This window comes from Lethenteron reissneri, chromosome 45 (genome assembly GCF_015708825.2).
Source record: "Lethenteron reissneri isolate LAM-NWPU_2019-01 chromosome 45, ASM1570882v1, whole genome shotgun sequence".
NCBI classification, from domain to species: Eukaryota; Metazoa; Chordata; class Hyperoartia; order Petromyzontiformes; family Petromyzontidae; genus Lethenteron; species Lethenteron reissneri.
In genome coordinates, this window is record NC_083823.1 from 9,635,210 (window position 1) to 9,707,298 (window position 72,089).

General features: G+C 49.8%; 1 protein-coding gene across 5 annotated transcripts; it reads left to right on the forward strand.

The window, feature by feature from the left end:
* Window positions 1–18,687: 18,687 nt before the first annotated feature.
* LOC133353786 (patatin-like phospholipase domain-containing protein 4) lies at window positions 18,688–43,082 on the forward strand. Of its 5 annotated transcripts, XM_061570189.1 has the most exons (10): window positions 18,728–18,748; window positions 20,339–20,429; window positions 21,430–21,532; window positions 24,019–24,215; window positions 24,314–24,408; window positions 25,748–25,810; window positions 28,444–28,579; window positions 36,272–36,337; window positions 39,684–39,836; window positions 40,119–43,082. In XM_061570189.1, exons 4-10 carry the CDS (start codon window positions 24,033–24,035, stop codon window positions 40,311–40,313), a joined length of 891 nt encoding a protein of 296 aa, XP_061426173.1. In that variant the 5' UTR covers window positions 18,728–18,748; window positions 20,339–20,429; window positions 21,430–21,532; window positions 24,019–24,032; the 3' UTR covers window positions 40,314–43,082. The 5 variants fall into 5 exon arrangements, with proteins under 5 accessions (XP_061426172.1, XP_061426170.1, XP_061426175.1 ...); XM_061570188.1 differs by lacking the exon at window positions 20,339–20,429 and having other exon boundaries at window positions 18,688–18,748; XM_061570190.1 differs by lacking the exon at window positions 20,339–20,429 and having other exon boundaries at window positions 18,704–18,872.
* Window positions 43,083–72,089: the final 29,007 nt, after the last annotated feature.

The window sequence follows — 72,089 nt, forward strand, 5'->3', positions numbered from 1 at the left end:
CGTTTTCCCCATTTAATCTGGATACACTGGGGTCGCGCAATACGCACGATTTCCACAGGTCCCCTCCATAGTCTCAACAACTTAGAGGACGTGGCCAACGGTGCATGTGGACAATGCAGCCAGGCCTTATCGCCTGTTTTCCAATCGTGCGTATACACTTTCCGTTCATGCAACCTTTCGTTAGCGACCTGGCGCGACCTCGAATTCAACCTTGCAGCCTCTCGCGCTTCAGCCAGCTTGGCGATATTAAATTTGATGTGGTCGGCCAATTTGGATTTCGCACGTTGCTGGGAAATCCCCAGTTGGACATCCATAGGCGGATCAGCCTCCCGCCCATACATGAGAAAAAATGGGGAAAACCCTGTTGCCGCATGGGGGGCCATTTGATAGGCCGCGAGTACCCCGGGTACCTGCAAGTCCCAATCAACCTGATCGTTGCAGACCTGTTGGCACAGCATAGAAGTAATCGTTCTGTTTAGACGTTCAACCATTCCATCAGTCTGCGGGTGGTACGGGGAGGTACGCACTTTTTTCGTACCCAACAGGTCGCACACCTCGCGCAACAAAACGCTCGAAAAATTCTTTCCTTGGTCCGTCAGCAAGCGTTCTGGGGCGCCTTTGTCCAAAACATAGCCCTGGACAAAGGCGTCCGCCACCGCCGCAGCCGACTGGTTGGCGAGTGGCCACGCCATAGGCCATCGGGTGAAGTATTCTACGCCGACCAGCAGGTATTTGTTACCCCTAGGTGTAGCGGGAAAGGGCCCCAAAATGTCGAGCGCAACAAATTCGTTCGTGCGCGAAACCTGAATGGATTGTAGCGGTGGATTAGCCGCTATCTGTGGCGGTTTCCTTCGAGCGCACCCCACACATCTCTTGAGGATGTTCTCCACGTCGCTCCCCATACCCGGCCAATAATAGTCCCGTTGGAGTAGGGCAAGCGTTTTGTGAAATCCCAAATGCATGAGGCGTTCGTGAGCAGCCAGAACGACCCTACCCCGTAAAGCAGATGGCACAACGAGCGTATGGCGCCGGGACATATTGTCCCACTTCATCAGGAGGCCCTGTCTGACCACCCATGAACTGACCCGCGTCTCCCCCCCCTCGGGAGCCTCCGCCTTCCGCCGCAGCGTGAGTAGGGAGCTGTCGGCCATTTGGAGACGGCCCCACTCGATAAGAGGTAACGCGAGTAACGAGTCCCCGCCCGTAGGAGCGGCGGGCAAAACGACCTCTGGAGCGTCAGTGGCGGCGAGCAAAACTTCCGCGCGAGCGGCGACAGGGGGTTTACACCGCGCCGATCCCAGAAGACACGCGCATTCCGAGCGAGGCGGCAACCGCGACAAGGCATCCGCATTCGAGTGCCGCAATCCCTTTCGGTAAATCGTCGTGAACTGGTAGTCTTGGAGGACCTCCAGCCATCGGGACAATTGGCCGGAGGGTTGCGCCACCCGCATTGCGTATTGGAGAGCCGCGTGGTCCGTACGAACAGTAAAATGACGTCCGTAGAGATACGGTCTGAATTGCTGTATAAAAAAAACGATCGCTAGCAATTCACGACGAGTCACACAGTAGCGTTGTTCCGCAGGTGACAGAACTCTACTACCGTAGGCGACCACCCGTTCGACCCCCCCGACCACCTGTGAGAGCACTCCCCCGATACCCGTGTTACTGGCATCCGTGTCAAGCAGAAACGGTTGCGTGAAATCGGGGTAACACAAGGGGGGAGCTCGCACCAAGGCATCCCGAAGGGAGCAGAACGCAGCCTCCTCATCTGAGCCCCAGTGAAACCTTACCCCTTTAGCCGTCAAAGCGTGTAGGGGCCTGCTATGGTGGCAAAATGTTCGACAAAACGGCGGTAGTAGGAGGCGAATCCTATGAAGCTGCGGACTTCAGTGACTGAGGTTGGCGTTGGCCATGAGCTGACACAGTGCGTTTTAGCAGGGTCTGTGGAGATCCCTGAACGGCCAACAATATGGCCCAAGTACCGGACTGATTCCCGGAGCAGTTGACATTTCGCGGGTTTAAATTTTAAGTTAGCGGAACGCATCCTGAGGAACACCCCTCTCAAGCGCTGGAGGTGTTCCTCGAAAGTCCGGCTGAAAACGATGATATCATCGAGGTAGATCAAACAGGTGTCCCATTGGAGTCCTGACAAAACCAATTCCATGAGCCTCTGGAACGTGGCGGGAGCGGAATGTAAGCCCATGGGCAATCGATTGAATTCAAATAGGCCTCCTGGTGTCCGGAAAGCGGTCTTAGGTTTTGATTCCTCATCGAGGGGCAATTGCCAAAATCCTGAAAGCAGGTCAAGCGTCGAAAAATACTGTGCTCCCGCCAAGGCATCCAGCGACTCATCCATCTTGGGTAGTGGATACGCGTCGGCCATAGAGATTTTATTTAGGCGGCGAAAATCCACACAAAACCGCAAGGACCCGTCCTGTTTCTTAACAAGGACGATGGGAGCCCCCCACGGACTGGAAGAGGGCGAAATGATGTCGGCAGCCAGCATGTCATTAACAGCCGATCTCACATGTTCCTTCTCGGCTGGGCTGAGCCGGAAGGGATTTTGCCGAATAGGGGCCGCATCACCGGTCGCTATGTGGTGGCGCAACAAATCCGTGCAGCCAATATCGTACTTATGTCTGCTAAAGATGTCGGCGAATTCGAGTAGCAGGCCCCTCAACGCTCCCAACTGCACACTAGACAAGTCACTAGACCCAGCACACAACGAGTCGAGCCATTCTGTCCCCTCTTCCGATGGAGGGTGTGTATCGAGGCTGGAGTCGGCATGCGCAACGAGCCGTTCGTCGACGGGTAGCGGCGCCGCGTGAGCCAGCACCGTGCCCTGAGTAATTACAGCCGTCCGCGACCCCGTATTCAGAACCATCACGAACGGATCTCTGTCCGCCCGCACCATGGTCTGAGCTACTGCTAAGTCGAGGCCCCCAACAGCTCTGTTAGATGGCCCTAACAGGACACCCTGGTCCCCCGCGTCGATCCCGAGGGGTTTTCGCAACCGAAGGGGTACCAACATTTGCGATCCCGGGGGCACCCGCACAGTCTGAGTTGCCAGCGCCTGAACCGTTGCACAAACCGTGCGTATTTTGGTAGGACTCGTTAAAAATGCAACCCGCCGACCCGATGGAAGTTCAATGCAGGCCTGATCAATGAGAATTTTAATGGGCATTTTAGCCAAAAAGTCCGTGCCCAGTAAACAAGGGACTGCCAGAGACGATGACACAAAAATGGGACCCGCCAATTTGATATCACCAATACAAATAGTGGCCCGAATCTGTCCGATTATTCCCAAAGATCCCCCGTTCGCCGCGTAAAACGGTACGTCCACCGGGAGAAGGGGTCGGCATTGGACGGGAAGGATGTTATAAATAAGGTCCGAAATGATGGTGGCCGACGCACCCGTGTCCACCAGCACCCGGACCTCGACCCCGTCAATAAACCCCGTTACTACGGACGACCCGGCCGACGCAGCCACTATCCTGTGGGCCAACTCTGACCATTTGACTGCCCCCAGCCCGTGTACGAACCCCCCTAGCCGAACCGAATCCCCGGTACCCATACGTGGTCCCCCCACCGCGAAGCGGTGACCCGAGTGTGCCGTGTATGTGGACCGAGCGTGTGGGGTGCCGCGACTTGCCGGGGTTTGCTGGGATGACTTGGGGCCTTGGTCGTCGTCCGGACGTGGTCCCGTGGCGCGCTGACGCGGAGCCCGGCACCCGGACGCGACGTGACCCCGGAGGCCGCAGTTGTAACACAAGACCATGGACGTCGTAGGTTTCGGTTGCTCCAGCTTGCGGGATCGTACGGGCGAACGACCTCCCGATCTCCACTCCCCCGGTCTTGAGACGGTGAAGGCCTCCTCCCGAACCGTAGCAGTCTGAGGCTCGGCGCCCGTCGCGGCTGGTGTCGCGATCCCCGCCGATGCACAGATGACCGTCCGCTTTCGCTTGAGGACCTCGTGTGCGTGAATACTTGTCGCCACCCCCAAGGAGCAGATGTCCATCTCGTCGGCCGTATTTATGGGCACTCCCAGACCGTGAGCCAACGCCAGCAGCTGCTCTGTCACCATGGCGTCCTTCCCCTCCTTGTCCATGCGTGGAAAAGCGGCGTCCGCCAGGGCGAGCAGCGATGTGCGATAGGCGAGCGTAGTTTCTCCATCCACCTTACGCCGTTCGTAAAACTGGTGGCGACAGGTCGAGGGCGGTCCGAACACCTTAGCCATGAGATGTAGCGCGGCCTGGAGCATTGAGCGGGACGACCTTGGGGCGGATGTGAAGGCCGCAAGTGTGTCGTCGTCGAGCATCGCCGGCAGCGCGCGTAGGGCAGTGGTGTCGGACCACCCCAACATCTCCTGATGTGCGAGGAACCTTCGTTGGAAGGCCCCCCAGTCGCCCCCGTCCGCCTTGAACGCGGTGAGCGCGGGCAGTCTCTGTTGGAAGACCTGGTCGTCGTCCCCCGATGAATGCTTTTCCCGCGCACCGCTGTAGTCAATGAAAATGTCGGCTCCGTCGGCAGGCGCATGGTGGAGAGTCTCGGCGCGCGCCAATGACGCGGGCTGTGTGGAGTGGAGGTCCCGGAGCACGTGGTGTCCACGCTTCCCGCCAATTGCTGGTGGACCCTCAAAAATGGCGCCAATTTCAAAACTTTTGGCGCGAAGCGCGTTCTGGCGGGATCCCGGCGGCCGCGCTCCCTCCTCCACCCTCGTAGTCGCCCTCCCGCCTCCTGAAGCCGTGAGTTCGGACAAAATCGAAGCGGCGGCGAGCAACAACTCCGCCAGGCGGGAGTGTGCTTCCTAAAGGCCGGTGTTGGAGGCGAGCGGAGCGTCGTCCATCGCCGCGAGGTGCTGCATCGGCGGCATCTCATCTTCCTCGCCTCCCGATGCTTGTGGCTCCGGTACGTCATCGTCTTCCTGATCTCGGTCGTGGGTACGGGTAGTCTTCCTGGTATCCATCGTTTGTGAAGACAGGTTTACTTCTGACGCCAGTTGTAAAGTAGTAACTTGGCGGGAGACGACTCTGACGGGTAGCACACTTTTTTATTAACACCAAACTGTTACACGGGTGGCAACTGCCACATAACCCACGAGGTTCCCCTGGCTACACTCGCACGGGCTCTTACGCCCCGTAGCTTCTCGGAATCCACCCGGCTGGGTTATTAGTCTCGACTCTGGATCCCACAGCCTGGTCCCACATGGACGCCAGGCCTCGGGTCCCACAGCCTCGCCTCTGAACCGCACAGGGTCCCGGCCCTTACAAGGACAGCGGGGCTAGGGGTCTCAGGGCCCTATCTCTTCAACTCCGTCTTCGATCTTCAGCTGGTAATAACTCTCCGAGTGCTCCTGCGCGTCCCCCTTTATAGTCCTTCATGCGGACGTCGCTGAGAGCACACACCCCAGTTGACCAATCACTCAGCACGCTGCCCACGATCCTGTTTCCCATATCGTGTCTGCGCGCACAACCACGCACCCAGCGCCGCCCCGTGATCCATCACTGTCGGCGTGCGTCAACACCCCCACACTCGATGTAGCCACGCCCGGCGCGCGCACACACACGCCCCCTCCTTGTCAGCGCGCACCACCACTACATACCGATGGTTCTGGCTGTGTGATGGGCTGTATGTCTCACTGGCGCGACCACCGTTGTGGTGGTTCACTTTCGTGGACGCGCTTGCCTCTAACAGTGCAGTTGGCAGCGCCGCAGCTTGTGTTACACATAGACATGACATTAACTTGCTAATCCCCCTAATCTCTCTGCCTAATCCCTCCCAGCAACGTAGTGATAATCTCCCATTAACACTGCTGTTGTGCGCATATGCGGAGACGATACTCTTATGCGGCAACGGAAGCTCATATTCATGCTAATCTCTTTCCCTAATCTCCCCCATTAACACAACTGACGTGCTTGCGTGCAGGGATGGAATTCCTTTCCAGCTCAGACCCCGCCTGCTTGCCCTTCGCCACATATAACCTCTTGTTGTAACAGCTCTCTCGCTGTGTTCTTCCTGGTTCAGCAGTTTCACTGCTGGATTATTTTTTCCGTCTGAGGACGACCGCTTGTGTTGCGATAGAAACGTCGTGATATATTATTTTTTCTTTTATTTTATTTTTCTACCTATGTGACTTTACTGAAAGAACCAAAGAGTATGGATTCCTGCACTCACAAAAGCTTCAAATCTAGATTATTATATAGTTTAGTTTAAGCCACAGTGTTATTGATGAATGTGTTGAGTTTGTTTTTGTGAATTGTGACTCTACAGCAGCAGAATCGCCACCAGATAATTTAATAATTCACATCAGATTGCGTCTGATTCCAAACCGAATCATTTGTGCTCCCAACTGCCAAGCCAAATACTCTTCGCAGCCAAATCACGCTGCATCACAACAATTCATACAGCACAAAATCTAAATAGAAAGCAATCATTCACAGCCCTTTGTCAAGACGATTCTGGAAGAGGGCTTCCCCATGCCATGTGGGTACTTAAACCATACTTCACCGTGCTGTTTTAGTTTTACTCTTTATGGCATCGTCGTTCATTGAAATTGCATCTCACAGTCGCTGAGGAACCACAGACGAACTGGAAGGCAAAAGCAGCCAGGTAGTGAGCTGGCCCTACCAACAATTGCTCGAGCTCTGCGGTCCTCTATATATATCAATGTTTCCATCTTGATTTGAATGTTTCCAGCCAATTAATGAGTTGTTTATACATGTGTAGGGGTGTTAAAGAGAGGGCCCGTTATGCATGGCAGCCTATGGAAAACAAACACAGTGGGCGGGGCTACGTAAGTGCACGAGGAGGTGCCCTCTACGACGTCCGAGCCAGACACCCTGGGGGGGGGCTGGTTCGAGCGTTATGATCCCCCGGGGCCCCACCCCTCAGGGAGGGGTTGGGTATAAAAGGGGATGTTCAAAGGGCTCGAGTCAGTTATGTTTAAGCTAAGGGAAGAAGACTGAAGACGTCTTAGATAGAGCCCTGGACTCCCCTAGTTCGATGTCCTTTTCAGGGCCGGACAGGACTGAGCCAGCGGCGTGGTCCCGAAAGCCAGAGCCGGTGCTCTTGTAAGAGCTGGTCTGGAACTCCGGGTACCGGGCCCGACTTACCAGTGTCGGGCCAGTTAGCCTCCCCTAGCCCATTAGTGGAGGATTCGGGGCTAGGACAGAGTTAGCTAGGGGTGTATCCCGAGTTATACGGGTGAGGGGGCCGATACCCCCTCGAGTGTGTATATGCCCACTGTCGTATTGTGAAATAAATATACGTGTGCCTCAACCTCGGCGTCAAGCGTCTTCACCGGTACTTCAACTGGTGTCAGAAGTAATTCGAACATGGACACGCGGAAAACAGCGCGGGCCAAAGTACCGCAGGAGGAAGACACTGCCGAGATCGTCGAGCCCGAGACGGCTCCACAAGACAAGGTGCAGCCGGGGCCTGACGCCTCCTTACCGGGGCATCGAAATGAAGAGGGGCCGCAGCCAGACGCGTTACGGCTGGCTCACGGGAGGCTGGCGGAGCTGCTGTATGCCGCTGCCGCCACGCTGGAGACCATCACGCGACTAGGGGCCGGTGATCCAACACGGGGCGAGGCGAGCCAACGACCAGGGCGCCTTCCCGCCATTTCGGAGCAGTCCGAATTTGAAATTCCCGCCATCGACGCTACAGCTGTTCGGGGCGTGGCCAGCCTAGACATCCGCTCCGACATCGCCGTCGCTGAAGCTGCAACGTCATCACAAGCGCGACAGGCGATCCCATCGGCCGTTCGCACCGACGCACAGCCGAGTGGTGGTGACATCAGCCTGCGGGAGTCCACAACGACCGCTGCGCTTCATCAGAGACTGCCCCCGCTGAAGGAGTTCATCGGCGCGGAGGGGGACTGGGCCGGTTTTCGCCGACGTTTCCTCGCCCATCAGGAGATGGCGAAATGGTCCGATGAGGAGGCTCTCTGCGCGCTGCCGGCGCTCCTCGACGGCGACGCGCTCGCCGCCCTCACATCGGCGCCGAGAGAGAAGCGGTCTACGTTACCGATGGCACTACAGCTGCTGGGCGGGGTCTATGGACCATCGGCTGAATGCCGACAGCAATTTTACGACCGCAAGCGGGGTGAGAAGGAGTCGCCCCTAGCATATCGGACGAGCCTCCTGGCGATGGCTAAGTCGGCCTTCCCTCGTATGGACGACGACGGCGTGGACGCGATGGTCACGGAGAAGATCCTCCTCCTGGCAGACGACCTTGACATCGCGGTCGTCGCCCGGGAGGACGAGGAGATGACATCGCTCCAGGCGGCGCGGCTCCTCCACGCCAACCTCCTGTCACTGCGGCGGAAAGCCAGCAGGGCATCGGCGGGGCGTGCGGTGGCTGCAGCCACCATTCCGACGGAGGAGCTCTACGCCGTCGACCACCGACCGCAACAGGCGACAGGAGCACGGTCGGGCCGGGACGGGCCGGGCCGTTTCAACCATCCGTCTCCTCCAACGGCGCTCCCGCGGTGTTTCAACTGCGGCGTCCAGGGCCACGTCGCCTCGGGGTGCCGCGCTCCTCGACAGCGCGGGACGACACCTCAACGGGACGACGGGCCTCATCACAAGCTCCACCATCATAACCCGGCGAGTCGCGGCACCCCACATGTTTGGCCCACGCACACACCCGTCACGCACTCAAACACCGCAACGAGAGGGGGGCCGATATCGCGCACCATCGCACCATCACGCACCACCCCGGGTACTCATATCGAACCCGGCCAGTGGTCCGTGCTGGCCGATCGTGTGGTAGCCGCATCGTCGGGGTCGTCGGCCGTTGTGGGGCACATCGACGGGGTTGAAGTGCGCATCCTGGTCGATACGGGAGCATCGGCGACCATTATTTCGGAGTTGATTTACAATATTCTCCCTGTCCGGAGTCGTCCTTTGATGCCTGTTAACGTACCATTCTATGCGGCTAACGGGGGCTCACTTGGCATCATCGGACAAATTCGTGCCCAAATTTGTATTGGGGATATTAAATTGTCTGGGCCGATTTTTGTTTCCTCCTCGCTGGCGGTTCCGTGCCTGCTGGGGACGGACTTCCTGGCCAAAATGCCGATTAGGATATTGATCGACCAGGGATGTATTGAGCTCCCGTCGGGCAGACGCATGGCGTTTCTGCCATCGCCTGTTACGACTCGGACGGCGTTCGCGACGGTGCCGGCATTCGTAGAGAGAACGGTGCGCGTACCTCCGGGGGCGCAAATGTTGATTCCCTTGAAACTTCGGCGGCCCTTCGCTAAGGGTGTTGGGGCCCAAGGGGTTCTGCTGGGGCCGTCTAGGGCCGGGGTTAGTGGACCTCATTTACTTCCGGCCCAGACCATAGTAAGAGGGGACGGTGAACCCTTCATCGCGGTCCTCAATGTGGGCTCGCAGACGGTGGTGGTCCCACAGGGGACCGTGCTTGCTCACGCAACGCCGGTGCCATGTGAGGAACCCGTCGCAAATCACGTCAGCGTTGTGCCTGCGCCGCGACCGCATTCGGACTGCGATGAAGGGTGGCTCGAGGCGCTTTGTGCGGGATCGACGGACCTGTCAGATTCAGACTGTCAACAACTTAAAACACTACTGCGGGAATTTTCCGACGTTTTTAGTCGGAATAAATACGATTTGGGTTGTACTCACCTGCTGCGTCACCATATTGACACGGGTGACAGCGCGCCAATTCGCCAAAATCCGTTTCGGTTGAGTCCCGCCGAAAAGGACCATGTCAAATCGGCTGTTGATGACATGTTGGCCGCCGACATCATTTCTCCTTCCACCAGCCCTTGGGGAGCGCCGATCGTCCTGGTTAAAAAGCAGCACGGTTCGTTGCGGTTTTGCGTTGATTTCCGGCGTCTTAACAAAATTTCGGTTGCCGACGCATACCCGCTCCCTCGGATGGATGAATCGCTGGACGCCTTGGCGGGAGCGCGATTCTTTTCCACACTGGATTTACTTTCGGGATTCTGGCAGCTTCCTCTGGACGATGATTCAAAGCCTAAAACTGCTTTCCGTACACCGCATGGCCTGTTCCAATTCAACCGGTTGCCGATGGGCTTACACTCAGCGCCGGCAACTTTCCAGCGTTTGATGGAATTGGTTTTGGCTGGATTGCAATGGGAGTCGTGCCTCATTTATTTGGATGACGTTATCGTCTTTAGTAAAACTTTTGACGAACATCTCCAGAGGTTGCGGGCGGTTTTCCTAAAGATGCGGGCTGCTAATTTGAAATTCAAGCCCCAAAAATGCCATTTGTTGCGCGATTCGGTGCGTTATTTGGGGCACATCGTGGGACGCTCAGGGTATTGCTACCGATCCCGCCAAAACGCAGTGTGTCAGCTCCTGGCCGACTCCCACCTCGGTGGGAGAGGTCAGGAGTTTCATTGGGTTCGCGTCGTATTACCGACGGTTCGTCGCTGATTTTGCGACAATTGCAAAACCCCTGCACGCTTTAACATCTAAAGGGGTTCGGTTCCACTGGGGTCAAGAGGAGGAGGCTGCTTTCTGCTCCCTTCGGGACGCCCTGGTAAAAGCCCCTCCCTTGATTTACCCAGATTTTTCTAAGCCCTTTTTGCTCGACACCGATGCGAGCAACACGGGTATTGGGGGTGTGCTTTCCCAGGTGGTTGATGGCGTGGAACGGGTGGTCGCGTACGGTAGTCGGGTGTTGTCTCCTGCGGAGCAAAGATATTGTGTCACCCGTAGGGAACTGTTGGCAATTGTCTATTTCATCCAACAGTATCGCCCATATCTGTACGGTCGGCATTTCACCGTCCGCACAGATCATGCGGCACTACAGTATGCCCTGCGAGTTCAACAACCATCGGGACAGTTGTCTCGATGGTTGGAGGTTCTCCAGGACTTTGATTTTGAAACCACCTACCGTAAGGGCGTTCGCCATACGAATGCGGACGCTCTGTCGCGCATGCCAACCACCTCCGAATGTGCATGCCTCCTGGGGTCGGGACGTTGCAGGCCTTCAGGGGACGCATCGGTTCCGATCTTGGCAGCCACCGACGACGACGAACCATTGGTTACTAATTCGATCGAACAACAGGGAAGAGATTCCCTGTTGGGGTTGCCCGTCACTGAATGGGGGCGCCTCCAAATGGAGGATACCTCCCTCCTCGGGTGGCGTCGTCGCGTCGGGGGTGCTGGGCGTGTGAAGGGTGATTCGGATGCATGGGAAATGGTGCAAGGTCTGCTGATGCATTGGGACGGCAAATCCCAGCGACATCGGCTGGTGGTCCCTTCTGGGTTGCGAGGCAAGGTGGTGTGGGCCGCGCATGAGCGCCTATTACACCTGGGGACCCAAAAGACTCTTGCACTGCTACAACTTGATTTTTTTTGGCCTGGCATGACGAGGGATGTTGGGGATCTATTGGGATCATGCCCTCGGTGTGCGCAACGGAAACCGCCGGCGCGGGAGTCTAACCCGCCCTTGCAATCGATCAAAGTGTCCAGAATAAATGAGCTTGTCGCGCTGGACATTTTGGGCCCATTTCCCGCCACCCCCAGGGGCAATAGGTATTTGTTGACTGGTGTCGAGTATTTTACACGCTGGCCTATGGCCTGGCCCCTGGCCAACCAGTCGGCAGCAGCCATCGTGGAGGCCTTTGTTCAGGGATACGTCCTGGACAAAGGTGCTCTGGAGCGGCTGCTGACCGACCAGGGCAGAAATTTTTCCGGTAAATTACTCAAACAAGTCTGTGACCTCCTAGGCACGAAGAAAATTCGTACCTCCCCGTATCACCCGCAAACTGACGGGATGGTCGAGCGCCTGCATCGCACCATTACGTCAATGATGTCACAGCAGGTCTCGGACTCACAGACTGACTGGGACCTGCATATTCAAGGGGTCTTGGCGGCATACCGGATGGCACCCCATGCAGCTACGGGATTTTCCCCCTTTTACCTCATGTACGGTCGCGAACCCGACCCGCCTGTTCGCGCCCAGCTGCAGATCCCCGAGCCGCAAGGGAAAACTAAATTGGCTGACCACGTCAAATTTAATCTGGCCAAATTAACAGAGGCGCGGGATGCTGCAATGCTAAACTCGGACCTCCGTCAAAAGGCGAATGAGCGCCTCAGGCTGGGTCGGGCGCACATGATACAGTGGAAGCCGGGGGACAAGGCATGGCTGCACTGTCCCCAAGTGCCACTGGCTACCTCCTCTAAGCTGGTGCGGCCGTGGCGGGGCCCTGTGGAGGTGGTCGAAGTTTTGCGACCACAGTGCGTGCGCATTAAATGGGGGAAGCGGCGATGGTTCGTGCACCCCTCTAGGTTAAAACCCTTCGTTGCGGTACACAAACCCACTTCACACATGCGTGGCCAAACGTGTGGGGGGTCGACCGACTCATTGGGTCCGTCTCCGTCGTTCTCACCTAATGCCTTGCCGGCCGTGCCACCTCCAGATGCATCAGGACTGACGGGCTCACGCCCGACCACCCCTCCTGGGGATACCGACGGTCGCGCGGCATCGGATGAGGACTCACTCCGGGACGGACAATTGCCACCTGACGGTCCGCCACCCGGGGTTACCCCGTGTGAGGGGCCCACTGCAAGGACGCGCGCAAAAATGCGCAGACTGTTATGAGGCCGGAAGATGTGTACATAGGTTGTGTTCATCGTGTGTTGTGTGGGTGGTGTGTTCCCTGCCCATTGAATGTACATATGTTGGGTTCATTGTGTGTTGTGTGGGTGGTGTGTTCCCTGCCCATTGAAATGTACATACGTTGGGTTCACCTGGTGTTGTGTGTATGGTGGGTTCCCTGCAAATTGTATATAGGTTGTTTTTTTTACGGAATTCGTATTTATTCAAGGGGGGGTGCGTCGGGTTGTTTTCTCTTCTTGCTGTTGCATTTTGTTGTGTTCTTGTTGCTGTTCTTGTTATTGTTGAAAAATAGTGAGGCACACGCGCGGTCAAGGTGTAAATGCACTTTTATTGTCATTTTTGTATGTTGGCAGCCGGGACGGCTGCAAGCTATGCGGGGGGGGGGGGGGGGGGGTGATGTAGGGGTGTTAAAGAGAGGGCCCGTTATGCATGGCAGCCTATGGAAAACAAACACAGTGGGCGGGGCTACGTAAGTGCACGAGGAGGTGCCCTCTACGACGTCCGAGCCAGACACCCTGGGGGGGGCTGGTTCGAGCGTTATGATCCCCCGGGGCCCCACCCCTCAGGGAGGGGTTGGGTATAAAAGGGGATGTTCAAAGGGCTCGAGTCAGTTATGTTTAAGCTAAGGGAAGAAGACTGAAGACGTCTTAGATAGAGCCCTGGACTCCCCTAGTTCGATGTCCTTTTCAGGGCCGGACAGGACTGAGCCAGCGGCGTGGTCCCGAAAGCCAGAGCCGGTGCTCTTGTAAGAGCTGGTCTGGAACTCCGGGTACCGGGCCCGACTTACCAGTGTCGGGCCAGTTAGCCTCCCCTAGCCCATTAGTGGAGGATTCGGGGCTAGGACAGAGTTAGCTAGGGGTGTATCCCGAGTTATACGGGTGAGGGGGCCGATACCCCCTCGAGTGTGTATATGCCCACTGTCGTATTGTGAAATAAATATACGTGTGCCTCAACCTCGGCGTCAAGCGTCTTCACCGGTACTTCACATGTGGAAGGAAACCGGAGAACCCGAAGGAAACGGGGTAACACTCTATCCCACACTGAAGGGACAGATAATATTAGTCCTCACTTTGCTGTACCGTTATCTCGTGGTGAGCCCACAGGAACGGAGTTTCACAACATTCGTGCAGTGATCCACCAACCCTTGCTGCTGTTGCCTCCACAGTGCCGGATTACAGGCCACATGCGTAGCCACCACTCGGGGTGTGATAAACTGGTGAAATGTGTGGCCGGGTGCGGTTCAAGTGTCATTCGTCACCGATGCTATCCATTGCCAGGAATCGAACTCGGGCGGCATGGTTTCAAGAGCAGTGCGTCAGTGACTTCATTACTTAACATGAGCAGCACGTTATTTAAAGTGCTGCGTTAGCTCGCGACAATTCACAATGCAGACTTGAGAGCACGCACTCACTTCTGTGTTCCCGTTGTTGTCATTTACGTCTTCTTCTTTCACATGCCATTCAGACGATGGTCCCGGTTGCAGCCGCGGGGAATTTAACCAGCGCGTGAATAATTGATAACGCACGCGCCACGCGCACAAAGCCTTCGGAGGACAATTGCCGTCTGTGACTTTTGGGCATTTCTCATTGTGGTCACAACAAGAAGGAACTTCCGACCCGACGTGAATGGGGCTCTGTGTGTAAGCGACAATTTTATCCCAGTGAGTTTCCCGCCCCCGATTACCATACTCATGATGATGGATTTCTGCAAAGGCCTTAAGTTTTTTTTTCTCTTGTGCCAATTATAACCCAGTGCTGCCATTTGACGTCGTTTCTTGGGACACGTGTAGACATTATGTAACAAGAATAGGATGGTCCATTTCCGGAAATAATACAGGAGGTGTGTTAAGAAGTTCAAACACGAAATAGACACCGATTGTAAGGCATCATAAAGTCTGCATGAACCACACATCATGTTTGTGGTAAAACATGCAAACAAACATGCTTGGATAATTAGGTATGCGTTGTCTTTGGAACTGATTGGCCGACACCAGAGACAACCTCCTCGATAGCCTTGTCTCACAACCAGTCTGTTCACCTTTTAGCGCTCGCTGGGCTAACGCTGTTGAGACACGGTGATAAAGAAGGGTGTCTTTGGTGTAGGTCGACCAGTTCCAAGGACAATGCACTTTTATTCAACAGAACTCCTCGTGTTCAACACCACGTAACTCCGTCGCAACTCCTCCGCTTGCGTTGCTCGCCTGCCATGCTTTGCTCGCTCCGCTCATTCCACTCTCCCTCTCTCTCCTAGCCTCTCCACTGCTTGCCTGCTCCCTCTCTCTTTTTTTTACGATCAGTGGAAACAAGAAGATGCTCGGTGTAGTCGGCACTTTGCTTCGTTCATCATTTTTTTTTACTTTGCTTTATGTAACGCCCCCTCTCGCTAACGCTCTCGGGCGAGGTGTGGAGAGCGGGGCTTGGGACTTCTCTCGTCTTTCCTCTTGTCTTCACTCGCACCAACTCAACAACTCTCTCTCTCACGCTCCCGTATATATCCTCCTCCTCATTAACTCCTCATTAATTAAGCTGGCGACCTCCCGTCGCCTCACGCCCGTGGCTTCCGCCGCTATTTCCAGCCAATCACCGTCATGCATCTTAATGCGCGCATGCGTGCACACCGCTCGCAAACCCTCACACGCGTTATTCCACTGCATGGGAGTGAGACTCCCAAACTGCAAGGATATTTTCAGTGGATAGTGACCAGGAGGTGGGCTCCTAACCTATTCGTGTAGATTTTTGAGTGCGAACTCCTTGAATGCTACGGTGGCAAAGTGTTAACTACATCGCCTGGTTTGCAGGAGGGTGTGGGTTCGATCTCGACCCAGACGCCTGTATATTTGGAGTTTGCATGTTCTTCCCGTGGTCGCGTAAACATGTATCTGGTTCCTCTGGTTTTCCCTTTCACATTTACAATGAACGTGCGTTTAGAGTATTCAGCTGCTATACATTTCCACGCGATAAGTTACTTTGTTGAGCTATCGTTTGTGGCCAGGTCGCTTTCCCTGGTAAAATAAAAACGGTAGTTCTTAAAAAGGAATTTAGCAAACACCACATTGTGGGCATTCTCGTAAGCCTTTTACAATTAATTAGTTTATTCAAATAATGTGCCATTTTATTTAAATATTATCTTTGGGGAAAGGTTGTGAAGTGATTACTTTCATATGTCCTTCCTAAATGCCTGTACGCTACTGATACTTTTATTTTACCAGATAAGGCCCACTGAGCAACATAGCTCGCATTCAGAAGCGACCTTGCCACAAATGATAGCTCAACGAAGTTGCTTAGCGTGTGGAAATTAATCTCAGCCCAATAATTTAAACGCATGTTTTGAAATATGGAGTAAAAACCGGAGGACCCGGAGAAAAATCCACACGACCACGGGGAGAACATGCAGACTCCAAATATACAGGTATCAGGGCTAGGATCGAACTCCACACCCTCCTGTATACCAGGCGAGGTCGTTAACACCTCGCCACCGTGGGCAATGGCTGCAGCTGCTTGATAAAATTACTCGACTAATATAAATACACTTTGTTTTGAATGAGCTGGGTTGTTTCTCCACCCTGAGTCTTACAGCCGGAGGAATCGTACGCCACATTCTGGAGGTCTGGGGACACCTGCTGGGCAATTAGCGTCCATGATTAGTGTACGTAAAGGAGAGTTGTATTTATGTAGAGCTGTGTTTATGTGTCATATGAAGGACACACGAGTTGGGGCTTCTCTATCCTGTGCGATGCGGTTGATTTGCCGATGTTACTGTTTCCTAACTTGTATTCTCTTCAACACGTAGGCTTTCACGACCAATGTTACCCATAATAAAGGTTTTTTTGGGTCAGATCGCATAAATATAAATGTGTCATTAAACCCGCCACCACACGACAATTTGAGTGGGTCTACTCTCCAACACAGCAGTGTGCTGAAGTAGTAACAAATTGGCACTCTATGTTTACGTGACAAACCTTACTAATTGGATGTCGGTTATATTTACACGATCTAACCCCAGAAACACCACTTATGGATTGTATTCTCTCGCAGGAGTGTTGCACCTGTTGTACCCATTGTTGAGGTGTGATACGAGGTCTGTTATTTACGTAAACCCTAGGAAGAAGGGGAAATATAGGTGTCTCATTGTGGTCAGCCAACCACCACCAGCATCAGTGGGGCATCTTCATAGTAGATCCACTGCACCTACAGTCCTAGAACCCTCTACCTGTGAGCCAGAGACTCTGGGGCCATTTAGAGTCACCCCCTTTTGGCACATTTTCTCTCAGCCCCTCTCCTCGTCAGGAGAGTTCCCTCCTTAAACTATTAACGAAACAATTGTTTATTTTACCAGGCAAGGCCCACTGAGCCTATGTAGCTCTTTTTAAAGAAGCGACTTGACCATAAATGATAGCTCAACGAAGTGGCTTATGGCGTGGAAAATTATAGCAGCCGAATGCTCTAAACGCGTGATGTTGATTCCAAATGTGGATGGAAAACCGAGGACCGGGATAAAAATCCACGAGGAGAGACACCGCAAACTCCAAATATACAGTAGACGTCAGGTCGGGATCTAACTCACGACCTCCTGCATACCAGGCGAGATAGTTAACATCTCGCCACTGTGGAGAGATTGAGATCCAATACCAATACCCGCCATTTGTCACTAAGTGACGGTGGCATCACCACGGCGCCTGTGCCAGGCTAGGTGCACTTTGAGGCCACGTGAAGTGTCGAAGGCTCGCTGACAGGAGGTCTCGGGACAGACCCAGCAGGTGCCATGGGTTGGCTGACTGAGATGACCAATAGATGCACCAGAAGCTGTAACCCCCTACTGTGCCAGGCTAGGTGCAGGAGGTCACGGGACAGACCCAGCAGGTGCCATGGGTTGGCTGACTGAGATGATCGGTAGATGCACCACCAGCTGTACCCCCTACTGTGCCAAGCTAGGTGCAGGAGGAGGTCTCGGGACAGACCCAGCAGGTGCCATGGGTTGGCTGACTGAGATGACTGGTAGATGCACCACCAGCTGTACCCCCTGCTGTGCCAGGCTAGGTGCATGAGGTCACGGGACAGACCCTGCAGGTGCCACGGGTTGGCTGAGATGATCGGTAGATGCACCACCAGCTGTACCCCCTACTGTGCCAGGCTAGGTGCAGGAGGAGGTCTCGGGACAGACCCAGCAGGTGCCATGGGTTGGCTGACTGAGATGATCGGTAGATGCACCACCAGCTGTACCCCCTACTGTGCCAGGCTAGGTGCAGGAGGAGGTCTCGGGACAGACCCAGCAGGTGCCATGGGTTGGCTGACTGAGATGACTGGTAGATGCACCACCAGCTGTACCCCCTGCTGTGCCAGGCTAGGTGCATGAGGTCACGGGACAGACCCTGCAGGTGCCACGGGTTGGCTGAGATGATCGGTAGATGCACCACCAGCTGTACCCCCTACTGTGCCAGGCTAGGTGCAGGAGGAGGTCTCGGGACAGACCCAGCAGGTGCCATGGGTTGGCTGACTGAGATGATCGGTAGATGCACCACCAGCTGTACCCCCTACTGTGCCAGGCTAGGTGCAGGAGGAGGTCTCGGGACAGACCCAGCAGGTGCCATGGGTTGGCTGACTGAGATGATCGGTAGATGCACCACCAGCTGTAGCCCCTCAAACAGCAGCAGCAGCAGAAACATCGCCCCCTACTGCGCAGAACTGGGTAGGATCCTTCTGTTAAAATATATATCTTGAGATGCAGCGAGGGCTTTCCATGGGTTAACATGAGGATACATAATAGTCATCTTGCCGGCGTCTTATATCATTTGTTAGTCGAATCTAACGCATTGGAGTCGCATACATATAAACCCCTTATCAGGGCTTGCCTTATTACAGACCAATTCAGACCTGATTGGTCACCAGATATCTCAACGTTCATCCTATACAGTCCCACCACAAGGAGAGAAACAAAGAATGTGACAACAAAAATTTGCTCGCATTGAAGCGGCTGTACGCCTATTGACCTCAAATCTAATTAATCTGGAGGGAAACCCTCTTGCCTGGCAAGCGGTGGGGGGAGAGTCACGCAGCCCGGTGACGTCACCTCGCGTGTTGCGCAACAATGGCCGAGCTGGCCGAGGCGGACGGCGCCGCAAGTGAAGGCGGTGAGGTCTCGCGTGAACACAGAACCCCGAATCTTTGAATTCGGAGTGGAGGCAATCACAGAGGCGACACGGAGACACCGGGATATGGGGGCGGGGGGGAGCCGTTTCTCTTTGGACACTTTGGGTGTGTTTCGCTGCCTTTTCATTATACCCCTCGTGAATGTTTAGGCGAGGGGCAGGCTGCTGGCCCGCCCTTAGCAACGCAGGCCGCGAGACTCTCGCGTCTCGCGTAGAGTCTCGCGAGGTTCCGGCGTCCCTCGTGGCAGTTGCTCGGCACGCGGCGAGGCGAGGAGGGGGGGTGGGCGTCCCGTGCGGGCTGTGGCGTGGTGGGCCGTGCGCGATTGCGGGCTTCAGTTTATTGGAGAGAGGGGAAAGACTTAAAAAGTTACTCTTTGGTTCTATACTCTTTGGTTCTTTCGGTAAAGTCACGTAGGTGAAAAAAAAAACAAGAATAAAAATAGAAATCAAATTAAATCACGACGTTTCCAAAGCAACACAACCTTCCGTCGGACATAAGGGCACTCCTGTATAAAGTCCTTTGCACAAATGAACCACAATAGATTGCTGATCTCGTCAAGGAGCATACACCATCACGCGATCTCTGCTCGTCTTCACGGTGGCTTTTTGGCTAACCATCGAACAAACATGGTCACAGCATCGCGCGCTTTCAGATGCGCTTCTGCGGCCGTCTGGAACGTTCTTCCGATATTAGGAAGCCACTGGAGAGATGCACTTTTAAATAATCGACATTCAAACGAATTTCTTCAGAACTGCTTTTGTGTTTTAGTTCTTCCCCCGCACCGCCGATCAGCACGGTTGGCTACTTACAGTACGAAAGAAGTTAAACATACACACTTGTTTATTTATGTTCTCTTAACAGTGTATTTACTCGGCCAAATACAAGTCTTGTACACTGAATGGCACGATTTCAATTTTAAGTAACAAACGAGGGATACGTCTGACCACTCATAATAAATTAGAAAGTTAATCCATCAACCTAGAATATGCATAAAGTGCTTGTCAACACCAAATCTTCTAAATTAATGAGACCTCAAACTGGAAAAAAAACGGGAAAAGCCCCAAAAACAGACAGAAACCCAAGAAACTGCGATGGAATCTTTAGGAATTGAGGGAAACCCAAAAAACTGAAAGGAAACTTTAAGAAACAGACCCCTGGCCCCCCCCCCCCCAAACCCAAGGATATGAGGCATATCATTTATTTAAAATTGTTATGTGGGCAAGGGCGAGTCTAATTTTGGATAAGAGGTGGGGGGGGGGGGCTACTGAGTGAGTTTGCATTGCAGCAAAACCTATGCTCATAATTTGGTACCGGTCAAGGAGGTCCCATAAATGTTCTTATTCCGACATATAAGACCCGAACCACCAACAGCGGCTGCCGTTGAGACACTGCAATAAATAGGGCTGAGTGTATTATTCACAACAGCATACTTGTCAATCGATAAGGTTTGGCCATAATCTTGTACAGGGAAATAGTTTTCAGGTTTATACGGCGTACAGCCTTTTCAATCCGGGCAAAAAAATGTTTTTGTCTACTTCATTGTGTTTCTCCCTTGTGACTGGACTTTGTAGGATGAACGTTGAGATTTATAAGGGCACGGGGTGCACCAATAAGATCTGAATTCGTCTGTAATAAAGTCGGCACTGAGAAGGGGTTGACAAGGTATGCGACTAAAACAACGTGAGAATCCGTTTGCACTGCCATGAGAATCCACTCAATTGTGACAAACCATGAGTCTCGAGGGTAGCGATCTGTGGGACTTACGAATACTGCATGAATATTGTTTGCCAGCTAACATTAGTTTAAACAGGTAAACATGGCAGCAAGTCCATTGGTACTTGGATATGTGGATGGGTTTTGTTTTTCCAGGCGAGTGCATGAAGAGACATTTAGTCTGCTTTTCAAGGGTGGCCTGAGTCAACAAGTGACAACCAATGCAGTGTAACACAACGCACAGCTAAAAATAACGCACGGAAAAAGCAAATGCACAACAACGTTACGTGTAGCATGTTATTTGGTGATGCTGTTACGGTTTTGGCAGTGGTGCACAAGCGCATATGATAACACATTCGTCAATAACACTGTGTGACCTTAAAATGTAAACAATGTTAATTATATTTTTTATTTTACCCGGCCATAAACGATAGCCGAACGAAGTGGCTTATCACGTGGAAATGTACAGCAGCCAGATACTAGAAAAATATATAGGTGGCATTTGGGGCAGTGGACCTTCATGACAGCACGGAGGTTGAGTGGCAGCTGTATGTCTGCTGTGAAGAAGGACAATTTCCTGAAATATAACGTTTTTTTTGTTTAAAGGCAGTGTTATTGACAAATGTGATTTTTTTTAACCTCAGGTAAGTCAAAGCAATCTCTTCAGATTTGTTTAAACAAAATATATAATGAAGGTGAAACATTAACAAAAAATGCAATGTGTTGGCTGGGTGCAGTGTTGTCAAAAGCATTTGCACCCAACATTTTCGAGCAATTAATCCAGTTGGTTGTTTTGAACAGATTAACTATGAGTGGGGTTAAATGCCACCCAGTAAATTTGAAGTTTTATTTATTTAAATGAAGCAACACTTTGGACTGTTTTTCACTTCACTGACCCTCTTCAGCTATCGGTGGCCTCCTAAACAAATGGTGTCTTTGCTGTGTGCAGTTCTTCCAGGGCTTTTGGGTGCTCCTGCTGGTGCCAACTTCATGTGGTGACACATTCTCCTCCTGCCCCTCTACTTCCACCAACACTGAACTCACTGCTCTCTGTAAGAAAACGCATGCGTGGTCTCTGCTATTACTCTTCGCATTTGGTTTGTTGTGCTTCCCCTTCACCTCCGATTAGCACGGTTGGCTATGTACGGTACGAAAGAAGTTCAACATACATTGCACGCTTAGCAGTGGAACCTTGGATTAAGGGTGACACTGGGTTCATGTGAATGAGGGTGACGCTGGGTTCATGGCTGCTGTAGGGCTACATAGACAGCAGAGGGCAGTACAGTAGAATCCATGACTACTGTCCAAGCTCCATAAGGCAATATAAATTCTCAGTTGCTTAAAAAAAATGTTACAACATGGTGCTGTTGTCAATCCATTGCTGAGTGAAGGCCATCCTGCACTGTGTCGGTCATGGAAATTTTTGTCACCAGTCCTCATCGCTATGCTGGTCATCGCAGGTTGGTGAGGACCTGTTTAGATTACATTCCCCGCCAGCAGTGGAAATGTAAACGTATATGTGCCACTATGAAACCTGTTCGGTTTTTTGTAGCAGCTCATGTTCGCCGCCGTTTACCCTCTGCGGAAACATGGCAGCAGTAGGAATAGTAAACGTTTCTTTTTCATGCCAGTATGCACGTGCTTTGTGGGCGTGCCACGGTGGCGAGATGTTTACTACCTCACCTGGTATGCAGGAGGCTGTGAGTTTGATCCCTACCCTGACACCTGCTGTATATTTGGAGTGTGCGTGCTTTTTCTCTGGAAGATTGTGTGGGGATATTCCCTCCATAAGTGGAACGATCAGGGGACTCCACCACGCTGTGAATGTGGTGGTGAGGATGCAAACCCATCAGGTCCACACCACTGTGGCGAGATGTTAACTACCTCGCCTCATATACAGGAGGTTGTGTGTTCGATCCCGACCCTGACGATGCCTGGTGTATTTTTGGAATTTGCATGTCTCTCCCCGTGGTCACGTGGACTTTTCTCTGGGTCCTCCGATTTTTCCCTCCAAGTTTAGAATCAACATACGTTTAGAGTATTTGGCTGCTATACATTTCCACGTAATAAGTCACTTCGTTGAGCTATCATTTGTGACCAGATCACTTCTGAAAAAGAGCTTCATAGCTCAGTGGGCCTTACCTGGTAAAATAAAAAATAGTTTTGGTTTAATACTATCTGCGCTTTCTAGCACGTTCCAACTGCTGCCCGCCACTGATGTTGTGACCAAGAATCGAGCTCAGGTCCTAGCACGGTGTGCTAAACACTGCACCACCGCTGCAATAAAATGTAGTAATACATCTCTATCTGTGCCTATACATTAATAATACTAATACATGAACAGTTTGTAATGCGCACAAAATGTTGCGAAACGGATGTAATAATTGTCGGATTGTTAACTTGGAAGTGTCGATCACAGGGGTCAAGGTTTCTCGTGCGGCGCCTCCACGTTGGTTTTGTTCATCCAGCTGAGAGCTCAAGACAACAGCACGGGGCTCATTTGCAACAGTGGTCTGGGCCACCAAATGACATGGATACCCATAAAGATTCATAGAGACCCATAGGGATATAAAGACACCCCATACGGCTACATAGAGAAGATAGAGTTACAGAGAGACCCATAGAAGCACGTGGAGCTATAGAGACTCATAGAGATACAAATACCCCATAGAGCTACATACAGACACATATACAGAGAGACACATAGAGATATTTCGTGATACATAGGGACACATAGTGATACATAAAGATACATGGATTATAGAGAGACACATAGAGATACATAAAGACACGTACAACTACATAGAGACACATATACATAGAGACCCATATAGATATATAGATATTTATTAGTTATAGAGAGCCATATAAGGATACATAGAGATATAGAAATATAGACATAGACCCATATAGATATGTTATATTAAGTTTATTCTGTTTAACCAGGTGGGAAGTCAGGAAAGACCTGGGCCATTCAGCCGACTTCTGAAGGCGAATGAAGTCTGAATGTATACTCTTTGGTTCTTTTGTTAAAGTCACGTAGGTAGAAATAAAGTAAAATAAATCACGACGTTTCGGGCACAACACAAGCGTCCGTCATCAGGTGGGACAACCACAGCAAGAAACAATTGCTGAAGTGGGAAAAAGGGCTGCTGTGACAAGAGGCCCACTTCAGCAATTGCTTCATGCTGTGGTTGTCCCACCTGATGACCGATGCTTGTGTTGCGCCCGAAACGTCGTGATTTATTTTATTTTATTTCTACCTACGTGACTTTAACGAAAGAACCAAAGGGTATGGATTCCTGCAGTCACGATAGCTTAAAATCAAGATTGAAGTCTGAATGCTTCGTACGTGGAGCAGGAGAGAGAGTTTCAGATGCACTTGAGCAGCCACGGGATAAATCGCTACCGGCTCAGCCAGGACCACTCCTGGCTTTGCGCACACGTGGTAGATCCTACTCTCTGTACACGCGATGGATGTCTGTGTACGCAAGATAGATATTGCTTTCTCTCGCTCCGCCTCTTGTTTTTGTCTCAGTGGCGCGAGAGGCGATGGTGCCGCTGCTGGGTTTGTCGTTTGCTGGCTCGGGCTTCCTGGGCGTGTACCACCTGGGCGCGGCGAGCGCGCTGCTGCGGCGCGGGCGCCGGCTTCTGGGCGCCGTGGACGCCTACGCGGGGGCCTCGGCCGGGGCTCTCGCCGCGGCCGTCATGGTGACCGCGCCGCACAGGATTGCGGTGAGTGCCGCTCGGCGATCGCGGGTGGGAAGTGGGGCCGCTCGGCGATTGTGGGTGGGAACCCTAAATCGACGTGTCCCCGTGTGTCGTCTCTCCAGGACTGCACGGAGTTCTCGTACAAGTTTGCAGAGGAGATCCGCTCCCAGCACCTGGGCGCCTTGACCCCCGGCTTCCCCTTCATGCAGAAGCTTCGGTACGGCGATCGGTCGCAAATCGTTGCATCTTTAACCTTCTGTTAGGCCAAAGGGCGAATTTGAGTCTTTACTTAATTTGCATGTGAATTACATGAATGTGACTAGGTTCATCCCGGTTTTTCCCTCAAGATTTAGAACATGCGTTTAGATTATTTTGCTGCTCTACATTTACACATGAGAGCCACTTCGTTGAGCTATCATTTGTGGCCAGGTCACTTCTGAAAAAGAAGCTAATAGCTCAGTGGGCTTTATCTGTAAAATAAAATTGTGTAGTTTTATTCGTCTAATTTTTTTCAAGTGATTTGTTTATCTTTCCTATACTTTGCACTCCTATCGTGTTTGTGTGTTGTTGTAACGTTCTGACCACATGCCCCTACTGGGCATCTGTGAAAAAGAGCTTTATAACTCGTCGGATTTCTCCAGTATGAATACATATTCGGATGATGATTCTGAGCAATAATAATTTCAATCATTTTAACTTGTAAACCCGCCGCTGCACGGCACTTGCTTGCTGTCAAATAGAGAGAGAGAGACTTGGAGGCACAAGAAGGAACCACAGGCAGGCGGGAAGGCAACAGCCACGCTGTGAGCTGGCACTACCAACTATTGCCCAAGCTCTGTGGTGCTCTTTACATGAAGGCGTTATTGGCCAATCAACAAATACTTGCTGGAGGAAATCGGAGCACCTGCAAGGAGGGGGCAACATGCTCCCATATGTTGTATGTCATGTATGTTGAACTTCTTTTGCACCATATGTAGCCAACTGCGCTTATTGGATGTGCGGGGGAGATCAAACTAAACTCAAAAAGCAGTTCTAAAAGGAAGTTTTCAATCTACATTTAAAAGTGCGCAGCTCCTGTGGCTTTCCAATATCGGAAGGGTGTTCCAGACGGCCGCAGACAGATACAGGTGGGGTCCACATTTTCTGTACCGCCTTGTCCTAGTGAATCAATATCGGGCTCCTCCTTGACGCCCATGGGAATGAAGCTGGAATGGATGGAGATTGGTCAACATTTTGCGATGCCTTTTCCTAGCGAGCCAGGGTGCGGCTCATCCCCGACGACCACGTGAATGGAGTTTCACATTTTCAAAGCATGTTACAGCCATGATCCTAACCCGGCCATTTGGTGGGTTCCGATATTCAAATCACTTGCACGACGTACGTTATTTGTATGAAAGGATAATACCCATCCATCAGAATCTGATCCGGTGTGCCGATGAGAATCGGATTCGAGCGCAGGCCGGTGGCATCTGAGTTGATTTGATTTTTTAGACCCAAACCTTGCTCCCATAATAAGGCATTCAGTGTTCTAAACGTGTTATTTTTTCATTGTTTAGGGTCAGGGGTAGTAACCGAGACTCTCTGTCAAAGCCCCCCAGTCAACCTTCACTTGGTGAGAGGTTAGTAAATCGCATCTGCCCACACAGCCTGTAACTGTCTTCCCTCAGCTATCCTTGCTATTAGCTCATTCATTCATTCGTCACGCATAGACCGTGAAGAACCGTTGCGCTCTTGCGACAGCATTCGCATCAACTACTCTTGGCTGCCGTACACCGGCGTCTCGAGTGATTTGTTTGATCCACGGAATGCGGGGGGGGGTCGCTACCATGGGGGAGGGCGGCGCTATACGTGGGTGGCGCAGTGGCCAGTGTGCTGGGTTGTGAACCCGAGTTTGAATTCCAGCTCCCGGCCAACATCGATAACGAATATCTGAACTGGACTGGTTGACTTGGCTATGAACGAGTACACGGTGCGATGTGTAAACATCAGCACTGGGGAGATATAGCAGGCGGGTGTGCGAGTCACACCACCCCCTCATGTGCCGTGTTGGCCTTCAAAGGTTCATCCTACACGCGCATGTGGCCTGTGATCCAGAATTGCGGAGTCAGCGAAGGTTGGCGGATCACACAAAATGTTGTCAGATTCCCTTCCCGCGGGCGTCCAGGAGGAGCCATACCCAGGCTCGCCAGGAGAATGCGGTACAGCGAAACGTGGACTGATTTCATAATACAGGTTTTTTTTGGGTTATATCGCGTAAATATCAGTGACATGCGGTGCGGTCAATGGCTGGGGAGGCACTGGCTAGTGTCAGAGCCAGATTCACACACTGAGGGGGGGGGCGTGGCCTCACTGAGGGGGGCATGTTAGACACGTCCCCCTCAGTGAGGCAGATGTGATAGCTGCCTCCCTTGGTGCTTTTTCATTGCAGCGAGTCTAAATATCTTTATACACATACGTGAAATAAGTTACCTGGAGTATGGAAGGCGAGGACATGAAAAGAAGGGGTCTACAAACATTATATTGGTGACATACTGAGATGGTAACAGGCACGCGCTTATTGCCCGCACTCCATCCAGTTACTGAGGGGTTGCGTAATCAGGGGAGGCTGAGCTCGTTGCTGCCTCACCTCTCGTCTCTTCATGTATTTGCAGCGGAGCTCCGCAAATTTTATGATTTTGACTATAAAAATGATTGGAATCGTACAGAAATGACATTTATAACACAGATCAGTAGAAAAATCTTAATATTTATTTGATTTGATTATTCTTTTTTTTTACTTTTCGTAACAGCTATTTTCATTGGAGTATGACAGGTGAGGCTCTGCCTCTCCTGCCTCCCCTGACCGCACGTCCCTGGTAAATATATAAATGTGTCGTTAAACTCGCCACCACCCGACACAGCCAATTAGTAAGGTTGTCACGTAAACAGAACGTGCCAATTAGTTACTGGTACAGCACACCGGTGTGTTGGAGAGCAAAGCCACAACATTTACAATCTGAGTACAACGTTTCACCAGTAATTACAACGAGTTTCATCAGACAACAGCCAGATTTGTGGGCTGATTTCATCTGTCCTATTTGTATGGGATAAAGTGTTGCCCTCCTCGCACGCGTGGGTTTTCTCCGGTTGCTCCGATTTCCTCCTAAATGTATGAACACCCGTTAATTAGCTGATATAGAGGACCGCAGAGGTTTACGGGGGAAGGGACAGTGCTTTGGCGCCGGCTCGCCATGTAGCTGCTGCCTTCCTGCTTGTTTGGGGTTCTGGCTCGTGCCTCAGAATCGTTCTCTCTCTCTCTTCAAGCTGTAATTGAATACCGTGCGGTAGTGCATTGCAAGTTGACATTGCTATTAATAGCTCGTGTGGGCTACATTGGGGATTTGCGTCTTGTGCGTGCATGTGTTTGTGCGCTTGTGCACTTGTGCGTGCGTGTGTGCCAATTGTCTTCATCAATCCCTGGCACCTGGATCTGTTCCGTGCCTTTGACACTAAGGTTAACTTGAGGTGGTGGCTGCTTTCTACTCGTACAAACTCCACTCGCTAAAAGTGCACCACGCCTGGTACAAGCACTGTGGTGATGTCACCACCACTTAGTGGCGTACGGCGACAGTTGTTGTTGTTGCTGTGCGTGTGAGCAGTTAGCGTTCTGCGCTACGAACCTGGCAAGCCGAGTTCGATTCACATCGGTGACGATGATATGAATCGATCCTGGGCCTCCTCTCGGTCAACTCAGCCTTACATGAGTACCTGGTGCAGTGTGTAAACATGAGGGAGAAAAAGGCGGCCGGGTGTGGTGTTGGCCACCTACCCCCTCGTGCTCCATGCCAAGAAGGCGCCGCAGTGACGAGATGTTAACTACCTTGCCTGGGATACAGGAGCTCGTGGGTTCGATCCCAACCCTGCTGCCTATATATTTGGAGTTTGCATGTCTCTCTCTCTCCCTGTGGTCAAGTGCATTTTTCTCTGGGTTCTCCAGTTTTTCCCTCCACATTTAGAATCGATGTGTATTCAGACTATTTGGCTGCTGTAAATTTCCACGTGATGAACCACTTTGTTGAGCTATCATTTGTGGCCAGGTCGCTTCTCAAAAAGAGCTATGCAGCTCAGTCAGCCTTACCTGGTGAAATAAAAATAGTTTCGTTTATAGTTTAGGTATTATAGTTTTAACCTTTTCATACGTGCTTTTTACAAACAGCACTTGCCCCTACAAGCTATTGAAGGCTCTTTGGGGAATCTTTGTCTTTGTGCACAGCGAGGGCATCGAGTCGATCCTGCCAAGCGACGCGCACGAGCGCGCGGAGGGACGTCTCCACGTGTCCATCACGAGCGCACGCACGCGGCGCAACCGCCTCGTATCGCACTTCAGCTCACGCGACGAACTTATGCAGGTGACGTGCACAACCACAACACAAAACACAACCACACACACCAACCTCCACACAGACAACAACACGACAATAATAACACTAAGAACAACAAACCCAACAACAGCAACACAACAAGATACGAGGGGACAACACTATCCCATACAGAAGGGACAGGTGGAGTTCACAGTTTGCTGTACTGCCTTCTGTCGAGCCAGGGTATGGTTCCTCCTTGAAATCCTGTGTGATCCACCAACCGTCGCTGCTGTATGTGTGTTGAACTTATTTCGCACCATACGTAGCTCACCGTGCTAATCGGAGGTGCTGCCTCCGCAGTGCAGGATTATAGGCCACGTGTGTAGGTGCCAGCAACACAATACAAATGCTTCCACCGAAGCCACCGTCGCTCACGCTCACACGAACAGCATCAGCTCCGCCAAAAGCGTTGCAACCACCGACGCTACCAAAAGCACAACCATCAGCACCACCACCAAAATTATCTACAGTCATACCAACAAAACCAACAGTCTGTGTAGGCCATACAGGGGATCTTTGTCTGTGTGAGTGTGCGTGTGTGTGTGTGTCTGGGTGTGTGAGCGCGTCTGCGTGTGTGGGAAGTGGTAGTATAGCATTTAGCGCGCTGCACTACGAACCCGGCGACCCGAGTTCGATTCCCGCTCACGGCAAACATCAGTGACGATTTTCTGAACCGGTCCTAGGCTTCCCCTAAGTTGACTCAGCTCGACTCAGCCTTAAATGAGTACTTGGTGCGATGTGTAAACATCGCCACTTGGGAGACAAAGGCGGTCGGGTGTGGTGTTGGCCACCCACCCCCTCGTGTATCAGGCCGGCCTTCAAAGGTGCTCGCTAACAGCACTTGCCCACAGCAGTCTGTTGAAGGTTATACGGGAGATCTTTGTCTTTGTGAGCCCAGCGACGTGACCGTGATGTCCTGGGCTTTTTCTTCGGGTTAATTTGGTGTGCAAAGATTATAATTGGGGAGAGAAAAGCAGCCACGGTGTGAGGTAGTCGTGCAGATGTGAAATTCTAGCCACACATAGACAATTACCAAGACCATCTTACAAAAGTACCGATTATGGTTTTCGTTATATAATTACAACATAATTTGTGTGTGTGTATTCATATTCTTTGAGTCTTTCGGTAAAGTCACGTGGATAGGTTCAAAGACAATAACAAAAACTATTAGCTGTGTGCATGTGCCTCTACCGCATTGATGGTGAAACCCACTATGGACCAACTTCCCACATTATGAAAGGAAACACCTGGTGCTTTGGAACATTCCTTGAGGCCAGGGCACAGCTGTCCTGTTTCTATGCGCACGCTTGTGTGCCCTGCTGTACGTGTGTGCGCATGTGCGAACGGTGGCGTAGCGGTTACCGTACTGCGCTACGAAGCCAGGGACCCGAGTTTGAATCTCGCTCATGGCCGATACCAGTGACGAATATCTGAACCGGCCCTGGGTCTCCCCTAGGTCGACTCAGCCTGGAACGAGTACTTAGTATGGTTCCTGAACATCAACACTCGGGAGACGAAGGCGGCCGGGCGTGGTGCTGGCTACCCACCCTCGTGTGCTGTGCTCGGTGCTCATGGATGATCTTTGTCTATGTTTGTGTATACTTATTGTGTGTATGTATCCACCTATATGCATGTTTAGGTTTCCGCGTTCATGTATGGGTGTGCCCGAATGTGTAACGTAAGCTCAGAAACACATTAAACCTCCCTACGGTCTCCCGACGTTTGCAATCGGCAGGTGCCAGTCGTCACATCCAACTCCAGCCCTGGGCTAGCATCGGCAAGAAATTCCACATTCCTATGATGGGGATCACCACTCCACCGGACATGCATTTGTTACCTCCCACAAAGCGGTATTCCTTTTAATCGACCATGGAGGGGAAGACGACGATTGGCGCTTGCGGCCCTTAACTGGGATATCAACTCGCAGCTTCTGGATGCGATTCAAGATTTCTGGGGCCAAGGGTGGAGAGCTCGTTAGAATCCGCTCTGCTGCTTTGTTGTAGCGATCCCACGCGCACGCCAATGGCGGGACTCGGCAGTTGGACACGTTCGCTCGAGCAGGTGTGGAATTAGCTAACGGAAGCAGAGAAGCAGCCTCCCTTGTTACGCTCGGGATGAGCCTAATCGCTCGGTCTTGTTTGTTTAAATGAAAAAAAATGACACTTCAAAGAGATGGATATTTGGATATTGGGGCAGGTGTAGGAAATTGCAGTGTAACTTTATCCAGTTTGAGAATATAGCGCTCGGCAAATATTTTTTTAAACGGACGGGAGATAACGATGTACCCGATAAGTGGATTATCCAGTGGTTGCTTTGTTGACTACAACAGCATGTATTTACATATGAAGTCAGCCTTAGATGTGCACTCACAGATGTGCAGTGAGTTTACATTGCTTATCTAGCACAGGTGCGCTCCATCCCATCAAGCCTCGGAAGCGAAGTCTGGGTTGAACCTGGATGGTGCGTGAATGGGAAACCACTATGCATGAACCAGACGTGATAAGCATTGTGGGCAGCAGAGGGCAGTGCAGGAAAATCCAACTCTGTACCGCATTTCCATCACAAAGACCAGACTGTTGGGGAAGGTGTTGTTCGCGAGCACCTATGAAGGCTGGTACAACACACGAGGGGGTGGGTGGCCAGAATCACGCTTTTTTTGTCTCCCGAGTGGCAATGTTTACACATTCGGACACAGGTGCCAAGATGGCGAGATGTTAACTACTTCGCCTGGTATACAGGAGGTCGAGGGTTCGCCTTTATATTTGGAGTTTGCATGTTTTCCCCGAGGTCGTGTTTAGAGTATTTGGCTGCTGTAAATTTCCACATAATGAGAAGCCACTTCGTTGAGTGATCATTTGTGACCAGGTCGCTTCTAAAAAGAGCTCCATAGCTCAGTGGGCCTTACCTGGTAAAATAAAAATAGTTTAGTTTATTGCACCAGGTACTCATTTGAGGCTGACTTGACAAAGGGGAGGCCCAGGACCGCTTCCTATCATCGTCACTGGTGTTGACGGTGATTGTGGGAATCGAACTCAGGTCGGCCGGATTCGTAGCACAGTGCGCTAACCGCTACACTACCGTTCCCAACAGAAGCATACAGGCACAAAGAAAAGACACACACTCATACAAACGCCTTAACTCATACATACATATACATTCAAACACAACCACAAACAAAACAAAGACAATGATCCCCCATATAGCCTTAACAGACTGTCAGGGCAAGTGCTGTTAGCGATCACCTATGAAGGCCAACACGAGGGGGTGGGTGGCCAGCACTACGCCCGACCACCTTTGTCTCCCTAGTGGCGAAGTTTACACACCGCAATTGGTACTCATTTGAGGCTGAGTCGACCGAGGGGAGGCCCAGGACCGGTGCAGATAATCGTCACTGGTGTTGGCCATGAGCGGGAATCGAATTCGGGTTGCCAGGTTCGTATTACAGCACGCTAACCGCTACACCACCGCTCCCTAACTAGACACACGCACATACTCATTCAAACACACACCAACAAATAATAGATTCCCCTTTCAGCCTGGATATACTTGTCACAGCAAGCGTTGTTAACGAGCGCCAATCTAGAGAAACAAGACACTGGGAGATTAGTAGAGGCCGGCAAAACACGCAGGGCAACGTCTCACAGCCGATGTTCATGACCACACCTGGGGAGACCCAGGCCAGATTTAGATGGCCATCTCAAGCAGCTGGCAGCTTGCGGGGTTGTATTGCGACAGGTTTAGCTTTCGTGCAATGCTTTGCATATGATTAGATAGTGTGGGTGTTGCAGCTCGCAACATCGTCGTCACTTTTTTTTCCACAGCAAAGGCTAAATTACTGGTTGCTAAAGCAGTTTGAAATCCCGAGGTGATGTCGACTCCCGATGCCTGAATTTCTCCCCCGACTGACCCTTCGAGAATGAGCTCTGATTGGAAGCAACTGAAACTTGGGGCAACCTCGTGGCTTAGAGTGCTCGTAATAGCCACGTGTAAAAAAAAAAAATAAACTCAACACATTCGTCAATAACACTGCGGCCTTGAAAGAAAGAAATATATAATAGGTGACATTTCGAGCAAATGGCCTTTCTCCATAGCACGTAAAAAGAATTAAGGAGGACTGCAGCCTGAAATGTTGCCTCTTATATTTGTTACCTTTTAAGGCCATGCAGTATTATTGGTGAATGTGCTTAGTCGTATTAATTGTGCTTGTGCTACACTGCCAATGCAGCAGCATCACCAAATAAATTGTTTAATGTTGATATCACTGTCAGATTACTGAGCTGCCAATTCTAGGGTTGAGGGCTCACATTTGTGCTTTGGCCAACCAAGATTAAACAAGTTTAAATTTTTGTGTGTGTTTGATTGCTTCAACCCTGATACCCAGGGCTCTTGAGGACTAAAATGTTTCAACACATTAGTTGACAGATGCATACAGGCCAACTCTTCACACCTACATCTGCACAACCTCTCCCACATCATCAGTCATCCTTTCCTCAGCTGCTGCTGAGACCCTCATCACCCATGCCTGCATCACATCCAGACTCGACTGCTGCAACTCTCTCTTCTACGGCCTTCCCATAATCCCTTGCCTACAGACTCCACAGATTATGTAAAATGCTGCAGTCAGACTTCTCACCCACGGGATCCCGAAGCTCACTCCAACAATTTCCTTCATCGTCTTCAAGATCCTGTACAGGACTCGCCAACCCTCTTCCCTCTAATCTCACTCTGCTCCTCCAGCTCGTCTTTCCGGGGCGCTGATGCAGCCAAGCATCAGTGTGTGTTCGTAGCTTGTTGCGGACGTTTACCTTGCATCCAGTGTGGATGCTCCTCACTTACACGAACACACACACCCTTGTTCCGAACTCCCCGACTTCCCCCTACTCACCTCCGCACACCTCGTGCACGGTAACCACTCTGTCTCCCCCGCTCTCTCTCTCGCTCTATACTCCGCTACCCTGTCCTGCTTCCCTCACACCTCCGCCCTGGTCCCTGCCCCCAGCAGGGGATCAGCCAACACTCCTGGGGAGGACGCGGTGAGGAGGGCGAGGTCCCAGGCGTCTTCTCTCCGACTCTCCTTGAGCACCAACCAACCAACTCTCTGTGCTGCTCCACACACTCCCTTATATATCCCTCCTGATTTGGAGTCCCCACTTACCCCCCATTAAGCTGGCGCCTCCACGGCGCCTCCGGCACGCACTCTCTCTTATCGCCTCCATCTCCCGCCTCTCCGGCGTCTACCCCGTGCCCCATTGCGCACACCTGCTCGTCCCCAAATGCACTCTCTCCATTCCTGCTTCACCTCCTAATTGCTGCCACGCCACTCCAGTGTCAGCTCACCTCACCCTTTTGCTAACCCCGTGTGTTACGCCACTACACAAAGGTTAACGGAAGATCTCAAGTGATCGGAACAGCCGCACGGCATGAGTGCAGTGGTGGAGTGAGCCCTCGCCTTGATGAACAGAACAACTTCATTATTCAATCTTGGCTTTGATCGCGTGGGGTAAAAACTGCGTGCCGTGTACCGCCAACCCGAACCAACATCATGGCCGATGTACTACTCTGCTTCAGCACCGCCAGAGAGCGATCCATGCGTATTTAACTGCACACGTTTGACAATTGGAGTACGGACTTTTTTGCTGGTACAGTGGTACCCCGGAGATCGAACTTAATTCGTTCCAGAAGGCCATTCGAACACCGATTTGTTCGAACACCGAATTAATTTTCCCCATAAGAATTAATGTGAATGCCATTAATTGGTTCTAGACACAAGAAATCTCTCATAAAGCATTTTTACACGAAGTGCATAAAATAATACAAAAAAACAAGAAACAATATATAAATGGAATAAATGAATAAGTATATGGATTAAATGAAATAAATTAACATTGAACTTCACTTTACCTGTAGTAAGGAGAGTTGATGGCTTGAGTGGAAGGTGGTGAGGAGGAGGAGGAGGTGGTAAAACCTTTGTCTGGGCAAGCGTCATGCACGCTGGCCATACGCGTCTCAGCCGTACAGGTTCTTTGAAGTCGCGATTGGCCGTTCGACCTCCGAATTTCGTTCGGTTTTTGGGGCTAAAAATGTTCGGAAATATCATTCGAACACCGATTTGTTCGAGTTCTGGTGCGTTCGATCTCCGAGATTCTACTGTAGTTGCAACTATCAGTATCGGGCATTTGCCAGAATTGTGAAAATGTCCCGCTGCAGTCTTGCGCCTTCAAATATACGGTGTGAAGTTGTCAAAGCACGTCCACGAGGGAGCAGGAGGTGACAGGAAGTGATACCTAGAGTTTAATGTGTTTGAATGAATTATCATGTCATGTATCGAACAATTGAATGAGTTCACTTATCATTGTCAGCACATTCTTTAGCGCTGAAGCACTGCCGCGTGTTTGCATGTGCTTTGTGGCCAGCAGCAGGGGCACGAATTTAGAACCCACGGTGTTTACCGTGGTATTAACCGGCACATGTGCTTGTGTTTACAGTGCTTGTGTGCGCTTCATGCATGTAATGGACGCGTACTAATCTCTGGCACGTGACGATTCTTCTTTCTTCTTGCGAGGAAATGGTGTTGTGTTTCCTAGGCATGATCCAATTCATGATATGTTTTTTGTCTCGATAGCCAGTTCGTGTTGTCTCTGCTCTACATTCTGTCTAGTTCGTGTTGTCTTCCCTGTGTGTTCAGTCTTGTTGGTGATATCTGTCCTGTGTGATCTGTCTTGTTAGTGATATCTGTCCTGTGTATTCTGTCTCGTTGGTGCCATGAGCATAAGCGTGTATTATCGTATAATTAAAGTGTGGGGAGTGTGCTGGCCTTGCAATTAGCACACTGCCCTGCAATTTAGACCAGCTTCCCGAGTTCTGTTCCTAGCGATAGCTAAAATCGGTTGCTACTCCCATTGACCAGTGCGATGAAGTACGATGAAACAACACAAGCTGTGGATTGACAAGGCACTGTAAATTATCATTAATACTGGATAGAAAAATTGCACAAATCACAAGCCATCAATTCTCGCGCAATCTATTCAATGCCTGTAAAACGGGAGCACGGTTGGAGCGGTGATGCAGTGGTTACCGCACTGCACTATGCCCCTGGCGACCCGAGTTTGATTCCTAGCCCACTGCTTAAATCAACGGTCGAGTGCCTGGAACCACCACCCCCCCCTCCCCTTCACCAACTCGTATTGACAAGCGGAGGTGAAGTATGGTGAAACGGCCCCGACGAATGACACGACAGCGGGGAGGCCGTCTTCCATTAGCCAATCGGCAAAATCGCTGTAAAGATGAAGGGCATCCGAATTTATTTGAACTGAATCATTGGAATACCGAATAAAAATTCCGAACTTGACGAATGCCTGGAACATGCTGATAACAAACATTTACGGCACATTAGTGAGCTATGCAGTTACACAGCGCACACTTAAATTGTAGTTGCACTGTTTTGGCAGACTTGGTGGAGTAAACACTCTTGGCAGGACACGTGCTGGTGTGTCATGTGGTGTAGATAGGAGGAGGCTTATTGAATTAAATTGTGGCATCATAAGGCAAAATTGGCTAACATTAGAACTGTTTGTGTGTGTGCGTGTGCATGCGTGCTCGTACATGTGCGTGCGTGTGTGCGCGTGTGTGTACGTGCGTGCGTGCGTGTGTGCATGTGTGTTTTGGTTTGGGCATTCTCAGGTACTGCTGGCCAGCAGCTTTGTTCCTGGTTACGCGGGGCTCAGCGCCGTGGAGTACATGGGAGAGGTGAGGCTCGCTCACCAAGTCACCCACTCATCCATCTCATCCACAGTTTGTGCAGCCACCACACTTGCCGGTTACAACACGCTCACTCGCCAATCAACTCGCTCTCCAACTCTGTAACTCTCCCACTAACTCATTCACTCATCCACTCACCACACTGCAGGTCACCTCACTTCTCTTTCCGCTTATTCTCTCGCACTGCTCCAGGTTGGAATTCCCCTCCCATTATCGACCAAGCCCAAGCTCTTAACCTTGCTCAATTCAAGAAACACGTTAACTCTTGTCGTTAACAAACTTCGATAGTGCTGACGGTTTCTGGCCAGCTTGCGGTGTTGTTGCCTTTTGGGCCTGTGCTCGGCAACTGTAAAATCAAAACAGGTGACAGTGTTACAGCATGTGGCTCACAGTCACAATGCTAACGACTTCCACGCCTGGTCTCTCAGCCCATCATCATCATCATCTCTCATCCCTCAGGGGTCAATAAAATAAGTACCACTTTTAAAGTCAACAATTTTCCTCTTGGGGTGACTTTAACTAAATCGGAATGTGGAATTTCCATTACTCATTCAGGGCAACGCTTTTTTGGCGGATCACAGAAATGTTGCGAATCTCACTTGCCGCGTGCATTAAGGAGTCGTACCCTGGCTCTCCAGGAGAAGGCAGTACAGCAAATGTGGAATTCACCTCTTCCGGGATAGAGCATTGCCTCCTCGCACGCATGGGTTTTTCTCCCAACATGTATAATAAACGCGGATTAATCGGCTATAAACACCCAAGGTAGGACCCCTCCTTATAAAAAAAGTCCCGTGACTCAGTGTGGCTTTCCTGGATAAATAAGTAGTCATGTTATTTAAACAAAACAATTAAAATAGGAAGCCACTCTTTAATGCCACTATTGCATAACCAATCAGCTCGTGCCTAGGGGAGTTGCTATTCTCTAATGCGGGGAAATCAGCCAGAGAATGCAACTCAATCATAGTTATAAGGTAAATGTTTTTTCAAAGGCCAAAACATCACAGTCTTAAGTGTCTCTCTGCTTACATTTATCTCTGTTAGGGGAAATTCCACATTACTATGGGGAGGAGACTCAGTCTATATGGAATTTGACCAATGCAGGCTTCCACAAAAGTGCTGCTCATATTATTCACCCTGATGGGGATGACTCGGACTCAGGTTTTGTTAGTCCAGCTGGTGAGGCCCCATTGAGCTTAGCAGCTCTTGATTCAAGGACAACCACAGCCCAACACCATCACCGACAATTACAGTACATACAGAGGCTTACATAAACTGCCATGGAGTTACGTTTTTAGTTTTTAGTTTATTGACCTTCCCCCGCACGTGATGTGAAGAAGCTCGTTTTGATTAAATTAAAGCAGGTCATGAAAGGAGAGCATTTACTTGCTGACACATTCCAGTTGATAACATTTAAGGCTCAACTCACTGATTTGGAGATTTAGGCATCCAAGGCGGTTCTGTATCAGAACACTGTTTAGTTTGTTGTCCTTCTCCCCCACCTCCGATTACCACGGTTGGCTACGTACGGTGGCGAAAGAAGTTCAACATACATACACACAAGTAGTGACCCGTGTTGTTGCAAAGAGAGCCATAGAGACTCATACACTCAAAACTTATTTCAGCTAGCAAAGTCTATTGAGCTCAGCAGCTCTGATACAAGCGCGCCACGGTGCCGAGATGTTATCTCCCTCGCCTGTTATGCAGGAGGTTGTGGGTGCGATCTTGCCACCTGTATATTTGGACTTTGTATGTTCACCCCATGGTCGTGTGGATTTTTCTCCGTGTCTTCCGGTTTTTCCCTACACATTTAGAAACATGCGTTTATAATGTTTGGCTCCTATACATTTCCACGTAATAAGCCACTTCGTTGAGCTGTCATTAGTGGTCAGGTTGCTTCTGAAAAAGAGCCATATAGCTCAGTGGGCCTTACCTTGTAAAATACAAATAGTTGAGTCCAGATTCGAGGGAATGATGCAAAAAAATATTGTGGTGATACGAATGTTTATTATTTAACTTGAGTCTCAAAACTACATTTCAGGAGTGTGCTGCATTCGGGTTTGTCCAGTGTGTGGTAATTCGGCCTGGTGGGCAGGGCAACTCGATTCACTTCCCGAAGGATGCCATTATACAAATCCCTGTTCTGCGGTTTATCGTGGACAGCCAACCATCACTTCAGGATTCGTAAAATGAGTATCACTAATTGTGACAAGTCGGAAACAACTTGCCAGCATTGGTTTTATGCAGGCCTCGTTCTGCTGGTGAGGTACTGAATGTTGAAACCGAACCAGAGTTTGTCTTGTTTTGAGCTCATGCTGTTGGGAAAGAAGCCTGTGCGGCCAAAGAGCTGTTTTGCATGGGAACGAGGCATATTGCCTGCTTATTTTACAAGGAAAAACTGGCCCCCACCATGGTGATGTGGAATGTCCACCGATGTCTCGGGCTCGCCGGTGGCGGTAAGGGCTGTCCCATTGCTCAAACGAGCGGGGAGACGCCGAATTAGAGACTGGGCCGATAATTCACCCCCGTGAATAATTATACCGCGGGTGGAATTTCCCATCGCATTATTCCCAAGCGGCAGCACGGTGCGCACTGGTGACACACCATCCAGGGTAATTACACCCCGAGTGTCGCAATCATCATCCACAATTGTGTTGCGAACACACTCCCACACGCAAGTCACGTGCAAGAGCAGCGTGTGTACGAGTGCACCTGTGTGTGTGCGTGCATAGTGGTTAGCGCTACGCCGCGCTACGAACCCGGCGACCCGAGTTCGATTCCCGCTCACAGCCAACACCAGTGACCATTATTTTAACCGGTCGTGGGGCCTCCCCTAGGTCGACTCAGCCTTATAAACGAGTACCTCTTGTGGTGTGTGAACATCAGCACTGGGGAGCTAAAGGCGGCCGGGCGTTGTGCTGGCCACCCACCCCTTTGTGTGCCGTCTCCCCCTTTATAGGTGCTTGCTGACAGCACTTGCCCCGACAATCTGTTAATGGCTTTGTCTTTGTTTTGGAGAACAGTGGCACAGTGGTTAGCTCACAATGACATCTATTCAAAGCCGCAACCAACATCAGTGGTAAACAATATCTGAACTTGTCCCTCGGTCCTCACCTGGATCAACGCAGCCTCATTTGAGTACCTGGTGCAGTGTGTAAACAGCACTGGGGATTCGAAGGTGGTGGTTATGATGATGATGATGGATACGTTAGGAACAGACCTGAAAATCTCCTGGATTCCTTAGCCGGAGCCACGCAGCGGTGGGATGGATGCCCTCTTGACCTCGGTCTCTGTGCGATGGGCACTCGCTAACTGCGTGCATCACCCGCCCCCACAGAAATGGTATGACGGCGGCTTCACGGACAGCCTGCCGCACCTGCCGGGTGGGCGCACCATCACCGTGTCGCCCTTCAGCGGCAAGCATGACGTGTGCCCGCACGACCCCAGCACCATCGAGCTCTACGCCACTTTCGCCAAGCAGGACATCATGGTGGGCACTCGCGCCCTGCCCCTGTGCCCACGCGCCCGCCTATGGGGCACACACACCCCTGCCACGGTGCCCACGTGCCCTGCCAAGGTCTACTCTAACTCGCAAAAGCTTGTTCCCTATTGCCACCATCACCTCCACTTCACAATCCTCACCTCTCTTATCTCACCTCACCTACCCTCACTCACTACTCTCAATTCCCTCCCTCCCTCCCTCCCCTCCCTCCCCTCTCACCTCAATCACCTCTCTGCCCCACCTCCTGCACCCCTCTCCCTTCCGCCCCAGGTGAACCTGCGGAACCTTCGGAGGGCGAACCTGGCCCTGTTCCCGCCGGCGCGCGAGGAGCTGCGTGCGTTCTACGAGCAGGGCGCGAGCGACGCCACGCTCTTCCTGCAGCGCGAGGGCTGGCATGAGGAGGAAGGCAACGACGATGGCGGGGGGGGCGGCAGCCTCAGCCAGACCACCAAGCCCGACCATTGAACTCGATGAACGGCCCCCACTCGTCGGCCACCTCCACCCCGCAATGGGCTGTTGCCAGATGGACGGTTACCTGAGAAGATGTAATCGAGAATGGGTTGTCTGTTTAGATGTGTGTGCTTATGTATGTATAGTCTGAACCGGTCCTGGGTCTCCCCTAGGTCGATTCAGCCTCAAATGGAGTATCTCGTGCTGTGTGTAAAGATCACCACTAGGGAGACAAAGGTGGTTGGGCGTGGTGCCAGCCACTGCTCCATCGAGTGCCATGCCGGCCTTCATAGGTGCTCGTTAACAGCACTTGCCCCAACAGTCTGCTACATAGGGGATCTTTGTCTTTATTATGGAGTGATAGGCCAGTGGTTAGTGCACTGAGCTATGAATCTGGCGACCAGAGTTCGATTTTCACTCGCGATCAATAAGTGGTGAATGTTTATACTGGGCCTCCTCTAGATCTGCTCAGTCTCAAATGAGTAACTAACTGGTACAATGAATAAACATCGCCACTGGGGAGACAAAGGTGGCTGGGTGTGGTGTTGGCCACCTACCCCCTCGTGTACCATGCCGGCCTTGATAGGTGCTTGCTCACAGTGCATGCCCCAATGCCCAGTTAAAGGCTATCCAGGGATCTTTATACATATGTATGTCTGCGTCATTGTCTTCATGGTTTCCCACTCAAACGACGGTCACCTCTTTACAGCCATGAGATAGTGAACATTCCACATTCTCATGGCAGGGGTGCGTGAAAAAAAAAGGAGTAACCACTGGACATATGACAAAATGGTACGCATTTTAATCACCCTGGAAGGATGATGGGCCGAGTCAAACGCGATGGGTATTTGAACGCCCAAACTTTCCAGCTGTGAGTTGGATCATCTTTAATCGGAGTGAATCCTATACGCTGTGATCTAATCACGTGACGAGTGCATTAGCGAAGGGCTGCTATTATTGATCGGCCTGCCATGTATTAGTGGGACATTGCGAGGTATTCTCGTGATGCTGTGTAGCCGGAGGATCCCCCAGTAACCACGCCAGCTTCACCTGACCAACATTAAACCAGGGAGCCACAAGTGTGATTTTGATGGTGTCAGACCGTGCATCAGTGACTTGCGCAAAACAAAAGCAGCGTTTTATTCACTTTGTTTGGCACTCCGTATTTCATCTCGACATGGATTTATCACCTATGTAAACCAATGTCTTAAGTTTCGAAGCCAGCTGCTGGCCTGAGAGCATGGCAAGTTTGGAATGCCACTCGTGTCCCTTGGAAAATGCTCGCAGGAAACTCGAGTACACAGACTCACGAGACTCATTTAGAGAGGCCCATAGAGAGAGAGACCCATCGGCTTGCGGTGAATGAGTTCATGATGTGTGTCCACTGTTGCTGATTTCTTGCCGATGTGTTACTGGTGGGCCATATGACGTAAGGCAGCTCTCCCTCCCTTTGCTTGTGTGAGAGCTTCCTTGTGGCTGGGTGATGGTGGTGACATCCACTGATGGGGAGGGGCTTATTCGGAACGATGTTCGTTTCCTCAGTCATCCCACCGCTGGACTTTGATGCTGCCCAGGCGTACGGCTGAGTCTTTTTGCGTTGTTGCAGAATAGCTTTTTCGATTTTTTTTTGGACCGTTTACAATTTACATAGGGGTTAGAATTTACGTGGTTTCAGGTTTTACACAAATGTTTTGGTTCTAATTTACCGTGAGTGCTTAGTGTGTTTAATATTCATTGTCTAAAACAAATACAATGACTCTTTCATGGTGGTTAGTTGACACGGAATTGCAGTTGTCTGTAGAGAGATGGGTTGTGTTGAAGGGGGGGACCCCCTGTGGTGCCGTCCTCTGCAAGGGGTTTTTCCGCTTCGCGTAGGCGCGAGTGTCTGCTGCCCGTAAGCGGTAAATTATAAGCATGCATTAGCGCACCCAGTGCCTTAACTTTAACGACAAGATTTATACCAAAATTGTGCATTAAGATGCATATATATTTTTTAAATGTTCATATTAACTATGTGAAAAGCGAAAAAAAACACGTTCTGGGCTTTCAAATCAAAAGTAAAAGTGAGATCTTTCGTGAATCAAACAAGCAATTGGGGGCCTGGTGCTCGTCTCTGTTTTGACAGTTTCTAAGCCAGTGGTGGAAATTCCTCCGACAGCAGGATGCTGATGATGTCGGCGCTGCTGCGTGCGTCTCGATCGTGGGCATTTTTGAAGGAGGCCTCGAACACACTACACGTTTTACACGTGCGATGATGCCAGGGACAGAATCGTCCACGAATGCTATATTTTCAGTACAACATTTAATTGTTTGTAACTTCACTCTGCTCTCTATAACACGCTGGTTATTGCGTTACTGAAGAACACTGCGTTATGGAAAAAATTGCGTTATAATATATAATATAGGGTAAAAGCACAGTCTGCAATAACACGTGATATGCATACGCAGGCTGAACAAATACCAAGGTGCATGGGTAGCATCTAGAAGCATCCAGCACCATGCTGCTACTACGCCAAGGCAGCCGTACAACTGCGTATTCCTACTGGCGCGACACAGTTCTGATCGCTCGATCGTGTTATATTCGCGTTATGAAAAAAATGCATTCTAGGAGAACGGACTGTACGAGCAAGCCACATGTCCTTAGGACGTGATCGTCTGTCCGGCTCTCCCAGGCAGCAAAATTTGTATTCTTATATTTATATATCGATCCCTGTCTCCCTGCACTTGTATCTTACCTTCTCTGTACTGCATATCGCTCTCTAATAGACTGCATATCGCACTTTATTTTCACTTTGTCCTGCGTGTTACGGCCGGCTCAGGTGTGAGAACCCTGAGGTTTGTGTGGGTCCCCCCAAAAATCCTCACCTGCCGTATTGCGGAACAATTTTATTCAATCGGGGTGGGGGGGCGTCTTTAAGGCGTGTACTGTGTGTGGGTAGAGTGCGACGTTGAGAGACACGTTTTGAGATCACATGTAGAGGCAGGTAAGGGGTCTAAGTTCAGCTTTAATGAAGTAATGAGACCTAGGGGATAGTCGGACGGGGAGTCAGCACAACCCCTAGCCCCTCTGTGGAATTAACTCACCCGATGCAAGCATTCACATTCACACATCCCCTAGAATCCCTTTTTGGGAGTAATTAATCCGGTTTCTGCAATGCAAATGTACGGCCAGTAATCCCCTCTTACGCTCAACTGCCCCTTTGTTCCGGTGCACACCTCACCCCGGTCACGAGAGCGCACGGTTGAGTGACGACACCACACGATCAGGCACAGAGCACACGCACACATCAGTATCAAGAGTACTCAGACGTCACTCTCCAGACTCGGAGACAGTCCACTCACGGCAACATCGCCATGCTCCGGACTCGATGCACACGCTCCAGGCTCGGTGTACAACAGCACCGACTCAGAGGTCACAATTGAGACACCGCACACATTTCAGAAACGGTGCTCATCCCAGTGTCGGCTTGAGCACGACCCTTCGTGGAGTCACAATGCTCTGCCACCCAGTCTCAGCCAGCTCTCCTTCAAGTAGCAAGGCTCCATTGGCAGGGCACTCGGGATCTCTGGTCACGGTGACTGAAGCCAGAACCAGTCCACCAAGACCTCCTGTATACCGGAGGTCTGGTGGACTGGACCTCTGGGGGTTACCCGAGGTGAATTATAAATGTGTGACATCATACTTGAGTCATTGGTGAATAATGACGAATGAATCTGGCAATAAAAATAACTACGATGAAACTTAAATACGTATGGTAACCTATAACGATATAAAATACTTTTATAAGCTCATTGATCGTTAACAATGTGGTTTCCAAGTGTAACCAGTGAGCGGGAACAAATTACGTCATGCATGCAGAGCGTCCGTTGAATTGGTTTGTTCGCTAGCTAGTTAGGGTAACCTCAGACAATTGACATTTGATTAAAACATTGATATTCATTATTCATACATTTATTTCCGCGAATCATATTGGGTCAGGAAAGGAGGTTAACTACTCGGTTGAAACAAAATTCAGTAAGGGGGGTGCAGCAGTAGCCAACAAAGGTTGAGAACCACTGCCGCAGAAGGCCAAGCGGTACCGGTCTAGCTCCTGACAGAGGAATGGAAGCCTCTCCCCTGCAGTGAGCGTTGGGACATTATACGTGGCCAACCTCGGGGTTAACCTGCTATTTATGAAGGTGAGGAGTAGAGTCTGGCTCTGCTAAATTGAGTTTTGGCCAGAAGGCGTCACAGATTTTCCTGTCCTTGCCTGGGCCTCCAGCACAAGTTTTGTTGGGGGGGTTCCACCGTGGTTATTTGGGATGAATTAGTGCTAAGTAGAGGATTTACCAGCCACTCAGACAAACGTATCTTGCAACATACTACAACAGCAGCTGCTATTCGCCACTAAGTGGTGGTGACGTCACCACGGTGCTTGAAGCCAGGCCAGGTACACGCTTAGGCCACATGAAGTGTCGAAGGCTCGCTGACAGGAAGTCAAGGGACAGACCCAAGTGCCATGAGTTGATTGAAAGATGACTGGCAGATGCACCACCTGTGCCCCCTACTGTGCGAGCTTGCTGCATTTTAGTCGCCCAGCGCTCCGCTTGTTTTTAGTGGCGTTCCACTGCCCTCCGCTGCTGTTGGAGGGTGATTCCAACTTCCCAGTAGCGTCGTTCACGAGCCTCCATATAGGCCAATCTTGACACCGCTGGTAGCAGTCTTCGGCAAGTCCACTCAGCTCTACATCGTCCTGAACTACATCATACCATCTCTCCTCCGGCCCGTTTAGCCCCCTCTATCTAGCCAAACAGAAGCTGTTTGGGCATGCAGTGCCTGGGCATACATGACCAAGTCAATGCAACATTGCATTGACTACGGAGTCAATGGGGGAGGGGGGCATTTAAAAGTGACTGGTGATGACCACACCCAGGATTTTTATCGCCCCCTCCCTCTTGACGAATTTAAGGGGAGGTGGATCAGGGGTGTTGTCGATGCTGTTGCTGCCTTGCCTCCCTTTGGGTTGAATATCGATTCTGTTTGATTTTGGTTCATTGAGCGCGAGAGATTAATGCAGACGGCGCACTTCGATAAGCTGTAAAGTTCATCGGCACATGACGCAGAATTGGATTTTGGAACGATTTGACTCGCGTATTGGCTGCTGCTGGTTCTCGGTTGGAGGGAGGCGGCAGGGGTGATAAAGGCAGAAGGGCCAACACGCCTGGCCCTGGATCTCGATTAGCAAAGAATCGTCGCGTACTCGGCGGTCTCGTTCGCATACTTGGTGCACTGCGAGTGGCTGTTGAGAAACGAGTCCGTCCAATGAGAGATATTGTTCTAGTATGTTCATGGTTGAGAGTTTGTAGAGTGAAAAGGGGGTGACGGACTGTTTCCGAAGACTTTGCTGAAGTCCAGGCAGATGCCATGGACGTACCTATTTGTGGTGAGCATGACGGTTATCGTGTAGAATCAGTATTGTATTGAGGCTGGAGGAATCCGATGAGCTATGAAGCTCTTTTTCACAGATGTCCAGTACGTTGATGAGGGCAGCACTGGTGGAGCCTGAAGGGCGGAAAGCAACTTAAATTGAAAATGTCAAGGAGTGGGTGGGTTGTGGAGAAATGGGAAAGATGGGTGTCCTTACAACAATCTCCTCAAGCATCCTGGATCAAACAGGAGTGATGGATATTGGTCTGAAGTCAAAAAGGCTGACAGGGGGTGGAAGTCCTTAGGAATGGGAGTGATGATGGCTCGCTTTCACTACTTGGGAACAGTCGAGGAGGAGAGAGACAAATTGAATAGCTGGGACGATGGGGCCTGCATCAGATCGGGGCACCAACACGAAGGGAGCAGTCTGGGGAGGTTATCGCGACCCCCTTGGCTGTGTTGGGGAGTCCCCTGTCCAAACCACCGCATCTCCTGGTCAAGAGTTGCGGTGGTTTGGGTTTTGAGATGTGCTGCCTGCTTACGGAACCCACCGCTCCACTCGCTCAACTCCACTCAACGTGCCGCTTGCGTGTCGCATGTGCCGTGGTGACGCAACCGCCACTTTAGTGGTGAACCGGCGCTTGTTGGAGCAAATCCACGAGCAGTGGCGGCTCCTGCAAAATCTCTCAGGGGGGGCAAATGTCTGGATGATTGATAAGGATAAGGTCCACCCATGCAATGGATAAATTAACAGCTTAAGCATGTAAAGGCAACTTCACTTCTTTAATATTAATGAAAAATAAAGTGACTCTTACAATACATCTTGTTTGTTTCTATACTCACTATTAATACAATCCACTCAAGTTTCTTTTATTAAAGATTCCACTAGGTGGCGACAAATTATATTGTTGGATGAAACGTGCTTACGTATGATGACGTAAGCACGTTAGGGCGAGCCCTCCCGGAAGCCATAGAGAATGCATTGGAGCGCCCCCCGGTCGAAAAAAAACATCTTTGAATGTAAGTCTATGGGGCCACTCGGGGCGATTCTCAGCCGGAGTGAAATCGCCCAAAAAGAGGCGGTACTCCACAGAACGTGACATGACGCTGATTGGACTATATCCAGAGGCACAGTGACGGATAGCGTGACTCTGTGGTTGAATGACATTGGTGGTGCGTCGCCCAATCGCCCTAATGAAGAAACCGCCCCTGTCCACGAGTGCTGGGGAATCACACCTCGACTGCTTTGATATTATTTTGTTAAGTTGCGTCACAGTCGTGGAGCATAAATGCTTCGTGTTGTTTCAAATGACCTTTTTGTACATTTTGGCACGACTGGCGTAAGCTGATTTGCCTGCGAGACATCACCGAGGTCCGTTGCCTGACCCTGACGCATGGCAACCGCCAAGGATGGAAACAGCAGAGTAACAAAAATGAAAAATACAACTGTCTGGACTTGTGGTTTTGGTGTTATCACATAACTCGTGGCAGCTCTAATCCCGGAGTACCATGGAACACTGTGTTCACTGGCGGAGCCAGTGGGGGTGGGGTGGCACGTGCCCCCCCTAATGATCCGATCGAAATTAGAGATTTCGATCGGATCATTGGGGTTTATTAGTAATAAATCGGCATTTTTTTACCCCCACTGCCACTGTGTAGCATATTATTACGTGCCAGGGATTCTATGAGATGATAGGACCAATAGTCTGAGTCCATAATTGGCAATAAGTAACGGCAAAGCGGTTATAAGTGACTCAGAATTGTGCGCAGTTGCGTATAGAGTACACGATTTCCCTGAAGGCATTCACCTTCAGCGAGCGCGATGCCGATCGCACACGGTTCAAATTCGACCCTCGATCGATGGCTGCGCCATCGCCGCACACGTGTCGAATCAAAATCAAGGGACAAGTCCTGATTTACTAACAACTCCTTACTTACTAACAACTCCTCTATCATTTTTCATTGCTGGCGGGGTTGCCCCCCTACCTGAAAATCCTGGCTCCGCCATTGACTGTTCCAGATTAGTTGCATACACTCACTTTATTGAGCACTTATCTCAACCTCCTCCACCTGTTTTTCGAAAGGTCTAAATAAAACGGTAATGATTTAAATTTAGTCATCAAGAGATCAGCCGAAACATCAAGTCCAACCGACGCGGTGGTCAAGACCAGGGTTATTTGGATCGATTGTTGACAATTGTGAATTTGTATTATCGTAAAGACGTCTCAAATACAGGAAAGTTGAAAGTCACTTTTGACAATTTTGTCGTAAAAAAAGGCAAAATAATAACTAAATATGCTGTTCACAAATCAAATGCTCCACTCAAAAAAAATCGTTTACCCAAGTACCCTCTGATGGAAGAGAGCAGAACAAGAATGTCGTGCTCAATTGTCTTCCACTGCAAACGGTTAGCGTCAGCCTACTCCTTCAACATCAGAGGCACGCGCGCTCACTCAGACACAGTGTGATGGATCCTCAGTCTCTATGGTTAAAGAGACGTAAAGAAATACAATTAAAAATAAAATTAACTTTAATCATTAATCTATGGCATATCCTCAATTTTAATATTTTTTTACGGTCGTGGCATTGAAATAAAAAAAACTTTCATGGTTTTATATATTTGAATCTTAAATTTTACAGTGTTGTAACTGTTTTGACTCAAAAAATGTATGAGTCAAACCCATTTCCAACGTACCTGGGATATACAGTACGCACTACACACACAAAAGTACAGGCATCTTGAACCGCAGTACACTGTACTGCACATTGATTAACACTGCAACTTTCGACAACATATCATAAATACATGTTTATATAAACATACATATGTATTGATGCATATTAAATGTGTTTCGCACCGGACGTAGCCACAACCGCGCTAATCGTAGGTGCTATTGTGAAGGATAACAAACTAAACACGTGTTCTGACACAGAACCGCCTTGGATGCCCAAATCTCCTCATCAGTGAGTTGAGCCTTGAATGTTATCAACTACTGTAACGTGTGATTAAGAACACTCACCTTTCACCGCCTGCTTTTATTTAATCGATACGAGCGTCTTCGTATTTGTAACCTGCAACGGCTACACATAAGTCACGAAAACTTCCAGTCACGAAAACTTAAAATCTACAAAGAGTACGAATACATTGTATTTTACTCTGACAAAACAAAGTACACAAATACCATATTTCACGGTCCGTGATGCATTACACGGCCGCTTGATCACTTACAACACGTGTGTTCTAAGGACAAACTATAAATACAACTGTTATATAAGACGTAAGGAACATTGATAAGAATTTGGTATGTTTTTTTTTACAGTATTTGTTATATAACACTTCAAGTTAGAGTTGCACAGTGGTGTGTACACACGCATAACAGATGCATTGTAACACCAAACAAAACTTCGTTTTATATAAGACAATTCTGATGTATTGTATTCATGTTGTAATCGTAATTTTTTTTCCAAACGAGAAACAATGCAGTGCTGAACATATTTTTTACTGTCAGTTTTATGGAATTTTGTAACAAAAATAAACGTAACGTCTCGTAATATACGAACGGGATGTGCTGTTGAATTTAAGATAACTCATCATTTTATGTTTCACGTTATATTACCTTCACCATTCACCAGATTTGTACCGTTGAGCTTATGGACGTTTTTTATGGTGTGTATATTAAACTAAACATAATTGCACTTGAACTTCGCCCATCACGGGTTTTCCCTTCGCGGATTTGACCATGAGCGCCAAATGCATTGAGGTATCGTTCGTCCGATAGCACCCCTGTTGCTCGACGAATCGCGTTTTATATAGTAAAGAAGTGCTCTGAACTGCATTCTGCTTGCGATGATGCAAACCATGGAGGAATATGTGATGCCACAGCGGCGAAGCCGCTCTGCCGACGCCCTACCTGCGATCCCACCACCACCAGGCAGCCTGGCCGACACTGCTCTTCCCTTACCACCCCCCACATGAACACACGCACACACCCCCACATAGAGCCTCGCGGGGAAGTCGCCTGGCCCACAGGTTTTCACCCAGGAGCCCTCCTTGTGGGGGGGAATTCTCCACGGTTTTTCCTGAGGCCAGGGAATTCACTGAGGCTTCCCCCAGGTTAAATTGCACTGCGGCGCCGTGAATTAACGTGGAATTACATGGTCACGACGAGGCTACTCAGCCCCCGTGGTTAAGACACACAACACAGAGGGGTTAGCAGGCAGGCAGGGGGCGGAGCCACAAACGGCGGGAAACCAGGGCAGGCACTCTGATTGGTCGGGAGCTTAGCGGCAGTCCCTTTGATGTGGAAGCCTGGGTGCGGACGTCGCTGAGAGCACCGGTCTGAATAATGCTTTAGTACAGACGAGCAGTCTGATTGGCCAGGAAGGCCATTGGATCAGCGACGACTTTCCTTTGACTCTCCAGCCACTTGAACGTCCGTGCGACGAGTCGCAGTGCAGCAAGGACTGGCCCTCAGGAGCTCCATACGAATCGAACTGTGAGTACGAGAGAGAGAGGTAAAGAACGGTGTAATAATTCCTCGAGAGGATAAGTCGAAAAGGGCGGGAAAGATTGGGTTTAGACCATCGGGTAACCAGTTAGTAACCCCACTGATTTCGGCTTCGGGCTCTGGGATAGTTAGTATCGGGCACGCCGGGAATAAATCGTTAGTGACCTATAACAGTGTCGTGTGGTTTCTACGAGTGTTGGGAGAGCGTGTAGTGGCGTGTGTACGTTCATCAGGACGCGGAGATTGGCGCGTGCCTAACTTTATCGGGGCGACCATCGTGCAAGCGTCTGACTCGCGCATACGGTCGAGTACCGCGACCCGTGTAGCCGAGTTTGTGCGCGAATCCTGTTGCCAGCCTTCATCATTGCGTGAAAGAGCCGGGGGACGAGTAAACCATTCAATTCCCCAGGGTGCAGTAATACTCGTTCTAAACCCAACTCCGAATACCCGCCCCACAGCCCTTTAAACAATCTCCATTACCCACCCTCGGCAGCAACACGTGTGCGAGTGACGTCATTTCCCTTTGACCCCTGACCCCCCATTCTGCGCGTGTGATTGGTGCACGTGGTTGTGAGAGCGGAGACATCGCGTTTGAGTGGCTGCGCGTGCACGAGTGTGGGCCGTGGTGTGCAGAGAGTCTCCTACTAACGTTGGGAGGAGTGTGAGTGAAGAGCGAAGGATTAATTCCAGGCAGCCGAGCACCAGTCCCGAATCATGCGCCACAAACAGGACTCGCGGACTTGAGGGGCCGCGGCGCGAGGAGAGGAGCCGGAGAGCGGCAGCCCTCTCCCCGCGAACGAGGAGTGGAGCAGCAGCGGCTCTCACATGAGTGAGGAGTCAGGAGGCAGCAGCCCCGCCGAGATCAACCCTCTGCTGGGGGAGGACCCGGGGGCCAGCAGCCTCAACAAATACAGACGCCGCCGCCATTATCATCATTCATGGTCATTCAAAGTATTGTTAGTTCCATTTAAAATTGCTTAATATTAATTGTACTTATGTCATTAATCTTGTCTTTATGTTCAGGTTTAGTGAGTACGCGTGTGTGTCCTTGCGCATGTCCCCGTCTGCGTTTGTGGTAAGCGGTGGTGTAGCGTTTAGCAGGCTGTGCTATCAACCCGGCTCACGATCAACGCCAGTGACAAGTATCTGAATGGGTCCTGGGCCTCCCTTAACTAAAATGAGTACTTGGTGTGGTGTGTAAACATCGCCACTGGGGAGACAAAGGCGGCCAGGCGTAGTATTAGCCACCCAGCCCCTCGTTCTGGCCCTCATAGATGCTACTCGCGAGCAGCATATCCTACAAGTCTGTGAAGGCTATGCGTGTGTGCGATGGTGCCCCCCCCCCCCCCGTGTGTGTGTATTTGTGGTGACTCATTGCGCCCTTTCCGGCAAGCAAGCCAACCAGCGCCAGGACTCAAGGTAAGTGAAATTTAAACAGATGTTTTAAAATATATTTATGTTACTTTATATTGTTGTATCTACTATACAGTATCACGTGTAAATGTACAATATTTCTTATTATTTGTGAGTTTAACGATGCTTCCATTTTTGTTGAACCGTAATATATCTTGGAACATTGGCTGTATGTGCATTGTCTTCCGACTTACGAACGGGCCCCAGGAACTAATGCTCGTAAGTTGAGGACTGCCCCATGCAGTATATTTTGTACCGACTTATGAAAGGGTCTCATGAACGGAACTCGATCGTAAGTTGAGGAATGTTCGTATATGTGTAGTGGCGTAACGCGCGTAGGGTTTGCAAATGGCAGTTGCATTCATGTATGGGGTTGCAAACAGTGAGGTCAGGTCGGACGAGCAGACAGAGAGACGCCAGCAATGAGGGAAAGAGGCAGTGATTGGCTGACTGCAAATGCAAGCACGGGGTAGGCGCCAAGGAGGCAAGAGATAGAGGTGATAAGAGGGGAAGCACGTTCAAGAGACGCCGGAAGGACTCTGGCTTAACGAGGAGGGGGATATAATTAGGACGTGTGAAGCAACGGGGTTGAGTTGGTTGGAGATGAAGAAGTGAAGAAGTCAATACAAGACAAGTCCGGGACCTCGCCCTCTACACCTCGTCCTCCCCAGCGGTGTTGGCTGAATCCCCGCTGGGGGCACGGGTGAGGTTGGAGGTGTGGCTGTAGTAACAGGCTAGCAGGGGAGAGACTAGCGGAATCCTTAATGTGAGTGTGTTCGGCTAGCGGAATCCTTAGTGTGAGTGTGTTCGGCTAGCGGAGAATAGGCTAGCGGGAGACTCGGTGAGAGGTTAGCAGGGTGAGAAGCTAGCAGAGTATACAGTAAGAGGCTAACGGAGCAAGAGAGGGAGAGTTCGCGAGAAGAGTACGTGTGGTGGAACGTGAGGAACATCCGTGTGGAATGCTTCGAATAAAGTGACACAGGAGAAAAATAAGAAGTTGTCCGCGTGAATAAACACCACTACATATGTGTAAGAACAGTGCGGGGTGATGTAAGGACAGTACGGCTCCCCGTGGCCATGGTTACTAATTAACGTACGGAACAGACAGGGTCACGTTAGGGTAATGTGGGACCTAAGTGGTTGTTAATAATGATTGATTTGACAAGCTTTGACAGGGTCGCGTGAGGGGAAGCACGGAACCTGACGGTCGTAAATTGTAATAAGGGCAGAGACAGGGCCAGGTGCGGTGAGAGAGGGTTCGGGAATTGGGGCGTGGCCGGATCATGAGGGGGATAAGAGCCGGCATGAACTGGTGCTCTGGGCTGCTGTTGTGGGGGAACTGCCATCGCCGACGTCACCTGGAAGCCGGTTGTCTTCATCATCCTGGAGTGGGCACCTTGTAGTCTTGGAAGGCTCGAGTTATGTTGTCTCAGAATAGAGTTATCTAAGTTACCCAAGTGTAAAAAGTAACTTTCGGTTACTCGTTAAGTTTTCAGTAAGTTGGCAGACTTTATTCATAATAAATATACATATAACTGAACAAGACGGCGTCTCTGAGAGCTACATTACATTTGTCAATGTATAAGTGTGTATACAGTACTGTACAATAGATGACTTGGTCAGGGGAAGCAGGCTGAGAGTGGGAGCAAGCGAGAGTATGCCACGCCAAAGGATAGGATTTTAAAACGTAGCAATAAAAACAAGAAAATAAACAATATTAATTATAATAGGATGTAAGGTGTATGTGTTCATATAAAATATAAATAGCACCTGAGAAAGTAACTAGAGAGTCGAGAAAGGCTGGCAAGGCTGGCAAGAGCAGCAATGTTGCCTGCATCCCCTGCAGTTGAGAAGGGGATGATGCCGGCACACACTGGTCTACTCTTGCGAATGACATCACATGATCTTTGATGTCCACTGTGAAGCAGATGGCGCATTTTTATCCTCATGGGTTCGTACACGTTGCAGTATTAACCAAGGCGGTCGCTGGATTTGAAACTGTGGATTTCTGCAACAAGTGACAGACGTCTTCTCATTGGGTTCACTGACAATAATCATACACAGCATAAGAAACTCTGGAGTAGAAATTGCTAATTTATTTTTCTGCCTAATTATATTAGTCCAACGTGCCTTATTAATAACGAGTGAAATATTATACTCTTTGGTTATTTCGGTAAAGTCACGTAGGTAAAAAAAATGAAAATAACTAAATTAAATCACGACGTTTCGGAGGCAACACAAGCGTTCATCTTGTGATGGAACCGTTATTTTATTTTGAACCTACGTGACTTTACCGAAAAAAACAAAGAGTATGAATCCTTGCAGTCACCAAAGCTTCAAATCTCGGGTGAAATATTGCACAGTCGAGTATTATTACCTTTTTTGACACCGTAATTTTAGCGTCAAACTTTGCAGCTCCATCGCTAAGGAGAGGAAAAATGACAAATTTATCTCACTGATGATTCTGATTAGTTACGACGTATTACGTGTTTATGGCATCAACATATTTTCCTCGATGATCTGAATCCTCACAACAGAATAACGAGGATCGTCCCACAAACTACCTGCACCTACAGAAACATACCCATCCTGCTCAATCGCACGGGGTTAGACAAGATCAAGGACCGAGTGGTCGACAAAGCGACGGCCCAGGGATTAGCATCGCACGTGCTGTGTAGGCGAGACTGGCATCGCAACGTACACCCTGCTCAGACACCTGCTCAGTGTAAGCCGGCATGGGCTGATTGTAAAATGAATCGCACGTATAATTATATCAATGGAGTTAATGATGACCCATAGACTAGTGCGACTGCAAAGTACGCCATGTCAACCAGTAATCAATCCAGGGTACATTGCATCTATTTAGATTCGGATGGACGTTGTACAAGGGATTGAGCGGTGAGGTGTTGTGTAACGCGGGGTCGATTGGTGTGCATCTGGGTCATAATTACAGATGCACGAATGCTCCTCAGAACACTTTGAAACAAAGAGTTGCAGTTCCATAACCCACTGGTGTCTCTCGGTGCTGGAGTCACTCGATCCTCAAGAGGAGGGCAGAACACAACATAACGCAGAGTATCCACTCATCGCCTTCGAACTCATCTATTATTGTTGTTGTCTTTATTAACCGGTCTGTCCCCTCGTTTCGATCACGGGAGGAGAGGGATAGGTCGAGCCGATTACATCAGCATCCTGCATGACCAGCCAGTATCAGAATTTATTTATACTGTTGGAGGAATCCGATGAGCTATGAAGCTCTTTTTCACAGATGTCCATTAGGGGCACGGGGTCAGAACGTTACAACATCAAACATTACACAAACACGATAGGAGTGCAAAGTATAGGAATGGTAAACAAATCACTTAAAAATATATACAAAAATAAAACTACACTTTTTTTTATCTTACCAGGTAAAGCTCACTGAAGTATTGACTTATTTCTCAGAAGCGACCCAGCCACAAATGTTAGTTCAACAAAGTGGCTTATCATCATGTGGAAATGTATAGCGGCAAAATCATCTAAATGCACGTTTCTAAGAGTTGCCGTCGGGCGCAACAATAGAGCACAGAACCTCGCAACCTCCACCGGCCTTCCCTCTTCTTGCAACAGCAACAACACCAACAGCAGCGCCACCACGACGCTTGTTGCCAGGCCAAGCCACTCTGATTCCGCTATGGGTGTGCGGTGAAGCTCAATAAAGAGGACATTCGGCATTGATGACAAATGTGCCCGCGTAACACAACATCACAACAATATCAAACGTTGTAGATCGGATGATAGCCAAAGACGGCTTCTACAGGGCCATATCCGACTACTGGACAACTGTTGGGAAAAAAAGCTTTATAGCTCATCGGATTCCTCCAGTATAATTAAATATTCTGATTCGTTTATGAGTGGAATGAGGCGTATCGAAAGGAATAGCGGAAGGTCAAGAGGTTACTGTCATAACACGGACACCAGGTGTTAACGATCGCTTGTTTTTTTTCCCTGGTGCCTGCAGGGCATTGAAGGAAGGGGCCACCTCATGGGAGGGTCTGAATCCACCCGTGAATCCGAGAGTGCGAGGCAACTCTCTGGAGCCCGAGACGTGGCAACAATATTCGGATGTCAACACCAAATATTCTGAAGGAGGTTCCGGCAAATGAGACTCTCCTGGTCTCGCGAGCTCTCATCTGGTGAAGAAAACAACTCTTGCACTCGATTGTGTTCAGGCTTTTACAACATACAAAAGAATCAGCACATGCGCCAATAACAACGGGGCCTTACAAGGAAACGTATACAATAGGTGATGTTATCGGGCAATGGTCCATTGTAGCATATGACTAGGGAAGCCAGATAGTAGATAACAGTTGGAGACTGCATTTGGAACCATGGGGCCTGATGAGAATTACATGGAAAATAAAGTTTCATGATTAACACTTTTTATGGGCATATTAATAACTTTGCATGTAATTCATCCGGAACTTGTGACCATGAAGAAACTCTGCAGCAAGGTCTGCAGGGTGCCGAGCATTTCCAAGGCCGACGCGATTACAACCCACGCCGGTGTCCTTATTTCAGAATCTTGATTATTTAATTTATCCTGGGAAAATCCGATGAGCTACAAAGCTTTTTTTCACAGGTGGTCAGTAGGGGCAGGTCAGAACGTCACAACAACAAACGATATTCAAACACTATAGGAGTGAAAAGTAGAGAAAATGTAAGAAAGTAACTATAAATAAATGAACAATATTAATAAAAGTATATAAGCAAGGAATATAAAATACAGACTAAACACATCCGCTTTAAAATAAATATATTTATTTCGGACAAATCGAGATTGACAACTCATTTCTGTAGAACTGCTTTGTGTGTGTTAGTTTGTTGTCCTTCCTCAGCACCTCTGATTAGCACGGTTGGCTACGTGCGGTGCGAAAGAATGTGAATATACACGCATGCATTACAAAACACGATAGGAGTGCAAAGCATAGGAAAGGTAAGCAAATCACCAAATATAAATCAATATCCGTTGAAATTGCATAAGTACATCAATTCCCAAGCTGGGGCAAGGCAGAAAAACAACAGCAAGAACAGCCATAGACCACACCAAGACAACAACACAGAGTTCCTAACTTAAATTGCACATTAAAATGTAATTATCGAAGCATGGACACGGTTCAACCTTGTATGTATGTTGAACTTCTTCCGCACCGTGCGTAGGCAACCACATTTCAAAAATAACATTGACAAATGTGGTTGTATCCAGCAATAGTCTTCTGCTTCAGGATGTTTTCTGAAGGCGGATTCACGATGCCTAGGGAGGAAACGAGGTCGTGAGAAAACCTCGGCGCGACAACGGGCAAAGGCTTCGTTACCGATTCCAATTGTTGTTCTTGGGATAGTTAAAAAAAGGCAATTAGATGAACGCCTTGGGTTTGCTTAGACGAGGAGATCGGCTCTGCGGTGGACGGGACCCGACCAGTGCCCCGCATGACGGCTAGAAAGGGGATCGTTAATTATTTTAATGTTTTGGGATCGCTTGGACGATCCTAGTGGTTCTCAACATTTCGTTGGCTACTGCTGTTATTCCCCTAATTGTTGACTTTTGTTTCAACCGAGTAGTACCCCCCTTGGCCTGACCCAATTATGGTTCTGAGAAATTAATGTATGAAATAATGAACGTCGCTATGTTAACCAATTGTCATTGTTGTGAGCTTATCCGAGCTAGCGAGTGATTGCAAGTGAATAAAAAAAATCAACGGACGCTCTGCACGCGTGATGTAATTTGTTCGCGCTCGCTGCTTACTGTGGGAAACCCCATTATTTACCATCAGTGAGTTTAGAAAGGTATTTTACATCGTCCTTGGTTACCGTACGGATTTAAATTGTATCGTGGTTATTTCATATTGGCAGACTCATACGTGATTAGACACCAAATGACTCTCACCTATGATATAATTTCACACATTTGTTTAAACCACCTTACGGTAAAGCCCCCTGGGACATTGCCACGTGTACCCCCAGGGGTTTGCATACCCACGGCTGAGAACCAGTGGAGTAGAGCCCGACGCCATTATCCACCACGGTCGTTTGTGGTCCCCTTGTGGAGAAAGAACACGCACTCTCTCGTAGGCGAACCGAATAAAAAGCCACGCGTTTGGACCTACTCGCACTCTGTAGGTTAACAGAAGTTGTCTCTATCCTCGTGGGTTGCCGGGGTGTGGGTGGCTGTGAAGCGGCTACACGGCAGAGTGGCTGAAATTTGTTGCAACAAATAACGACGCCGCGGGGCCTCCCTAACAAACAAGTACAGTACTTCTATTGTGTCCTAGTGTGTTCAATGTAACGACCAAAAACACACACACATAAGATATATATATATAAAGTTTGTAAGTGTTTTTTTTTTACAAGAAGAGGGGCATTGACTGGTCCCGTCAATCCCTGTTAAGGGCGATGAAGCTGCACAGCCACGGTTTGAAGCCTCTGGTCGTTTCTGTGGGGATCACGTGCTTGTCGCTTTGTGTGCAGCAAGATGAATGTCTGGTTGTCTGCCTTATCATCTTACACACATACATATATAGCACAATAAACTCAGTAGTAATAATTGCAAATTGATATTTTCCCTCCATCGAGTTTCGGTGTGCCTCAGTAACTGGTCAAAATCCATCTCGTTAAAATGTATCTCCGTCGTGACCGCCAATGCGTGATATTATTAACGAGCCTCGGTTTAAACCGATTATTCCTATCCTCTGAGTTTGGCTCGGTTGTGCTCGTCGGCAATGAAGCACAACTTGTAACCGAGCTTCAGGCATGGCTGCATAATTGAATTGCTTCGGCTCGCGCTGCCTGGGTTCCAACTGAGCAGGAGTGTCAAGGTGCATGCAGCTGTGTTGTCCACGAATTTAAAAGCCAACGGTTCCCATTTCAAATGTGGCAATATACTCTGAAGGTTTTGAGTTCCAATCAAAATAGGCTTCACCCTTTCTGGCGTAAATACAGATCAGAATCAGAATATGTATTTATACTGCATGAGGAATACGATGAGCTATAAAGCTCTTTATTACAGATGTTCAGTATGGGCGAGTAACAACTTGACAACAAACAACACAATGCCAGTACGAGAAAAGTAAACAAATCACCCAAACACGTATAAATGAAACTTAACCATCCCCATCCTACCAGGCAAAGCCCACTGAGGTATTAACTTAGTTTGCAGAAGCGACCTGGCCACAAATGATAGTTTAACAAAGTGGCCTATAATTTAGACATTTATAGCACCAAAATAATCTAAATAAGCTCAAGGAATGTTTCTAATTGGGAAGAAAAAAACCGTAGGATCCGCAGAAAAAATCCAAGCGACCACGGGGAGAACACACAAACTCCAAATATACAGCAGGCGTCAGGGTCAGGATTGAACCCCCGACCTGTATACCGGGCGAGGTAGTTAACATTTCTCCACCGTGGCGCCCCTTACATAAATAAATAACGTCTTTACGTTCAAATTGTGTTAAGGTGATGAAAAATAAGAATAGGTTTTACCCTTTCTGGCAATAAAACGAAGAAATCTGTCTCTGATGTAGGCCAATCAGTTTCAAAGAGAATGCGTAAACAGTATTATTATCAGAGCTTGTTTGTATGTTTTTCCTCGTGTGGTTAATGTAGCCTTGACGCCTTGCAAAAGCTTTCGATTTGGTGTTTGAACATCTTAACAGCTCCTGTGTTATGGCCAGAAAGGATCAAAACGATTCTTGTTTTTCGTCATTTTTGATGCTGGCAAAGGGGTCACAGAGGCGTTAAGATGTTCAAACACCAATAGACACCAATTAGAAGACATCATCATCATGGCTGTGTAACCACACATTTGTGGTATTACAAAAAAACCCGCAAACATAATTGCTTTGATAAGGGGCCGTCCATAAATGACGTCACGCACCTAGGGGGGGGGAGTCAGACATTTGTGACGATGTGTGACGAGGGGGGGGGGGGGGTTGAGAAATGTGACGTCACATCAAAATGCGCAACTTTCAATAAATACAGAATTGTTATAACAACACTAATTATTATAACAACACTCCTACAACATCAGAGTGTAGCGCCACATTGAATACGCACTACAATGACAATATCGCAAAGCGATTTGAAGCATGTTTTATTTTCAAAATGGAAATATGGTTTTGGGGGAGGGGGGGGTGGCAGAGATTTGTGACGTCATATTTGAGGGGGGGTTTGAATTTTGTGACGCCGTGTGACGAGGGGGGGGGGGGTCAAAAATCGTCCAAAATCGCGTGACGTCATTTATGGACGGCCCCTAATGTATGCACTGTCCTTGAAACGGATTGTCCTTCACCAGCGAAAGTCTCTTTAATGGCATTACCTCACCAGTGAGACCAAGGGCCACCAAACGAGCGGGCAGTACAAAGACGATGCAAACCCCAAAGTTTTGGTGTCGGCTCATCGCCTGGCTGCTGCTGCTGCTGCCGCTTTGTCCGTGGTTCCTCCTCCTGGCGCCGACGAGTCGCTCGCTCGCTCTCCAGGGAACGCGAGTGAAGACTGCCTCACGGTCACGTTACAAGTGGAGACATTTTGATATTAAAACAAAATAATAATAATATAATAGGCTTAACCTTTTCGGAATTCATTCACTGCACAAACCATAGCAGTAGATGCGGATACATGATGCACAAAATAGAAACTTAAAACAAGTAAACCCGTAAAAACAAAGTTTTTCACTATAAATCCTTTATATGCGTGGCAGCGAACTTAATATAAAGGATTTAAAAATATATTCGCCTGTGGAGGACGCGGGGATCGATCCCGCGACCTTTGGCATGGGAAGCGAGGGCGCTACCAACTGCGCTACTCCGCCACGGCCTGTGGAGGGGTTACGCTCTGGGCTCTTACACTCTGACCTTCAGCCAAAGCCATGAATGCGTTCTATTTGAATATATGTAAAATCATTTTTTTTTGCCTAAAAAGTGTAAAATTTTGGGAATTTTTTTTCACGAACATTAATTGTCTGGCACAACGAGTCTGTGTGGAAAATGTCAGCTCGATTGGATCACGGGAAGTGGGTTAAAAAACGACCGAAAGATTTGCACGGTCGTAAGCAAGCACGCAAGCAAGCAAGCATGCAAACTTAATATAAAGGATTTAAAAATGTCCAGTAGCGTGCGACTGTGGTTATCCAGAACAGACCGTGCAGCATATAACGACGCGATGCCCTGATCCACACATGCGAAGGAGCCACCACAGCGACGATGATCCACTCCACTAGCTCCTGGCGCCGTTATCTGGATTGACCACCTGAATGTGAGATTCTAGTTGATGCTCTGCATCTACATCAGCAGCCGTACGGAAAAGAGACCCTTTCCATCAAGGAGGCTGCCTGGTGTAGGCCAATCAGTTTCAAGGACAATGAATACACTTTCGAAGTATGTTTTTTTGCATGTTTTACCACAAGCGACCCCACCATTACTCAGTACGGCTTTGATCTGCGGAGGCTACGATAGCTCCGTCAACCGCTGCAGAACAGCGACTGGCCGCTGCGCCCGCAGCTCCTGCTCCACAAGTGGAGACTTGAAGACATGCCACAGTGCGAATGCGGCCAGACAATGGGGGAACCAGCAAATGCATCCCACGCCCGCTCTCTCCGGCGGACTGAGCGGTGTTAGTCGCGGCGACTCCCGAAGCTTTCGCATGGCTCACATACTTAAACTTGGACGTGTGATTTGCACATGCTATAGCCATATGCTATAAGAGCCTGTGGGGGGCGGCGTCCACCCCACTGCCCTCGCTGGGCAGGTGGGGCGTGACGTCCGCCCCCTCCACTCCCTCCTCCACCGCTCTTCTGCGCACACCGCCACTCACGCTACGCGGCCCACCCTGCAGGCGATTGTCTCGCCGCGCGTCCACCCACGCAGCAACTCCACACAGCAATCACAGACACCACACCTATTCTCTTTGCTAACTTTTATTCGCGGCACAAACCGTGCACTACCCGGAGGGAATATTCCACGAGCAGAGCCGAGCCTACTGCTACTCAAGTCCCCAAATACTCACACGCCCTATCACGTACCTAGCAGCTGTACTCACAGCATCGCACGGACGCTGTGAGAGTAGTCGGAGGGAGGATGACAACAAAACTTCGCCTATCACCGCCTCGTAGCAGCACTCGCTGGCATCACACGGATGCTGCGAGCGGCTCGATGAGGCAGGACGGCAGGTGGGGGAGGGGGCTTGGCGACCGAGCTGTTGAAGAAGAGTCTTGTATTGAATGCCTCGGGTTCCCTTTTATATCCCCCTCACTTCAAAAACCCAGGGTCGCGTTATCCCGCGCGGCCAATCGTGTGCCTACCGGTGATCCTAACTCGTTTCCCCTCCCTTACACGGAGCGTTGCGACGGTTACTTCGCGACCGATTGTCTATGCACCCGTACTCATTCATTTCTGACTCAACCTGATTAATCTGGAAGGGCGTCCGGCTGGCTAATACAAACCCTGCTCGTGTGTACTTGGTCTGGGTGAGGTCGTGGCGCTGCGATTCCCTGACCTCATGGTCTGCTTTGCTCGCTTCATATTTCACGCCAGCCCCCCTCCCCGATGTCGTGCGTGACTCATTGCGGCTGGCCCGGTGAACCTTTGTGCGCCCATACAATTGTAATGTGAGGGTATACCTGGGTGATTGAATGGTCACACCTCGTTTATAATGATTGGCTCTACCGGTCAAGGCCCATAACCAATGGGGAGAGGTGTAGGGGCGTGGCCCTGACGTAATGGGAAGGTGACACCTGGAAGGAGATGATTGGCCCTGCTGGCTTTAGCCACAGCCAATGGGGGGACGAGTTAGGGGCGTGGTCCTGGGACCGTAGGATGGAATCTGGAAAATTCCAGTGAGGTTACCCAGGACTGGCTGAAAGGTACCACGTGACCCAGGCATTAAAAGGGGGGAGACGGGCAACACGTGGTCAGAACTGGAACGAACGAAGGGAGAAGCCACGCAAGAGTGGGGGTCCAGAGCCTGCCACGTGGCAGCGACAGTCTCTCTCACTCTCTATCCCTCCCTCTCATGCTGTCAACAGCGTGAAGGAGTTAGATAGCAGAAGAGTCCAATATGATGGGAGCTGTGAAAGAAAGATAATAAACAAACCTGATTCCAGAAGTTGCTTCCGCGACCTTTATTACACAATTTTAACCAATTTAGGGGCGCCGCAATGTGACTTGTCCTGTGAGGGTCGGCCAATCTCCTGGCACCCGTTGTGCCAGGCGATCCCCCGCCGGGACACTTTGTGTGTGTGCTCAGGGTGGGGGCCAGTGGGGAGTCGCAGCGCTTGTGGACTTTCTCCGCGGCCGTGGCACCACAAGCCTACAGGTGTGTGTGGTTAATGCCGACTTGATGATGCCTTGCGATAGGTGTTTGGTTTTAAAACATTTTAACACCTCCTGTATATTTGCTGGGAAGGCTAAAGCCCATGATAATTTTTTTCATCTTGATGAAAAAAAGGTATGCGGTCAACAATGCTTGACTCCAGGAGGAGGACGCCCCTGCCATGCATAGTCCCATGGGTTGTTGGCTATCAACAACAAGGCAACTCCTATGACTAATTGGGTATGGGACGCAAGTGAAGGATTGATCACCCTGTCGCTGGCCGCCTTTGGGGAGGGTGTATAGTGTGAAAGGCCGAAACACCCTAGGAACCAAAAGTACACTACTGACGATGCGCTCTCCAAATTTCACCAGGCTCACTGTTTATGAACTCTTGGAAGTGCTTGCACAAAGGATAGTAACATCTCATCCTGTATTCTTGGAATCTGACAAAAATGATACCGTAGATAAGTGGAAATGATTCATGTAAAATTACGATGTTTAATATTTTTTTTTATAGTTAGGGAGCGAATGAAGGTAACTCGTATGCCACAGTGCCTTATTACCTCGTAATGTCGTTTCTATACCGTTATGATCGTCAAAGTCAAGAGCCAGCCTCCGTATCATGGTGCACGGGCTGGCTCTTGAAGCTGAAGGATATTTTTTCTTTCTGCAATGACTCAGATTCTCTTACACCCCTCGCTGAACGTTGATTTCCGTGTACTCACACGGTGTTCACCCCGTGTCCGATTCAACGCACAGTCACCGATGCCTTATGGACTTTGTCGCGTTGTGCCCCATTGTCAAAGTGCCCCTTCGCCAGGATTTGCCCTTTTGACAATTCTTAGACAGATAGCAGCAATCAATTTGAGTGGCCAGCACGAGCAGCTGTGCCACTGAAGCCACCCCCATGCGTTGCATTGCGTGACTCTAGGGTGCTGTATATGATGCCACGAGGACCCTGGATTGGATGAGTCTCTGACCGGTTTAGGTGACATTCAGCATATGCTGCCACGCTATAGAATCAATGTGAGTGAATGGCTCACATGGATATACAATCTTACTTCATCCATCGACGCGTCGGCAAACAATCCCAACTGAAGGTGGCACTGGATTCGTTTAGAATTGTCAACAGTTTACATTTGGTGTATTTTATCCATAAACTAAGCACTTATCGTTGTCGCAGTGAGAACAAATGTTGGACAAAATATGTATAAAAACAGTGAACTAAGACTTTGATTCGTTGATATCTCAATAGGGGTATGCGTGTGTGTGTATCTGTAGCGGAGCGGTGGCATAGCAGTTAGCGGGCTCCTCTACGACCCTGACAAACACCAGTGACGATTATCTGAATTGGTCATGGGCCTCCCCTAGGTCGACTCAGCCTGAAATGAGTACCTGGTGCAGTGTGTGAACATCACCACTGGGGAGACAAAGGCGGCCAGGCGTAGTGTTGCTCACCCACCCCATCGTGTGCCGTGCCGGCCTTCATAGGTGCTCGCTAACAGCACTCACTTTCCCCATCGGTTTGTTCAGGCTATACGGGGGATTTATGTCATTGGTATCTGTAGGGGAGCGGTGGCTTAGCGGTTGGCGTGCTGCGCTATGAACCCAGTTACTCGAGTTCAATTCACGCTCACAGCCAACATCGGAGACGGATATCTCATCTGGTCCTGTGCCTCCCCTAGGTCGACTCAGCCTCGATTGAGTACCTGGTGACTTTAGTAACAACAACCAACTTGAAATACGAGCAAAGGAAAGCGTGTAACTAGAGACACCAAACACGCCATACGAGAATACATCGATGTAAAAACAAGAACGTTGGCGAGAACAAATTACTTTAAAAACACAAAAGTTAATCTCTCACTTCTTCCAAAGTGGTTTTTGCGAAAGGGAAAAAAAGAACCTGCCCTACTCACGCAATACAACTGATGATGGTGGTGGTGGCAATGGTACCGGGTGGGTGGTTTATGTGGGGTTATGCAATGAACGCTGTACACCTACACACACGCTCCAGCACCCTATTAGCAGATTTGCCAACGAGTTCTAAACGGCCTGGGGCTGACGGGCAATTAGGCAGCGGTGACTCCGCACGTGGCGGCGCGCGCGTAATCGCTGCTGCCGTTCGCCTGTGCGTGGTGACGTCAGCTGTTGCGCACCCGGCTCCGGCCTCTGTTGATCTCAAAACTGCAAAAGCAACAAACAAACAAAAAACTCCCCGAGTAAACAAAAGTCAAGGGCGTTCTCGAAATATAAAGCAGAACGAAACTAAACTACTTGTTTTTATTTTGCCAGGTAAGGCCCACTGAGCTTATGTATCTTTCTCAGAAGCAACCTGGCGATCCCAAATCATGTCTCAGCGAAGTTGCTTATCGAGTGGAAATTCATAGCAGTACAGCGACTCCTCTACTTAAGAACAAGTTAGGCTCCAGAGGTCCGTTCGTGAGCCGATTTGTCCAACTTTAATCCTGTTGATTCCAAACATGTTGTACGGCATGTACACTATACACGAGAGAATGGCTTTAAATGTTGTATAATCTTCTGTAGATGTAGATACCACTGTTTTTTACTGGTAGGAACCTCCTGGTTAAACCAGCCCACAGGGGATTATTGTGTCCGTCCGTCGTGCATCCAAAAATGGGAGGGGTGGGGCTGGGTGGAAAGGGGAGAGTGGGGAGGGGCTGGGTGGGGAGGGGCTGGGTGTGGAGGGGCTGGGAGGGGTGGGGCTGGGTGGGGAGGGGCTGGTCACCCCGTGGTCCCCTTATAAAACTCAACGTTTAACCTAATCACGTCGGCTTGTGCCCGCCCTCACAGTCGGCCATATTTGTGGAATACACCAAGCTACCGTTGACCCTGGCCATTGACCGAGCAACCAAACGGTTCCTACCAGCTCCCTCCGCAGGAATGTGCTTACGTTCTGCAGATGTAGATGCCACTGGTTCTTCACGTTCTGCAGATGTAGATGCCACCACCGCCATCTATTGCGCGGCGGTTTAACTTACGACTCTCTTTCCTAACAGGCAATTGGACATACGGACAGATTGGTTCGTATCTCTGAAAGTTTGTAAGTCGAATGTGAGTAATTAGAGGAGTCCTTGTAAAGGGAGAATGGAGGCCATGGGGGTGGGGAGGGGGTGGGGGAGATATGGGCCCATGGAGGCGATTGCCCTTCCTTTAAAACCGCGAACATCAGTGTTTGATTGATAACCCAGGAAATCACATTACATAACACTCTACACATTCGCTTTCAAATAAATATATGTCGCCGACGTTTCAGTTAAATCTCCATTGAAAACTAATTTCTTTGGAACACTTTTTTGTGTGTAGTTTGTTACCCTTCCCCAGCACCTTCACTTAACACGGTTGGCTACGTACGGTGCAAAAAAGTGCAATATACAAACATACGTAAAATAAATATAATAACCCAATGTGTCCCGACTGTTGGACCACCCTGTATATGGCGTTGTATGCATGTAGTGAAGGAGGGTCACCTCGATATAAAGGAGGCCATAAAGGGCCATTGCCCAAAATGTCGCCTATCATATATTGTTGTTCTCTCTTGTAAAGTCACACACACAGTGCCGTTTCTGATGAGTCAGTTGAGTTTATTGGTGGTTGTGGTTGTGCACCAGGGCTAACGTAGCAGCAGCATCACCAACTAATGTGAGAGAACGCATAAAGGGTATGTATGTGTGTATTGTTGAACTTCTTTCGCACCACACGTAGCCAACCGTGCTAATCGGAGGTGCGTTTATTAATGTAAGGCCAGATAAAAACAAAACTTGACATTTTGGAACTCCCCCCTGCCTCCCTCATCCCTCTGTTGGAAGTTTCCAGATCCGCAAGCTGCTCTGAGCTCTCTTTCTCCAAAAAAAAAACCCAATTCCACTTGAGACAAATTTTCTGAAACTTTGAGTCGGATTATTCCGCATAACTGTCAACATCGGTTGAGTCGCAGCAAAATCTCCCTCCCAGCTCAAGCGAGCATGGGGCGGTTCTAATTACAGTCCGTTCTCCTGTCACGCGCTGTTTTCAAAACAGCAATTTGATAGAACGCGATTAGTGTATTAGGGAGCACATTTTTATAACGCGGATTGCGAATTGGAAAAGAACGTGATCGAGTGAACAGAACTACGTCGGAGTAAAAGTAAGCCGTCGTACGGCTGCCTCGATGTAGCATCGCACGAGGCAGTGGGATGCTGCTGGATGCTTCTAGATGCTACCCACGCGCCTCGGTCTTTGTTCAGCCTGCGTACACATCTCACGTGTTATCGCGGATGGTGCTTTTACCCCTATCTTATTTATTATAACGCGATGTTCCCATAACGCGGTGTTCTTGAGGAACACAACAACTACCGCTTGATATGAGAACAAGCTATATCTCCCATTGGCATCCCCAGAGCCAGTGGTATAAATTCCACATTACCATGATAAGAATAAGATGACCACACACACAACACATATCGAGCTAAACGGTGTTTACATTTATCTCGCATACATACACCAGGAGTGGCCCAAACTTGGACTCGTGAATGGCAGTGCAAGTGTGGCTCTCGCCACGGTGCGAAATGTTAACAACCTCGCCTGGTATATAGGAGGTCGTGGGTTTGTTCCCGATCTCAACTCTGATGCCTGTTGTTTATGTGGAGTTTGCGGTGTTTCTTTCCCCGTGGTCGCGTAGATTTTTCTCCGGGTCCTCCGGGTTTTCCCTCCACATTTAGAATCGACATGCGTTGGAATATTTGGCTACTGTAAATTTCCAGGTGATGATAAGCCACTTCGTTGAGCTATCATATGTGGCCAGGTCGCTTAAAAAATAGCTATATAGCTCAGTGGGCCTTACCTGGTGAAATAAAAAAAATTGTTTCGTTTCGTTGTTAGGCTCGAATGATCTGAAGAGAGCGAGGAATAATGAGTAATAAACAGACAAGAGAGGGAGACGTTATGATGACCACGCAGGGATATTTGACGATTCTTCTCTGGATTAAATCGTGTTTTTGTTTCTCCGGGCATTCCAGTTACCTTCTCCCACGTGTATAAACACGGTTTCATTGTCCAATAACACCTTCACGTGTCGAGGACCGCAGACCTTGGACAATTGTAGGTAGCGCCGGCTCAGCGCGTTACTGCCTCTCCCGCTCGTCCGTGGTTCCTCCTGGCGCCTCTGAGTCGTCTTTCTCTCTGTGGCTACGAGAACGAGCGAATATCGTGCAGTGGCGACTCGTTACACGTTGACTTTATTATCATCATCTTCATCATCACGGCAGCGCTGGAAGTGTTGACAGAGAAAGCAGCTGAACTTCTAAACTCTTCAAATCGAACTTAAGTTGAAAACAGGAGAGATTTGCGGAAGCAGGAGGTGGCTCGGGAGGGGGGGGGGGGGCTCTCGGCCCTTGACTGCACTAGCCCAGCATGAGTGCTCCTGGGGCGATCCCACAGATTTCTAAATTCAGAAATGTGTGGCCGAGTGGTGGCCGCTACATCTACGTGACCACATCACATGACCCTCTCGTGTGTTTGCGTGTGAAGACGTACGTGGGCCCGCGGCTCTCGGCCATACGGAGACTTGAGAGAGTGAGATAGACAATGTAGGGACATTCTGCCCCAGATACCCGTAATGGACGCGTGCAAACCGCGAGGGAGTTTACTCGTATTCATTGCCAACGACAACCTCCCTAAGACCCTAACCCATCATCGACCAAAACCTCAGTTCAGTCCATGTATTAGGTATAGCCCTGTGCGCCATTCGGCTCTTGAATCGGGTGCAACTGCAGACCGTGCGCTCCCACCTGATGACGGACGCTTGTGTTGTGCCCGAAACGTCGTGATATATTTTATTTGATACCTACGTGACTTTACCGAAATAATCAAAGAGTATCATCCCCATCCTACCAGGCAAAGCCTGCTGAGGTTTTAATTATGGATTCCTGCAGTCACGAAAGCTTCAAATCAGGATGTTTTATATACAGGATTGACGGAACACGAGGGGGTGGGTGGATAACACCACTCCCTCCCCGTCCGCCTTTGTCTCCCCAGTTTTGATGGTTACACAACGCACCAGGTACTCAGAATAATAATCTTTATTTATACTGGAGGGATGCACTGGGCTATAAAGCTCTTATTCACACATGTCCAGTCAGGGTTGGCCATGAAGTTGAGTTTGTTGTCCTGACCCCGCACCGCTGTCAGCTGGCTTCACTGCTTCACGCTGAGGCCAAAACGGGATGACACTCTGACAATGCAATCTGTTACCATTCCAGTTGAGTGCTTAGGAAGCCACTGGAGCTACGCACGTTTAAATCTCGATTGAACACTCATTTGTTTACAACTACTGTTTGTGTTTCGTTTGTTCTCCTTCCAACCGCACCTCTGATTAGCACGGTTGGCTACGTATGGTGCGAAAGAAGTTCAACATAGCGAATCAGAATACGATTCATACTGGAGGAATCCGATGGGCTTTAAATCACTTTTCACAGCTTTTCAGTAGGAGCAGGTCACACATGATATCTCGACGAAGTGGCTTTTCATGTGGAAATGTGGAGCAGCAGAGAGAGACACGCAGACTCCAAATATACAGCAGCAGGCGTCAGGGTCGGGTTTGAACCCCCGACCTCCTGCATATCCAGCGAGGTACTTAACATATCCTAGCCACCATGGCGACCAGGGAACACCCAGGAGCGATGCTAATATTCGCCACTGGAGTCACCGGATTCATAGCGCAGTGCGCTAACCACTGTGCCACCCACCCGCCCCCCCAACTCATGCGCAATCACGTGTACAATACCTGGGCACATATTTCCATAATTCAGCACCATTACCTGACGCACGCGCATGTCACAATCAGCATCATTACCCAGGCCCCACCTCGCAGCCCAGCATTCACACCCAGGAGCTTATCCACTCAGAGTCAGTGTGGGGTGGATAACTCAGTGCCAGTGAGTGGTGGGAAACTCACTCAGTGCCAGCACTCGAAGCCACGACCTCTGTGCCCACCTCAGGCGCTACCGCAACGGAACGAGAGCCATGATGGTAAGGGCGTGAGAGACAGAGTGAGAGAGACAGGGTGAGAGAGACAGAGAGAGACAGAGTGGGAGAGACAGAGACAGAGAGACAGAGTGAGAGAGACAGGGTGAGAGAGACAGAGTGAGAAAGACAGGGTGAGAGAGACAGAGTGTGTCCTCACGTGTCCTTGTCCCCACGTGTCCGTGTCCCCCTGTGCCCGTGTCCCCCTGTGCCCGTGTCCCCCTGTGCCCGTGTCCCCCTGTGCCCGTGTCCCCCTGTGCCCGTGTCCCCCTGTGCCCGTGTCCCCACGTGTCCACGTCTCACATGTTCGTGAGCACCGCGATGTTGATGATATATTTGTGGTGTTGATTTTGTTGTTGTTATGACGATGGACGTATTGTGTATTTGTTTTTGAACACGCCATTGTGACAGATTGCGCGATGCCATATTCACTTCGTGGTGTTGATTGTTCGTGATACCGGTTGGGAGGTGACACAGTGGATTCTGGGTCACCTCTGCCACTGCTGTGAATGCTGCGGCCGCGCGATGTGCGAGGTTGTGTTACCCCGCTTCTCGACGCGCTTGGCACGGATTGTTTACACCGCTGTTGATTCCTATGTACGCACTGTTGATTGTTTGTGTTATTTGGAGTGAGCTCTGGCCTGGATTTTGTGTAAATCTTTTGCTGTTGTAAGTTCAATTTGCGCTCGTATGAGTTAGGCACATTCACACCCTGTAACGACATTCAATTGCTGCCACTGCCGACTGCCTTGGGCTGTGGTCTCTGGGTCTCTTCGTTACTCTATGAGTCTACATGTAACTTTATGCGTCTATGTGTAACCCTGAGTCTCCATGTAACATTATGCGTCTCTATGTAACTCTATGAGTCTTTCTGTAACTCTATGAGTCTCTATGTAACTCTATGGGTCTCTATGTAACTCTATGAGTCTCTGCGTTACTTTATGCGTCATGTAACTCTATGCGTCTACGTGTAACGCTGTGAGTCTCTATGTAACTCTATTAGTCTCTATGTAACTCCGTGAGTCTCTGTAATTACATGGCTCTCGACATAACTCTGCATCTCTATTTAACTCTGGATGTCTATGTAACTCTAAGGCACTTTATCTAACTCATTGGATCTCTATCTAACTCCAAGGCTCTCCCTATGAATCTCGACGCAACTCTATCAAACTTGATGTAACTATAATGTCCTGGAACTGCCGCCACTGCTGGCTAACATCAGTGGCGTGTGAACGATAAAAACTCAACTATTTGTTTCTATTTTACCAGGTAAGGCCCACTGAGCTATATATTGTAGCTCTTTTTCAGAAGCGGACTTGGTCACAATGAAGCTTATCACGTGGAAATTTATATCAGTAGCCAAATAGTCCAAACGCGTCGTGTCGAATCTAAATGTGGAGGGGACCCAATGAAAACTCCACGCGACCACGGGGACAGATAGAGAGAGGGGACACGCAAACTCCAAATATACAGCATGCATCGTTAGGGTCGGGATCGAACCCACGACCTCCTGTACAAGTGATAGCCGAACCAGTCCTGGGCTGTCACCTTCACGGTGTGGAAGGATTTCTTTCCACGGTTGCAGTGCTCCTCAATATATTTGACTCCACGGCGCCGCTCACACCGTAGAGCTGGCTATGAGGTTGTGGCCACACTGAATGCAAACGCTCGCTGTGGGCCCCACATGGGATGGCAATGTGTTGTAGCTGCGAGAGAGAGAGAGAGGGGGGAGTTCACGATCCACTGCCCATTCTAATCTCATCGTTTGTCACGCGTAGTCAGCGAAGGAGCGTTTGTGCCAAACGGGTGACCCCTTACAACATCCTTCACATTAACTCCTCTCGGCTGTCACACACCGGCGTCTCGAGTGATTTGTTTGATCCACGGATAACGGGGGGGGGGGGGGGGGGAGGACCACAGGGGTGGGGGCGCCATCTCTTTGAGGGGGGGGGGTCGCAGTCCTCACTTCGAACGTCGACCGCCAACCGAAGTGAGCGCAATTTGCTGCAGGAGTTTGCGCATCACAGACGGGGCGACGTGGATCCACAGAGTGACACCACAGCCGTCTCCCACTCTAACTGAGCTCTCGATCGCTCGGAG

Bases quoted from the DNA above. Each gene is read 5' to 3' on its own strand.
- LOC133353786 (XM_061570186.1), top strand. From the start codon at position 18,706: ATGGCCGAGCTGGCCGAGGCGGACGGCGCCGCAAGTGAAGGCG. The intron at 24,216-24,313 runs GTGAGTGCCGCT...TCGTCTCTCCAG, and splicing joins CCGCGCCGCACAGGATTGCG to GACTGCACGGAGTTCTCGTA. The intron at 25,811-28,443 runs GTTAGTAAATCG...CTTTGTGCACAG, and splicing joins CAACCTTCACTTGGTGAGAG to CGAGGGCATCGAGTCGATCC.